Consider the following 68,930-nt stretch of genomic DNA (forward strand, 5'->3'; position numbering starts at 1 on the left):
AAAATGCCAGTCCCAGATCATCCCTACCCTGGGCAGGAGACTTGGGGGAAGAAATCTGTGGAGGCTCCTCTCACGCCACCTGATTCAGGGCCCAGGATTTTGCCCTGATGGAAAAGGCTGAAGGGCTTCCTTTAGAGGTGGGACCCCGAAGGACCTCTGAGGGAACGCCTGCAAGCTCTGAGCCATCACCCCTTCTTCCTGGGACATGTACGTTCAGGGAAAATCATCGCTCTTTAAACAGTTGGTTAGTGCAGTCAGGAGACACAAACACCAAAGAGAGCTGATCTTCATATTTCTGTTTGTTTGGTTGTGTTTTTTTTTCATCTGCCTGCCTACCTGCAACCACCTTGCAGATGAATGACAGCTGGAAAAATCACGTTTTTACTGAACCAGCAGAACAGGATGAAAAATCCATAAGCCTCCAATCCTGAAGGAGTTTTGGAGGGAGGCAAACACTCTGGTCCTCATGATTTTGTGATTTCCTCTTCTAGCACCTCAAGAGACAATGCTGATGGACAGAGAAAACAAAACCATGCTGAAACATCCGTGTGGGCTTCCTACCCTCTGCTGAGCCTCCACCAGCTCTGTGAAGCCTCAGCTGCCCACACCTGCCCTGGGGAGGTGCCCGCAGCTCGAGGCCTCGCACAGCTCCATGGCGGGCATTTACTGAGCCACCACCAGGGCTGTGTTTGTCCAGCTGCCGTGGGACCTGCCCTGCTCCTGCAGCTAAAGGGCCAGGAGGATCAGTGCTGCCAAGGGGAAGCACAAACTCAGCCAGAAGCACAAGCAGGCCTTACCAGGCTGCAGAGCTGCTGGGCAGGAAAGAAGGTGCAACCCTGTTGTTTGGCTTTTTTGAGCACCAAGGCCTGTGAGCCAGTGACACCTGGAAGGAGCAAGGTGAGGGCAGCTGACCTTGCATGCTAAGGCCGATTTTTGGATGTCCTGCCTGCGGTCATCTGGAATTTTTCCTTTATTCGCTTCCACTGTCCAAGCAACTGGTCCAATCCAGCAACACAAAATCCCCCTCCTCTGCCTCTGCTGTAAGCGTGTTCTGACCACACGCTCTTCCTCCTGTCCCAGCGATTCCTTGCCCAGCACATAGCCTCTCTCCCCCCATTTTCCCATCACTGGCTGCTGCTCTTCCCACTCATTTCTAAATCAAGACTGGGTACAATCGCACTCTCCCTCTCCATCCACTGACACCACTGCCTGTCTCCTCTCTCAGGACTCTGTCGGGCACTTGTCCAGTGCAATCTCTTGTCCTCCTGCCCAGGGCCTTCTCCAGAGCTTTCCCTGCCCCTTCCAGCCTTTTCTTCTCCTCCCCAGCATCTCCCACTCCTCCTGCCCGGACAACTGCTCCCCCGTGCTCGCAGACCCCAGCTGCTGCTGGTGCCGAACGTGTTGGCTCAGCAGCAGCGATCGCTCGGGGACAAGGCCCCGCCAGCGGCCGCGGGGTCCCGGCATGTGCCGGGGGCTGGAAGGCGCCGTCTAGACGCGCACAGGGCTTGTGCTCGCCCGCGGAGCAGAGCAAATGACCGCAGCAATGCCAGCGAAACGCCTCTGCGGTACGCAAGCTCGCGCTGAAAAATCAGAAAGTTGACCGAGATCGGCCAACCTGCACCTTTGAGGGTACAGACGCAGAGATAGCGCAGCCCCGCGGGTCAGACGGCCGGCTGCTATCAGCAGCTTACAGCCTCAGCACCTCCCGGGGAGCGTTTCGGCGGCGGTGCGGCCCCGAGCAGCCGAGTTCGCGCTCAGGACCTCTCCGCCCTCCCTCCCCTGAAGACCCCGAACCGCTCCGCGGGGGCGGGCAGGGCCGGGGCGCTGCCGAGCCCCCCCTACCCCCCTCCCCCGCGGCTGGGCCGGGATGGGATCGGACGGGATCGGCCGGGCGCGGGGCGGAGCGGCGCGGGGCGGAGCGGGGCGGCGGCGGCGGGGCGCGGGGCGGCGGCGGGCGGCGGAGCGCGGCGGGCGGCGGCGGGGCCGCGCGGGGCCCCCGCTGATGCCGCGCAGGGCCCGGAGCGCCGCGGGGCGGCGGGGCGGGCGGCGCCGCGGCCGGGGGCTCGGAGATGGGGCTCGGGACGCGGCGGCTGCTGCTGCTGGTGGTGCTGGTGGTGCTGGTGGTGCTGGTGGTGCTGGCGCCGGTCCTGCCGGCGGTGCTGGTGCCGGGCGGCGCTGCTGCTGCAGGTGGGTCGCGACCCCCCGGGAAAGCCCCGTCGGAAAGGAGGGGAATGGGGAAGAGGGGAGAGGGACCCCGGGGGAGAGGGGTCCCCGCCTGGCAGGATCCCCCGCCGCTCGGACGGGGAGATTGGGTGCAGGTTTGTGCTGCGATCCCTGGGGTGTCGGCAAGCCGAGCACCAGTACTCTTCCTCACAAGGAGAAACCCAGCTGGGAAGCGGGCGCTTGGTCGGGCTCGGGGCGCAAGTGGAACATCGCAAGGCAAGTGTTGCTAAAATGCTTAAGCGGGAAGCATATGATTTTCCGTGGATGTTTTACAGGTGAGTCATGGTATTCGCTGCGTGCTCTTGCTCCTTACGGAAGATCCCAGTCCAGCAGCACGCACAGGACAGAGAACGGGGTATTTAGTTGGGCAGATGCTTTTAGTGCAAGTAAGGAAAAGCACCGCGCCGGGGCTGTGGCAGAGCAGTCATGAGCTCGTGGCTCACGACGTGGAAACCTTCATGCTCTCATCTGTCTTTCTGCCAATTCCTCTTGCATGCAGCACTAAACTGGAAAGCTGTCACTTTCCATAGCATGCGGTGCTCTGCGTCCGTCACGCGACTCTAATTCAAGTGAAAACAAACACCCTTTAGAGGGGGTTTCCTTTCCCCCCTTCCTGCCCCGGTGATGAGCAGCAGGGTCTGCGTGCCAGCAGCCTTCCCCAAATCCTGCTGAAGCCGAGGTCCCTGGCCCCAAATCTGGCCGCAGGTGAGGAAGGGACCCTTCCTCTGTGCCTGGCCCGAAGGCGGCTCCAGTCAGTGACCGGGGCCGGAGGGTACCAGGAGCTGAACGCTGCTGGGGGCAGCCGAGTACCTTCAGCTCCCAGCGTCTTGCATGGGAATTCGGTAGCCATCCCTCCTGGCACAGCCTTGCCCCTGCCCTGGGGACAGCCACCACAGGGACAGCCACCCACAGGGACAGCCACCCTGAGCCCTGGCACCACCAGGGGCCCCAGGGACCCTCCCACTAGCCAGGTCCTCCCCACTGCCTCCTCGGGACAGTAATTGGTGCTTGTCGAACTCAAGCAGTAACCTGGACTTGGCTCAGGGTGCTGGCTGAGCCCTGCTGTGTTTGCCTCTTCCCGAGCCCACCTTACGATCCCACGGCTCGGGGAACCGCAGCAAAAGCTCACCTATTTGTTTAGCGGCTAGCTGTGCTGCGTTACGTGTAGCCAAGGAATCTAGGAAAGCAGCCAAACACATAAATTAGGCCAACTTGCGGCAAGCCTGATAACATGATAATAGCACACACTTGCCTAACCCTCCGGAGAGCTGTGTAGGTTAGTTAGTGTTTACACGAGGCTTTGAAAAGTGTCTTCGGGAGATGTAAGGGACATTACGTGAATTTTACAGTTACGCTTGTGTACTTTTCTGGAGTAGGTGTGTGCTGCACAGTTAATACAGATCATCTCAGATACACTTCTACATGTAGTGCTTCTGTCTCTGTAGGAAGCTAACTTCACTGAGCCTTTTCTGCTCACTAAAAACTTCCCGAGACTTTTTACCTGGTGAAGTCCAGAGACTGTAATCAGGATTGCTTTGTGATGGGTGCATAACAAGCAGCGGTCCACATCTGTTCTGAATAATCGGCACAGAAAACCTGTATAGATCGATGGTGGTAAAAATGTGTTGTTTCCAGGGTGTTTCTTCTTAAGGAGCAGAAGGAGCGGGGAAATCTGTCAGGCTCTGAAGGCTTAGTCTTTGCTAGTGCATAATATAGCTTAATTGCAACTATGACACTGTAGACAAAGGCTGAATAAAGCCCAAATAAAGGATTTATTGGATGCTAAACTGAAACGACCTTTGGACATAACAAAAATGCCAAGAAGAAGCCATAGTAATTGGTGCACAAAGCTGATTATGTATGATTGGCCCAGTGATAAAGAAGACATTATGCACTTCGGATGTTTTGGCCTGCCTGCATCCAAGTCATCAGAGCTTCTTCTTCTTCTTCTTCTTTTTTTTTTGAATATATTAAACAGTTGTGGTTCATAAAATAAAGCCTTGGCCTCCTGCTACATTTATTAATGAAGAGGTGGAGAGCCCCTCATCAAGCGTTCCCGAACCAGGAGGGTTGCTGTGCAGAGGGTTTCACTCCGAACCCCACAGTGATTTTGTTTTCCTTTGACTCTCTGACTGTGATCTTTAAACCGACAAGGCTTCCAGAGAAACCTGAACACAGCCCACAGAGACTCAGCTGCGAGGCAGCTTGCCAGCATCATTTCAACCAAAGATTTATTCCTCCCCCCCCCCCCCCCCCCCCCCGAGTCCTGCTTTACACACATTGGTGACAGGCTTCCCAAACTTCAGCAGCGTGTCGATTCAACCTGTGCAGCAGACTGGGGCTGTAGGGAGATCTGGGGTAGGAAAGGAGGGGAGGGAAATGGGGGTGAGGATTTGGGGTCACCGTTTAAAGGAGATGCTCGCAGCAGCTCCCGTGCCCCGACACCTGATGTGCCATGGTGAGATGGGGCACAACACGTGCAGCAGAAGCATGCCACCTTTCTTCTGCCTTGCTCCCCATCCCCAGCACCGCCTGGGTCCCCTCCAGGGCCTTGGTGACGGGTGGCTGCTGTCCCTGAGGGCCTCCTCCCTGTCCCTGCCCAGCTGCCTGAGACAGGAGGGTGAGGTGCAGGCGTCCTCCTCCCGCCCTCTCTCTCTCCCTTCTCATCCCTTTACAATTCTTGCTAGGGATTTTCCCAAGCACAGGGAAGCCCTGAGGGTGGGGTTGCATATTTTTTTTTTTGCTTTGTTTTGCTGTTTTAGATGTGCTAAGCTGCAAGGAGAGTGCTATGTGGCGGTGCATCTCCTGTGGGGTTGATGGGCACCAGGGACGTAGCTGTGCCCGGGTGGCGGGTGGTTGAGTGCGGCACAGCCTCGGGGTGGGTGGCAGGGCCCCAAAAGACATCCCACGGTCACTTCGTTTTCCTTCCAGGCCTGGGCAATGCAGCCGGGGCGGGCAGCCCGTGCGAGAAGGCCTGCAACCCCCGGATGGGCAACCTGGCCCACGGGCGGGCGCTGCGGACGGAGACGGCCTGCGGGCGCCATGCCACCGAGTCCTTCTGCGCCTACACCGAGGACGCCGCGCGTCGCTGCAAGCCCCCCGCCTGCGGTCGCTGCAGCGGGGCCCACGCGGGGCTGGCGCACCCCCCCGCCGCCATGGCCGACTCCTCCTTCCGCCGGCCCCGCACGTGGTGGCAGGCGACCGCGGACGCCCCGCAGGAGACCATCCGGCTGGACCTGGAGGCCGCCTTCTACTTCACGCACTTAATCCTGGTCTTCAAGTCGCCCCGGCCGGAGGCCATGGTGCTGGAGCGCTCGCAGGACTTCGGCGAGACCTGGAAGCCCTACAAGTACTTTGCTGCCAACTGCTCCGCGGCCTTCGGGCTGGAGGACGACGTGGCGCGGAAGGGAGCCCTGTGCACCTCCAGATACTCCAGCCCCTTCCCCTGCACCGGAGGAGAGGTGAGTCTGCAGGGACAGCCCTCTGCTCTGCTTGGGGCTTGTGTTGCTCATTTTGCTGCACCAGGCTCCCCCGTAACCCCATTTATTTCACAATGTGTGTTCCAGGTAATGTAAGCACACTCCTGCCCCTCACTTCTCCGGGCTCCTAGTCCCGCTGTTTTTCCCAAAAAGCTTCTCATCCCTCACCTGGTGAATGAACATGGACACGGTGGGGGCTTGGGAACTGAAAAGGTCCAAAGACGTGTTCACTAGCTTCACACTTACTCCCGTGTGGAAATAATATGAAAAAAAAAATTGCTAAGAGAAAAAATACACATGAAAAACGAGATATTATCAGTAGCAGAGACAGCAGGTAATAAATGGCACACCTGGAGGTGCTACAAGCAGAACCCTTCCCCATCCTGCTGGGAATTACTTGTAATGTCACGCCGGGCTGGACACCCAGCCTGGCCGCTGCTCCGTGGGGTCCCCACCTGGGCAGGGTCCCCCAGGACCAGCGCTGGCCGCCAGGGCTGCTCCCTCTAGTGGCCTCATCCCACGGACTGGGCTGAACGGTGAAGGAAAACCTCGCTCTGATGCCATGCAGAGAGAGGAGCAAGCCTGATTCGTGAATTAGGGTGTCGGTTTTCCACTGATTGTTGCTGATAAATGCTGTTATTGCGTTTTCCACTGATAACGTGTTTTGAGGTGAATGTCCTGTCCTTGGAGACCAGCATCCACATCTGAGAAGAATCCCCCATTCACAGCTTCCCACCCTACCCCCATCTATTAGGGTCACCTTCGCCGTGCTCGGAGCATCTCTCTGCAGAAACACAAGGAGCTGCTCACCAAATTGCATCTCTCAGCTGCATCTCAGGACGCGGCCGACATCCTGCTCTAGGAGAAGCTGAGTCGTGCCCTTGTCAGCTCAGAAGCAAGGATCTCCAGACGTGCCAGACTGGCCCACTGTTGTTCCATTCGACTAGCAAAGGGTTTAACTCACGTGGTGTGCAGGAGAATCATAGAATCATAGAATATCCTGAGTTTGAAGGGACCCACAAGAGAAAGTGATATCTTCTCTTCTTCTCCCTCCATCCTCTCCTGCCCCAAAAAGCAGGCTAAATAGAAGAATGTATCAGCACCCAGAATGAGGGCTGTGTCTGGCAACAACCTGTGCAAATCCTGGCCTTGCGAATCCCTCTGCAGGTTGGTGCAACGTGAGGGCTCTTGTATGTCAAAACCATTGCCTACTTCAGGAAGGACAGAAATCTGGTATTGTTTGGTGCGTCTGCGGTAGCCTGCTGCAAAACAGGCTATGTACCGAGCTTGCTCCTGCAGGATCCCTTCTTCTGGCATTGCCTTAGTTTGTGCTATCGCAGAGAAGCTGTAAAAGTCAAGATCATTTAATTATTCCAGGGTTTAAACAAAAGTTGAGTCCAAAAGGCTGGAGCTTATAAGATTTTATTTACATGGCACACTTCAGTTCCCTGCACTTAAAAACCACTTCTATTTACCTGCAGAGTAATAACAGCAACTTTCTGGTGACCAGATGGCAAGCGTGCATGCTTAGCAAATATCGCATTTAATTTATTACAGTGTGCTACATTCCAGCAATTACTCCTAACTGCCAATAGCAACATGTATCTCACCTAAAGAAACATCGGAGTTTTGTGTTCTGTTCAGAGTTATGCAGTGCTTTACTCCCACTTCTGGCAGTACCTAATTCCAGACATATGGAAACAGTAATTTCACTTGAAACAGTGGTTTTAAATACGCATTCATCTGAAATGTCCAAGGGTATTATTTAATTGCAACTCAGTTCCCACAGTTTTCTTTAAAGCACAGACATAAATTCCATAAGTGCTACTGGATTTCTTTTTAAACTTTCGCTTTTTAGTGCGATGTAACAACTACAACCCATGATCCAGACTGTGTATCACACCATCTATATACCACTTTCTCCCACTTCAAACATATCAACACCACATGTGCATTTCCAGGCACGGAGTCAGGGCCTGCAGGATCTGGCAGTGTTTTGTGGGACGGAGGGGTTTCTGCCTGCTGCTGGCAGCTCAGTCGCTGCTGCCCATCCCTTGGGATGAGCAATTTGCAAAGCTCAGGGGCGGCCTCAGGAGGTGGCTGCTCACCCCAAAAGAGCATCAGAGCTCAGCAGACCTGGGCTGGTGGTCCCTGCTTTTCACTGTCTGCAAGGTGCAGGCAGCCCAGGGAGGTGGTGGCATCACCGTCCCTGGGGGAGTCCAAGGAAAGGTTGGACCTGGTACTTAGGGACATGGTTTGGTGGGTGACATTGGTGGTAGGGTGATGGTTGGACCAGATGATCTTGAAGGTCTCTTCCAACCTTTATGATTCTATGATCCACATTTCTGGTGCCTGCAAGACCCATTTCAGGGCAGCAGAGGCAGAATCTCGTTGTACTCAGGGGGTTGTGGCCTCTTTTTAGCAAGTCCTATGTGTTAATTTGGAGCAAAGGTATATCTGCTTCATTTTTTACTGTGTGCTTCTTTAAGAAAAGAAAAATCAGACCTTTTGCATTTCCTCTGCCCTCCAAGGACCTGGCAGTTCCTTTCAGGAACCCGAAGCCCTGGTTTTGCATCTTAAAGGTTTTGTCATTGGAAGTAAGCACGTGCTTACAGGTAAGCGTGTACTCAGAGCTCCTGTGGTTCCACACATACGGCCAGGCTGTCCCCTTCCCACATGGGCAGGAAGGAGGAGAAAACCCCATTATAGCCAGCCCGGGTTTCCAGCAAGCCTCAGGCACCTGCCAGGCAGAGGGGTCAGGCTTGCACCACTGTGAAAGGGAAAACAAACTCCTTCCCTGTCAGGGAATAATTTTGGATCAGCTGCATGCAGAGAGGTCGCTGAAGACTCTCGCCATGCTCAATTTAGTGAATTGTTTCACAGCAGTGGCTCATTTAACCTAGGCAGGAACCTCTAAATGCCGACCTTACATTATCAGTGTTTTAAGAGAAAGGCTAAGGCCAAGTTTTAGCCTGGATCTTATAAATGTGCCACAAACCCAGGGTATTTTTGTGGTTTTCCAGGGTGTAACCCTTCAGCCACATTACTGCAGAAGAAATCAGAACTGATTCACCAGCCAAATATAATCTGATCTAAGTAAACAACATGCAGAAATAAACTCTTTCAGCGTTGTGCTCAGACAGGAATGCCATTTTTATTAGCACGTGTAAAAGGCCATCTTCCCTCCCATGTTTTGGATCATATTAATATTTCTTCCTTTACAAGCTAATCTTAAAACTCTCCTGGACTAGGGATCAGTGTTAAAGGCTCATCTAGAAGGGGCCCTTAGCAGATGTTGGTTCTTTAACTGTGAGTGAGGGTGACTGTCCACTCTGCAATGCAATTATCTCATTCACTTTAAATTCCCATCTGTGGTCAATTCAGATTAGCTCGCCTGAGTGTCCCCATTTAGACAAGCTCCGGGATAAAAGGACCTACTGAAGCAGAGTCTCCTTGACAAGATTTTAGTAAATTAGTAACTTATTTGAGTGTTCATCTATTCAGAATACGGCTAATAAATCACTTTGAGACTTCAGCCATTGTTGCTATTTGCTATTAATAGGAGAGGCGTATTTGCAGCTCGACTGTTTTCCAGCAACAAACTCTACCACTCTGCTGACATTTGAAACATCTCATACCGCTCTTTTACTGCGGGGTGTGCGTGTGTGTGTCTTACTGAGCATTTTATTGATCTCATGTGCTTTCTGTAGCAGAGAAACCTTCCAGTGCCTTGCCTTGCACTGTTACTGCATGCAGCCCGCCTCTGTTCCCCAACGATTTGCACACCAGCCCTACTGGTTCTACCTGAAATTAACTCTGTAGAGCAAAACTTAAGTATTGTCTTGCTCCTCACAAGTTTGACCCTGACAGACAGCGAGCAATTTTAACACTTGGTGACACAAACAGGAGTTAAAGGTACTCAGTGGATTTTGTTTTGGTACCCTAATTTTGGGTGGTAGGAACAATTTGCTGTAGCCTAGGAGCTTTTGGCCACTTTTTGCCTTTTAGGCCTAAATAAGCTTGGTTTTAAACTTACCATTGGCATCATTAACTGAAGGTAAATCTACATTGCTCTGGTCCTGGCTGGTCCTGTTCAGTAGTGCGCGGGACAGGTGAGGGCACAGTTGCAGAAGTACATTTTCATACCTTGTCCCATCTCTACAATTTGTAGAAGTACATTTTGAAGGAAGAAGAAAAAAAAAAAAACACTCTTTAACAGCATCTTCCTGATCACTTTGTCCTTGGGAAAATGCTCCTTACTGGGCTCTCTACAAAGGTGCTGCATGTGAAGGAGAGCCTGTTTACCCAGGGAGTGATGGGGGTGATGGCCAGATGCAGCACAGCTCTTTGCATTGTGTCCATGAATTTTGTGAAATACGGGGGGCCTTATTTCATAAGCACAAAAATGAGGATTTCTAGGGAAAATATAATGACACAAAGTAAATTAAGTCAGGGCAGAGTCAATGATATGATGTAGGAACCTAAAAATCCCAGGTTTTGGTGGCTGATAGTTCAGTGCGGGGCGGATTCAGGTAAAAATGGGAAACCTGAGCTTAGGTTTCACTTGTGCCCAAGAGAATGCAGGACAAGGACAGCTCCAAGCACGTGCAGAGATGAACCTTTGATAACCAGGGAATTTTACCACGAAAGACACCTGCCCTCCAGAGTTTGGGCACCACCAGGGGTGAGCAACAGAACAGTTTTCTGGGCACCGACACCTGCTTGTAAAGTTTTCCACACGTGGAGGACCAGGGATGATCCTGCCGGGTCTCTGGGCCAGGCTGGGACTACTGCGGACTGCAGCTCTCCTGGAGCAGTGATGTGTCCCTTTTCTGGGCCTCCTGGAGAGCTCAGCGCTGCTGGTGGACCAGGGACCAAGGCAAGAAGCTTGTCCCACCTGCCCAGCGATCCTCTGCTCGATTCCCCCTTTGCAGCCAGCCCGCAGGAAGGCCTCATCGTCTCCTTTTCTCCCTGGCTGTCCCAGGGTTTTTGGCACTTGGAGTTTGGCCCTCGGCTTGGCCAGCTATTGAAATGCAGCCACCTCTGGGATGGAGCATAGCCAGTGTTTAATAGTGCGTGCCGGCAGTCCCCTGTTTAAAACAGCAAGTTTCTAACTACTGCAGATCAGGGCTTCAAGATCGGCCTCCAATTATGGCTAAAACAAATTATTCCTAGGAGCGAGCTTGACCAGTCTGTGAAAGGGGATATATTGTATATTGTCGGCTGCCAGCAAGAGGAGGAGTGGGCTCCAGGGCTCCAGGAGACCCTTTCCAAACTTAGGTTCTCATGTAGGAAGTAAAGAGCACCATACCCGCATGAAACAAGAGGAATTTGGGTAGGGAGAATTTAATTCTCTAAATTGGCATCTGGCCTTGTTAGCAGGGTTATTGCTTCCCTTGAGAAAAGGGCCGCAGGATTTTAGCGGTGAAGCCGGAGCCTCTCTTCCAGCACTGCACCCCACTGCTTCACTTCACTGCTCCTTGCTGGCATGAAGGGAAGACTGGATCACTTGTTCAGCTCCCAGCTAGCTGGCTGTAAAGTGGGGCTGCCATATTTCTCTTTGGAGAAATCGCATGGATACAAATGGCCACGTGAGAAGCAGGTAACCTAAAGCAGTGAATCGCCGCATCTCACAAGTCTTGGATCAAAAGCTGATGGGGACTTAATCTGAGATGAATCGACATGCACTACAGGTACTGGCATGAGGTCTCCAGTCTACAGGCATTCAACATCCCACACAAATGTCAAAGACCTCAAATTCTGCCTGGACAACATTTCCAGGAAGAAAAGAAGTTAATGTCCAAAGGAAACTTACCAGAGACACAAGCCATGGCTCTCCTCTCTATAGCCAGTCTCTGTGCTGCATCCCCCATGTCCCATTGCCATTGTCAAAATCTACAGCTGTAGGCTGAAAGGGGGATGCTGTTTCCCACGGCCTTTTTGGCTGTGCATATTTGCATACAATTCAGACAGATGTTCCTCATCCCCAAATTAACTGTTGCTCCTGGGCACTGAATGGCTTCCACTGCAATAATAAGCAGCCAGCTCTGCAGACACTAAGCCTTTTCTTTGTAGACAAAAGGAGTTGAAAAATATTCATGAAATTGACTTACGCTTAGGCTGGAAGCAATCGCCTGGATCCCTAGCACTGTTGCAGGCATTCATGCCGTCAGGCTAACCTGCTGCCTTGCAGGCTTTTGCAGCAACACAACGTGCTCAGAAGCTGCGAGGGGCTGTCCTGCGGCCCTGGGGAGCCAGCCAGCTGGACGAGCACGTCCAGTTCTTTCTCTGCCTCTTTGGATGTAGCTCCAGGTTTTCTTGGTCTTCCATACCCAAAGCAGGTACTGCTGGCAGGCCAAGGCAGAGCACATAAATCTTTGTAGGGATAGGAGGTGATCTTCTGGATGGAAGAAAATTGCAGTACCGTCTTTCTTGCTCATCAGTCAAAGGACTTCATATGGCCAGCTGAAAGGTGCTGGTTTGCTTTCCCAGGCAGGATAGCACAGCCTTGAAAACAGGATTCCGAAGATGAGAAAAAAGCAGTAATTCTTTTCCTTGACTGCGCATTGCCAATGATATCGTGCATCTGAAGCGTTTTGTGACCCAAGAAATGGAGCATTGCTACCTGGCTGATGAGTGGGAGTGGTGATGTGGCAAAATAAAGCAGTTGTGGAATAACTTACCAGTTCATGGAGAAGCACTGTTAGCTGTGTTGAAGAAATCAAAATGTTTTGAGCTGCTTGCACTGGAGAGAGATTTTGGTGACGAAAAACGTTACTTTTGTGATCATCACCTGAAAGAAGACAAGCATGACCTCACAGGGTTTCCTTTTCATCTGATAAAATTGTGCAGCGGGATCTTGAATGGAAGCTGAGAAGATGGCCCTTGCCTGATTGATTATTGCCAGAGAAGTAAAGGATTCTGGAGGAATACTGGGGCTCTTGCCCAGTTCTCCCTGTGCCATTTTCACGCCATCACCAGATGGATGCCATGTAGGAGTAGGAGCTTTTCCCGCACAGCTTCTCGCTTTTGAGAATGGCAGAGCAATGCCTTGAGTTTTCCAAAAGACAAAAATTGCATTGGTATAAGTTAACTTGTTAAGGCTCCCGCAGGGGACAGTTATTTGAAATAGCTGGATTTTCTTTTGGAAGTCTCTGTAAGATCCTGTAACTCTTGGGTGGTGAGGCAAGGGGTTATTTTCCTCATTTTATGTGCTGCAAAAGATTGCAGAAGGGCTGTAGGCACAGGCCAAATGTTCCGCTTTGTCAAAGTGTATGAAATGTCCATAACTGCAGGAGTGCCATTTCTCCAGCATCTCTAGGGGCTCAGCGGACTGCTGTTGATGGTGCACAGCAGGTTTCCGTGGCCATCGCCTGGGGATGTGGACAGAGCGCTTGACACTGTGGTCCGAAAGGCTAGTCCCACTGCTCAGTGCCATCTTAGTTTCTCTGACAGTCCCCTCTCTGCTGTGGCAAGACAGGTCCCCCAGTTTCTCTGACTCTTTTGTCTCACCCAGGTGATGCTGAAGCGCCTGCAGTGAATGTGCTTGTGCAGGGGGTGGCCAGACCTTTCCCCAAGAAACAGAGAGGCTCTTTCTCCCTGCAGCCCACGTGGTCCCACAGGCAGAAAACCAAAGCTGTATGCTGGAGGAGCTGGTGGGTGCCAGCTGCCTGGTTTAGGCTGATCAACTTCCCACATCATTTGAATTATTTACAGCACCTGCAAAGAGTCTTTTTTTTAGCCTCAGGTCATTGAAATGAGCACAGCACATCACAGATATGTGTGGGTTTCTCTCTTACTAGCTCTTTTTCTTGTTGTGGGGGTAATACACTGAATAATAGAGGGTCCCAGCACTGGGGTCCTAATGGCCTTCACAGAGAGAGGAGTCCACCAGGTTTGATTCTGTGAAGGACCAAGACTGTTTCTGTAAAGCTTTTAAGAGCTTAATGCTTTTAAGATATCTGTCAAGTATGGTTGAAGTTAGCTAGTAGTTTCAAAATTTTTTAGAGCAGACTGATAAGCAGCTGCATAGATACACAGATGGAGTAATGGCATAAAGCCTATTTCAGTAGGAAGCTAACCTAAAAGATACAAGGAGGCTTCTACTGCTCTGCAGACACAGCTCTCCCCTCTGGGAACAGCCAAGGAAGGAACACGGCAGATGTCTCAGGTTGCAACAGGGGAGGTTTAGATTGGACATTAAGGCGAATTTCTTCACCCATGAAGAAAAATGTTGGAAAGAAACCACAGACCACTTCATGCAGTGTCACTGTTTTGGGTTTTACAACCAAATAAAAGTGTGGTGATGTTTTTAATATTTGTTCATTGCTTTTATTTATACTGTTTTACTTGTTTGTTGGCTTGTTTCCACGCTCGTTGACTCCCCCATCCACTTACCCCTTCTGCGTTATTTACTGCTGTTGTTTATTGCTGTTTGCAAACCATCTCCTGATGCCTTCCAGGCTCGGGGTGATGGGTTTGGGTCAAGGCCTTTGGGAAGCGCAGTGCACAGGGACAGGGCATGCACGCAGAGCTGTGGGTCCCTGCACCCTGCCTCTTCAGGTGCCTGTTTCTCCTATAGGTGTCTCTTAAACCTCAGGGGCGTTTCTGACCCGAAGAGCCCCCTTTATCGCTGCAGCCACGTGCATCTCAACAAAGGCCTGTGGCGGGTGGAGGCTCTGGTGGCCTGAGATGTGCCCGTGACTCATGTGGATGGCTTTGCTGGCGGCCAACCTTGCATTGGTTTTGTTGACTTCCTTGGGTCTCTATGACTTCAGAGCCTATTTTGTTGTTCTCAGCATCATTCATTAGCATTTTCCTTCCCACTGTGGATATATATATAAAGATGCCCTTTCATTGCCTTTCGAGTGCAAACATAGTAGGGTACTTCTTGCAAAGGGACTTTTATGTGTTTATAAATCAAGGTCATTGTGGTGCAAGTGGTTACTTGAGTGCAGCATGCTCGTAGCCACCGTTTTATTTATATTCAGGGCTACATTTTTGCATCTGGGGAATGGAAAGAAGCTAAAGCTTCTTGCGCCACTTGAGCAAAAAAATCTGAAATAATCAACAGATGAAGAGCTGCTCATGACAGAGCTTCCCTGTGAGGAAATTGAAATGCTGTGAAAATTAATTAGGGGGTGTCAATGTTTCTGTGTGCCCAAACCGCAGGCAGCCTGGCTGAAGAGCAGCACGTTTCCAGCCCACTGTGTGCATGGGGTGCTCCCGGCCACCCCATACAGCCCCGGCCATCCCACTGGGAGCCGGGCACTGCTGTGGGGCTGGCTGGGATGCAGCCCCCAGGACATGGGGAGAGGGGCAGTGCCTGGCCGGGGCTGGCAGCGGTCTCGGCACCACACTGCAGTGGCTGGCACCGGGACACATAGCAGGGTCATGGCCTAATGCGGGGACTTCAGTCTGCATTTCCATTTTTTATTGAAAGCATTGCCTTTTCCTCAGACGTTTTTCATGGGGATGAGGATTCCTCAGCACCCTATCTGGCTGTGCAGAGACACTTCTCCCCCCACGCAGATATCCTTGTGCAAGTCTTAAATCACACCTCTATTGACATTGCTTCTTGCAAACATCACATTTATGGACATGGGATACAGCAGCACAATTCCACTTAGCTTCAAAGGAACATTACCCTGAAAATCACTTGGTATTTTGTTTTGAAGACAGTATTCATTTTGTTTCCCTCGTAGTTAGTGACATTTGCTCCTCAGATACAACCTATTGCTAGATACTTATTTTTAAATGGAAGCTGAGACAAAGATTTGGTTCCTGGGAATGTGCTTAAGAAGAATCCCAAACATCAAAAGATTTATAATGAGCTCGCAGCACTGAAAATGAAAATACCTTTCTGATAGGATGTATTATGGCATGTGCAGCACAGAAGTGCTGTGAGTTTTCAATTTATCACTTCCTACTTGTTCTACAAAATAGAAATTTGTAGTAATGCACACACTGAACAGCTGCTGATGTAGAGATCCAATCCTTCCACCTTTTACTATCATGTGTGGTGCTGACTGTCATGTGGGAGAAATCACACCATCTACCTAACATCATAACACTAATTTTTGGCACATTGTCAATAAAGCACTTACATGGAGGCAGGCAAGCCAGAGCTCTGGTCACCATGGGGTGCTTCCTGGTGAGGCTCATTGTGTGCAGAAAGCTAGATTTTGGTGCCATCACTCCCTTTGCTGAGTAGGTGCATTTCCCTGTGCACGGTGGAGCACCCTCCATCCCTCCAAGGCAGGGGCCTTGCTCTGTGAAAACAGAAATGGCATCATTTATCAAAAAGGATGCTGTCCTGTACCTCGCTGAGCTATGTATCTTCTTTGTGTAATCACAACATGGCTCTCTTTGGCAGGAGTCTCAGGCACGACTTCTTCCAGCGTTTTTGCAATATGAAGAGTAGCAGACACAATGGCTTTGAAGGCAGAGACACCCCATCCAGGCAGCAGGAGGGAGGTGGCACCAGGGGAACAAAGGGCTTGCAGCATCCAAAGGCCAGATGTACATGCATGTAGGCAGTGCACTCACCTCAAATCCTGCCTAAACGCTTCCTCTGTGCCATTAAAACTATTTTGGTTCAGGAGGCCTCTGGCTTCTGGCAGAGCTGTAGGTGTGAAAACCCGGTCAGGTGTGCTGTGCAAGCCATGGTTCGTTCATACACGGGATGCTGCAGCCCAGGGCCTGTCCTTTCGGTGGGAGAGTTGGGCAGAAAAGTCCTAGGAGAGGTGAGAGCAGGAAGCCAGCCCCCATGTGCAGGTGTATGTGGGGCTGGGGTGCTGGGCAGCACAGGGGTGAGGGCCCACCGCAGCTGCATGAGGACGGTGTCACCCCCGTGATGTGCTGGGATTACTCCAGAGACGGGCTGGGATGAATCAGCAGGGTTAACAGCTGAACAGGGAAATCCTGCTGGGAAACACGTCCTTGATCTTATTGTGTAGCCTCTAGGGGCTCCAACTCAATCGGCTGGGACAGAGCAGAGAATTGCTATTTGTGTGGCGACTTACGTGTTATAATGACCGTTTTGTATTTTATTAAAACAGACCCACTGGCATCGGAGGGTGGGGAGTGGGGGTGTTTACTGCAGTGGCAGGGCTGAGACCAGGCTCCCCCATTGTTTTGTGCTGCTCGCAGCTCCGCCGAGCCCGGCTGGAACGATACGGGGCAGCCGGGGCAGAAGCTGAGAGACCACTCTTTGCAGCCCCTGGGGACTGCAGATATGGCTCATGTTTAGCATCACTGTTTTCAAGCAGCCATAAAAAGACATGTTTGTAACAATTTAGGGCCAGAGCTGAAATACTGGCTTCATGGAAATCAGTGGCGTAACTCCCCCTGAATTCCACACCGGCATGATTTAACTTCCTCAGCGCGAAGGCGCTCAGGATTATTGATTTCGTCTCTGTATTGCCTTTACTAGGGTTACAGGCATCAGTCGCAGGTATTAAAATGGGACTGATAAACAAACAAACAAACAAAAAATAATCAGAAGAAAGTCTGTAGCTGCATCTAGCATAACTTGTTCCTGTTTTTGTATTTCCTTCACCACTCCCATCTGAATCAGGACAAACAAAGAGTTCTCTGACATGCAATTTATGCTAGGAACCCAAAATGCTAGATTTTACAGAAAATTCTCAGCCAGGCATTTTCCATCGTCTGCACTAAAAAGGAATCAATGTCTCCAGTGTGAACATTTTCCAGGGAATTTTCTTTCCATGTCTGAAAACATCTTGTGTTCACAAAGCCACTAGTGAGTATATGTGATCAGAAAGACACTGATGTACGTTTGGGTAAATAACAAGCCCTGGGGAGAGGCACAGAGCCTGATCGCTTGGTTCATTTGGGTTTCTGTTCATACTGGCTCAATATGTATTTTGGGAAAGCAGGGAAAATGTCTATGCTCCTGAAAGAGAGGAAAAAGACACCTTTTGAAATGTGTTACTGTTCGGTAATGCCCCTCATCAGACTCATTGCTGCCGCACAAGGGGCACCACTACCCAGCCTTTTAGGTGGTTTTAAGCCGCTTCTGGAAGCAGTGCCTCAGCCCACGAGGCTGTGTCACACTCAAACTATTGCCAAGAGCCTCATTTAACTGGTGCTTGCAAATACTGTAATTCATCACGCCTTCAGGAGCTAGTCAGCGGAGGGGTATTTAACTATTTAAAAAGCGCAAACCATAAATTAAAAGTTCTGGTGACTAATACATGTGTCATAAATGTGTCATTTCGTGTGAATGGCAGCTGTATGGATCACATGCTGGTTCTGTGTCACACTGCAGGCAGCCAGCCCAACAAGTTTAAAATAAACCTCTTAACGAAAATTAGTTATTTTTATCTAGTGCTCTTGATTTTCAGTTTGAGACAATATTTACCTATTCAATCAGACTGAAGTTAAACTAAAGACTGACTGATAAGTATTTGTTTAAGCCTCTGGAGCTCCCAACTTTTCATTCTTTCTTATCTCGGTTTCCTCGACTATCAGCTTGCTGTCACTAATTGCCACACCGAATCACTTCTCCACTAGGAAGTGGCCTGGGACTGACAGGAGCCAAATATTTGGAAATCCAAGCTTTATTTGTTAAAAAATAAGCGGGGAGGGAAGGAGAGATGTCGGTGAAGACTCCCCAGCCTGATGACCACCCACAGAGCTGCGGTTTGTTAATGGCCAAATTTAAGTTGGTGACACCACAGGGACCAGACTTGGTGCACCCAGGGACACGGGGTGACAGGGGACATGTGTCCCAGGGACAGTCCCACACTGCTGACACCTCCTTTCTGCGCAGGTGATATACCGAGCCCTCTCGCCGCCCCTCGCCGCCCAGGACCCCTACAGTGCGGAAGCCCAGGCGCAGCTGAAGGTGACCAACCTGCGCGTGCGGCTGCTGGAGCGGCAGAGCTGCCCCTGCCTCCTGCCAGCCCCGCAGGCCCCGCCGGCCCTGCACTACGCCGTCTACGACTTCATCGTGAAGGGCAGCTGCTTCTGCAATGGCCACGCCGACCGCTGCGTCCCCGTCAGCGGGTTCCGGCCCGTCAAGGCGGCCGGCGTTTTCCAAGTGGTATGTACATGCACGCGGCAGTGGCTCCTTAAAATATTAATGTTTCTGGCTCCCTTCTCACCCTGGATGCTAACTAGGGACAGCACAATATCTGACTGGTACTAAATGAAGGGCATTTCGATGACAGGGGGAGCAGAGCTTCCCCGATGGCAGCAGGTCCCTTACGCTTGCCGTTGCTTCTGGAGCATCCTCAGAGGTGGGGTTGGGTCCTTAGCTGAGGGGCGGGAGGGCTGGCTCTCGCTCCCAGGCTTTCCATTGCACTTTGCAATACCTTCTCCGGGTAAGAACCCTGTTTTCTGGTTTCCAGGGGACTCCCATCACAAGAGCTCAGAGCTGAAATCCCTTGGGACCGACCAAGACACAAAGCCCAGACGTGGCAGGCCAATGTCAGTGCCTCCCCGAGCAGCAGCATGCCTGCACCCTGCCGGCCCGGGGACACCCCAATGCGCCATGTCCTTTCTTCCCTTCTTGGCTGGCCCAAAAGGGACTGTCTGTGCTGGCAGAGAAGCTGTAGGGAAAGCCAGGGCCATTAAACATATTGCACTGAACAATGTGAAAAAGGGGAAGATCATAAAAATGTAAGCCAATTACTTGAGGTAAGGAGGTCTGGCATCTCTCCAGCTCTTCGGGGAACTCTCATTTGAGTTAAATTATGGTCTCAAACATGAAGCAGACATCATGTTTCCCTTCTAATAGAGCTAGTCTTGCAACATCTTGAAAATATACAAATTTGAAAGCATGCAGCGCTATGATTGATAAGCCTGTTTCAAGTAGCGCTGCTCTGGTTTTCCCAGATGTTCCCTGAGTGAAAGCCTTTGAAAGGAGCTGTTTACTTGGGATTATTTCAGTGTGATACAATTGCACGGGAGTGTGCCCCACAGCACCGCTGAGAGTTACAGCAGAGACTGCAGCCAAATACGCTTCTAGTACAGCTATAGCCTGTGGAAATCACAGTGCACAGGTAGCAGGCGGTGCTGTGGGAAGGAGCCGCTGCCAGAATCACGCTGAAAAACAAAGCAAGAAATAGCAGCAAGCCCTTGCACCAGCCCCAGGGGACTGGGAAAGTAAACTCCAGTTATAAATGTGGCAAGAGTCCCAACAGTGACGTGTGTGCAGTCAGGCTGACTCATTCTGCTGTGCCTCAGAGCTTACTCTGCATGGCCCATGAGGCACGGGGCAGCCTAAGGGTGACCTAGCCCCATGCTTTGCAGCAGGACCTGCTGGAGGGTCGGGGTGTGCTGAGGTGTCTCCTCGAGTGCCGAGGTGTTTCCTCTCCCGTTGCCCCTTTTTACACCATAAGACCTCAGGACGCCTGAGGCTGAGCCCCAGCCGTGCCGGGGGCTGGCCAGCACGTTGCTCCAAGGTGGGAGCAGGGGATTGTGTTGTGTCCAAGATAGCAACATGACATGTGCACGCCTGCGTGTGAGCAGAAAGGTTGCAGGATCTGCAGCTGCTTAGCTAGAAGAAGTCAAATTTCTGAAAAGAGAGTAAGATTTCAGAGAGGGAGCATTTTTGGGCATTTCACCTGAAAAAGCCAGTTACATAAGTGACAATTCTGAAGAATTATGGTCAGTCATTCAAGCGTGAGATGTCATCTGTATGTAACTGTATCTACGTGGGGTTTTAGCAGAACCTTCACTGTAAAACTGGGGACAGCAAAAGCTGGGAAACACATTACCATTTCCCAATGTGAATACGAAATCTGGCACGGTTCTTGTGTGTGTTTTGACCAGAGCACTCCTGAAAGACATCCCCTAAATTAGACAGCATCAAATTTCGTGAGAGTTTATGATTCCTCTTCTTCTCCAAAAAAAAAAGAAACTTTTCCCAAAAAAAGTATGCACAAGTTTTCTCAACCCCTACTTGTTCTTAGCCTAGAGGCAAAATCCTAGCTGCAGGCTTATTTTCAGAGCCTGCTTGGCCAGCAGAAGAAGCGGACGTGGTGTATTTGTGTTTCTGCTGGGCTGTAAGCCGGCGCATCCTGGTAGGACTAGGCATAGCTGCCAGGTCTCCTGAACCCTGAAGCATTTTGGCCACCTGCCCCGGCAGCGAGGGTGATAGAGTCTGACAAAGCCATGCAGGGATACGGAGACGCTGCTGGCTGCTGCCCGGGTGAGTTTAGGGCCAGGGTGCCCCGCTCAGCTCGAGACCTCGTCCCGGCCCGCTGCTGCGGCATTCCTCCCATCGTATGAATTTTTCCTCGGTGGCTGGGCCATCGTGTGCTGGGAATCTGACAGTTCTGAAGAAAAAATGTTCTGAATGGCCGAAGGGAGGCTAAAAGTCTGGCTTGGCCATGAGATAATACTGACCTAGGACATCCTTGGGTGCGGAGGTGGATGTGAACAGGGTAGCTCTGTGGATGAAGAACAGCTCATTTCACCCCAGCAGAAGCAGGTCCAGCTCTGTCCACTGGGGCGGGATTGGCTCCTCTGGGATCCCTCTGAGTCAGGTCAGAGAAAAGGTGGGCATTGCAAACTCCTAATAGTTGCTGTAAGAAAAAACTATTTCACATTAGCCCCAACAGCAAAAAACAACAGCCAAGACTTGGCAAAAAAAGAGGTTTGTTTCTGTGCCCTGAACCCTGTCCAGCTGCAGACCCCTCTGTGACCCTCCTCTCTGCGTGGGCACCACGGAGCATAGTTTGCCAGTGACCTCCCCATATCCGTCCTTCCCAGCCCAACTCCTCTCACAGCAAAGGTGATTGTGGCGGGCCTTATCCTGAATTCTTCTGCTTCTGTGTGGAAGCGGCTGGTGCCATCAGTGGATGCTTACGGCTCTCCATGGGATGTGCAGTTCCACCTGCTGGTGTGGGGGGAGAGGCTCAGGCAGAAAGGCATACGTAGGGGTGCTTGTAGGTCTGCTGGATCTAAGTCCATGAGAAAGGATTTGTACAGGAAAGCCCTGGTGTGCAACTAACAGCTGTCAGGGTGGTACAGCGACTCTGCCTTCTCTTCCCGGCTCCTCCCACATCATTTATTCAAAGGGTCACTACCCAAACCTTGCCAACATCCACCCAATGCATGCCAAGAAAAAAATATGCGTGGACAAACACACCTCACACCGTACCATGCAATGTAGTTGGATTAGCGTGTGAGCAGGCTTGCATGGTGAAATGACAGTGCGAGTAGAGAAAAGGATTCACAGACACAGGAGATCCCCCCGATGTTCAGTGGCCAATAAAAGACAGGGTTTGGGGGCTGATCCATAGTGCAAGAGCTGTGCACTGAGCTATTTCAGTGCCTACGTTATCAGCTAAAGCATCCCAATGGCCTGCTTGCAACTACAGCAAGGGTGGCGAAAGAGATCAGCCTGGAGTCAGGCAGGATCTTGCAAGGCAGGATTCTGAAGTGGGGAAAGCAAGCGCAGAAGTCCCTCACCTGGGCTTTGCAGTTCAGTCTCAAGGTGAGGGCAGGGCTTCATCTGCCTCGGAGACTTCCTGGCCCTTCCTGACTGCAAAGTCCTGCAGCACCCAGGTGGTTTGCATGGTTGGGCTGAGTTGTTGGTCTCAGAGGGCTGTGTCCTTGCTGGGGCCTCCTGCTTTTACCCCTTTTACGTGCTTTTACACAATACTGTAGCATCTTTGATCTGAAGAAAGGAAATGGGAAACTACAACCTAGGGAAGAAGAAGCTTCAACATGCTTAAGGAGTGCCTGAAGCAGTTTGGTGTGGTGCTGCTACCGTACCAAACTGGTACTGTTGCAAATATGCTTATGCACTTCTTTAGTAGTCCAAGGCTGCTGTGCAAAAGCCCTTCTGCATAGCCAGGCAGCGGGAATATCCCTCTCCCTTCCCACGTGGCCAGCCTGTGGCTGCTGTAAATTGTTGTAGTGTTACTGACATCAAAAGATGCTGAAGGTCTTCCCCAGAGCCACTGACAGAAGCCTATTGTACAAGGAATAATAATAATAATAATAATAATAATAATAATAATAAAAGACAGCCCCCACACCCTGAACAACAAACTTTGTATTCTTTCACAAGAGCGAGATGGGATATGAGAATTTTCTCATGCATAAATTTGGTTGTCTGGTGCTTTAGGAGACAATACCTTCCTGCGGGCGGGCAACAGCCAGTAGGCAGAGTTTCTAAAATTGGCACAGTGGCTTGAGTGCAACACGGTTTAAAAGCCATTGTTAGAGACTCGGCATGAATGGCATGGTTTTCCTCTAGGCTAGTATCGTGCCCATTCTCCAAGAAAGTAAAAAATGACAATAATAACACATTTTTAACGGTTCCAAGAAAGCAAGTCTATTAAAAACTGTTGCCCCTCCCAGCTATTTAGCCTATTTAGACTATCAGGTCTTTGGGACGTTGATTTGCCTTTAGTGTGTGTCTGTTGGGCTCTCTGTGCAAGGCGTGAGTTCTCGTAATATGAATGAATCAATAACAGGTGACTCGGTGCATTTTTTCCTCAGCGCTGCATCTCTTTCGCCCTGTGCAACATTTTGCAACGTGATAAATAGGGGGGGAGGCATTTTATAAGATCCGACCAAAAAGCCCATGTATTTGCAGTGTGAAAGGAAGCGCTGGAAGGTAATAATTCAGCAACAAAAGGCTATGGAAGGAAGCATGCCCTAGCAACTGTCTTTGTATATAGAAATCAGCCGCTCGTTTATCTTACAGAAGTCAACTTTTGTAACACTGTTTGCATTGTGCCCTTTAATGAGTGACGTTGCGACTGGGCTGTCAGGCTAAGAAGGGAAGCAGTGTGAAAGCGAGCGGGGATGTAAAGACCCCATGACAAAATGAAAAATGGTATGAAAAGGATTTTCTGCTTAAATGAGCCAAGAGCCGTGTGAATGCTTAAAGCGGTGAGACACACTGGGAATTGTGTTTGTGTACTTAGCAATGCTCCGTAATGACCCCAAATGGGTACGCCTTACAGTTAAATGTAAATCGCGGTGAATGAAAAGGGAGGAAAAATGTGCTCTTTCCACTGTCAGCCCGTGTGGGTCACATTCTGCCTTCTGAAAGATGCCGAGATGCCAGAGAAGTGCCCCGGGCCAGCACCGCTTTGTCAGGCTGCTTTCTCAGCCCTGGCTCACGGATGCTCAGGGATGCACAGGGCACCTCACCTGGCATCAGGCACTCGCACACCTCTTACCAGCGTGAATTTTCACCTGGTGTAAACAGGCTCTTGGACGTTTTTCACCTGCTGCCATTTCTCTTTTCCTTCTGCTGCCTCTTCTCCGCCTTTCTTCTGTCCTTAGCTGTCACAGTATTTCTTGAAAACTCAAAAAAATACCTGTCTGCCCATGGGTTACAAGAAAAGGCTTGCTAATATGCAGCTCTTTTGTTGTTTCTGATGCATAAAAACCTTTTCTGTCATGCTGGAATTATGTAGAAGAAAAAAGAGATTTTTTTTTTCAATGGGATAAAGCTAGGATGGAGAGGGTTTCAAAGCAGAGCTGTTTTGGGGGGTAATCATTATAATGCTATTGAAAGAGAATAAATACATCAGCCTGAGGCAAGGTTTTTGAAGTACTTAGGTCTGACTTTCATTACATTGCTGGAAAAAAAGGAATAGGGAAAAAAGGTATTAACTGAACAGTGTCAGGTTCTTAGAGAGCCCACTTGCCTACCCTCCACACCCCCGAGCCCATAAAACTGCCCTTGCAGTGGCAGGATGAAGCACCCCACCACAGACTGTTGGTCTTTTTTTAATTATTATTTTTTACATTTGCACATCCTCTCCCATGCCTCTCTTGCTTTGGCCTCACTCTCACCAAAGCACCGAGGGACCACCTGATTTTGACTGCAGCAACCTCTGGCAGCCTCAGGGTGCCTTCCCCTCCTGATCGCGCACGTCCCGGCCCTGATGGGTGCCTCTGCCCAAGCAGCAGGGCACGCTGGTGAGGAGCACGCTGCAGGATTTGTCTGGCCTCAGATGTGCTTCAGGCTACCATGGCAGGGTTAGCACTAACCGCAGGCAATACTGGTTTAACAGATTTCCGTTTCCATGCAGCTAGATGCTTTTGAAGTGTGTGTAAAGTAGCTTGTAACGTTGGCTTGGACTTTACCCGAAGCAGATATGAGAGAGAAGTTTTGTGGAGGGGTGTAAATTCAGGGCAGTGAGAGTTTGAAGAAGGATGTTTAGAAGTGGTGGCAAAAATGAAAATGTAAAAACACGAGACACACTTTGAGAATTAAATATTCCATCGGCAAATACCTTTTGTTTCCTTTCTATATTTGCTTCTCATTCTTTTCACACGTTATCACACGTTTAAGCGTGTAGGTGACCTCCCTTGGATAAGCCAGACAGACCAATGAATATCTGCAGTGAGGCCAAAATAGCACAGAAAGCAGTGTTATCTTAGCATTTGCCACTTTAGCTCAGACACTTTTGCGTTCTGTCAAATTCTGTCTGTATCTGTGCGTTGCTTACGCCGTCTAGTCGCTGTACTGTATTTTACTTGTCCCTGCTTCAATGATCCAGGTATTTTAATAAGGCAGGAAAGGACCACTTGAAAGGTTTTCAAAAGGTTTCACTATTTGCGTTGCTGCTGAAAAGTCTTTCAAGGACTTTCAAGGCCAGTTTTGGAGTGTTATCTGTACTGGTTATTTCTGACCCCCGTGCAACGGGAGCTGAAATCTGTTCATGAAAAGAGAACAGCCACAAAGTCATCATTAGCCAAGAGCACGTGTGGCGTGCATGCGTGTGCACCTACGCAGCGAGCAGGGGTTGTTTACTGGGTGCTCGAGGTCCTCTCCTCTGCCGTTTGCTGTTAGGGTTTCTCACAGGAGTGTGTTCGGGGTGGGTCTCAGCAGCAGCCTGTAGGTTTAGGAACAGCACGCCGGACCACGGGTCGGACAGCGTGGCAGGCAGCGTTTTGCAGCAGCAGGGGAAGTGGAGCCCTTTGCTGCATCCCCTTGGCTGTGGCGTTCCCCGCAGCTGGTGAAGGAAGGGGCAGCGGGGTGGCGAGGCAACGGGCAGCAGAGGGGCTCTGAGTGAAACTGCACTGAGAAGCAAACCTCTTCTGGGGGGAGGTCAGGGCTCGGCAGGCTGGGAGTGCTGAGCCGCCCCGGGCTCCGTGCCGTCACGTCTGGGGGCTGCCGGCCGCTCTTGCCCTCTGGCTGCGTCCTGTTTTCTTTGCATTTGCCAGCAGCGTGATCAATGCCAGCGGCTGACCGGGCAGCTGGCACCCGGCTTGCTATGCTGGCTTTTCATCTCTAATTACCCCCTTGCACTGCGCTCTCTAGCTGGTCAGTTGCCTGTCTGTCATGAAGGTATCTGAGTATAGTCCCTCACGGTCTCTGTGCTGTCTCCAGTTCTTCCCCGTGGGGCAAGGACGAGTAGGTATCTATGTTCCTGGGGTTTTCATTTCTTTTTTCTTGTGCTTGTTGGTGTTGGCAATCGGCGTCGAGATGGTGAGCACTGCTGCTGCAGCATTGCAAAGGTGTCTCGCTGTTTGGGAGGGAGAAAAAGAGGAAGGTTTGACAGTGTTTCCCAAGGATACTTTGGACCTTGGCTTCTTTTAATCTCTCCTGGAAACTCGTACTGCAGCTGGAAACTCTGCTGGTGATCTATTTAGATCAAAAAAGGATTACACGACAGTATGACACACAAACACACAAGTACTAATCTAACCGAAAGTATAACTGCAGAACTGCCTCTGGGCACCAGGACAGGCTCTGTGCTCGCCCCCGTCCCTGTGACACGGCTCCCTCCGTGCCCGGGCGCTGCCGGTGCCCAGGGACATGCCGGACGCTGCCGCGGGTGACCTCGCTCTGTTTCCCCCCCAGGTCCACGGGAAGTGCATGTGCAAGCACAACACGGCGGGGCCGCACTGCCAGCACTGTGCCCCGCTCTACAACGACCGCCCTTGGCAGGCTGCCGACGGCAAAACCGGAGCCCCCAGGGAGTGCCAGTGTAAGTGGCCGGCCGGGAGCGGTGTCCCTGAGCTTCTGCAGGAGTGAAACGCTTCCTCCTGTGCTTCCTTACATGTTTCCCAGAGAGCAGATGCTCGGGTGGTGAAGGGGCAGGGGGAGAGCCCACGCCACCGTGCGTTTGTGGGGTGGGGCGGCCCTGTTTGCTGGGACATCCTCACGTGACAGTGTTGCGCGTTTGCTCGACCTCAAGCACAACTCCTCGAGATGTGGTCTTCTGTCGCGGGCAGACTGCCCCTCACATGGGTGCTTTGGTGCCCATGGGGAGCCAGCCTTGTGGCAGGCACGTTTTGGGGAGGTATGGCCTCCTGGTGCTGGGCTGCAGTCGCACCTCGCTGCGGTTCCCCAGGGCAGTGGCAGTGCAGCCCTTACTTCCAGAAGCAGCATTTGGTGCAGGGGGGTGCAGTATGTCCCACTTGGCCTCTGACTTCAGGCGTGTGGGCATCTGAATGTCCATCACCGGCAGCGAAGGGAAAAGGGGTGCTCACCGCCTCTCACACCTCCCCTCCACCTGTCTCTGCCCTCCATCAGCTGCAGGGCAGCTCCTGATGGCACCCAGGTGGTGGAAGTTGCATGGGGCACTGCTGATTTCTCAGGTGGGGTGAGAAGGATCCCCCCTAGCAGTACCAGTGAGCGTGGGAGGTTCTCCCTGCGCTGGTCTGACCACCCTACTGCCCTCATATTGGGAAACAAGAGTTGAAGACATTCGTTTTTCTTGCATGTCATTTCTAGGGGGTGAATGAAAATGCGAAGATACTTCACGTGTGTGAATGAATGACAGGTTCATAGGCCACATCTGCCATTCCAAAACATGGTTCAGGTTTTCGCGTCTCTCTTCTATGAACCAACATCTCTCACTGCCTTAACAAGTCTTTCTGTTCCCTCTGGCTTCGTCCCAGCGTGCAAGTGTAACGGGCATGCCGACACCTGTCATTTCGACATGGATGCGTGGCTGGCATCGGGCAACCGCAGCGGCGGCGTCTGCGACAACTGTCAGCACAACACGGAAGGGCAGCACTGCCAGCGCTGCAAGCCGGGCTTCTACCGGGACCTGCGAAAGCCCTTCTCCGCCCCCGACGCCTGCAAACGTAAGTCGGCAACCTTTTGGTAGTGAATTGCTTCTGCTAAGTAGGGTGTCAAAGGAAAGGTGAGATCTTCCTGCTCCCACTTGGAGCAGCCTTCTTGTTTCAGTGAGGGTTGGGGAGCTCTCAGGATTTGAATTCCTTTTTGATGATGTCCGCAAAAAGCAATGGAGAAGTTTGCAGGACAAAAGCCTGCAGATGCTGTTGATAAATCCTTCCCGAGGATCCCTGTAGCTTGGGGGTGGAGGGAAGAAAGATGATTCATTGGCTCTCCTGCTATTTTTGGAGAGCAAGAGCTGCCTCATGTTTGCGTGCCTCCTTGTTCGGTGGTGCCGCGACCCCAGAAGCGGGGTGCAGCTGACGAGTAGCATCGCCCACACAGCAGCAGGTGGGTATGGAGGGAGACATGGGAACACAAGCGAAGAGGCATTGCAGAAGGAATCACGTCGGTCTTCATTACTTTTGTAAATAATTGTTTCACTGCTGTATTATGTACACAAATTTGTTTTTTTAGACCGTGAATGTCATTACTTTTTCAAGTCTCTTTACCTACTTGTACACACTGAAGTCCCGCACCTCCTTATCTGAAACATCAGATACTTTCCCTCAGCAATTATTGTCAGAACTTATGCAAAGAATTTTTATTTTGGAATCTCATTAGTAAAAACCACATTTAAATCCTACACTTAAACTCAAAGCTTGAGGGATGTTTTCAAGTACATCTACTTTGTTCCTCTTCTTTTTTTTTTTTTTTTTGACAATTTACAGAGCATAAAGTACTCAAGCATTTCAGGGAGGCAACTTGCCCCGGCATAAACTGTTTCTGTGAAAATGCAGGGAATATCTGGATGCTGTCCCTTCAAAGATCATATTACTTCCAAACACACAGATCATTTCTCTCTGGGCTTCTGAACCCGTCACAGATGTTCTCCTCCCTAAGACCCTTTTCAGTTTCCCTCCTGGGCTCCCACTGGCTGATTTAGGGCTGCCAGGAGGGTCCTGTTGCATCCATCCTGGTGCATGCTGCATGCTGCCTGCGAGCCCTCTCACCCCTTGGGCTGCCCTGGCCAGACTGCAGGGCAGTGGTGTTTTTTTCTCCCACCACGGCATTTTCCAAACCCTGCAGCAGGTTAGGGCTATTTACCGTAGCTCCAGCTGAACAGCGAATGACTAATGACTGTTAAATTAAATTATATGACTGATTACAGCCCTCGGCTGGAACATTTCCAAGGACCGTGCCGTGGTTTGCAATAACAAGGGACAAGGGAGATGCCCAGTTATTCTTTCAGGGAAGGCCACGGCGTTGCTTACTTGCTTCTGGCTCAAACCCCTGTTATTGCTCAACCGCGGAGTAGCGATGAAAATTTTAAAATACCAAGGTCAAAGTAAATAAAGGAGTTGTTAAGCCATAATCTCTAAGGATACTTTAAAGATTCTTGTAGGCAAAGAGTGTATATAATATTTGCTCAGGAGTAGGTGTGTACCAGATAGAACAAGACGTTCTGCTGTTTAAAAGAGCAATCAGATGACTCTTTCCCCCTGCCATACCTATCGGTCCTTTTCTTTATGTCCCCCATGAATTTTTAAGCCTCAGCTACAGTATGATTACAGACAATAAATCAGCTTTTATAGCTGCCGAGTTTATTTTTGCTTTTAAACTGTAGGTTTTTGAGGGTAAATATTTGTCATTTCCAAAGGCAAGCTGACAGCTCGAGAAACCACACCAGTATCAGCAGTCGGGGGGCGAAAGCCACCCCTGCAGGAATCCCTCTCACCGCCTCTCAGTCCCCATCGGGGAGCAGGGATGGGCAGTTTTCCGTTCACATGGGCACGGAGGTCTCGTGCCACATGTATGGCAGCAGGGAAAAGTGCCATTTTAATGCTGCTGCTGCTTATGAATGGAAAGGAAAGCGACCAGACGGAGCTTGTGCAGGTTTTCCCTAGTCCCAGCCCAGTGATGCCCACCCCGGAGGGGTGCCAGCAGTGTGCATGTGGGCACTGTTTCCAAGCCTCGTGCTGGCACTCGTGCTCTGTGCCCGTGCATCCTCTCAGTGTCATCCGGACCAAAAAGCCCTAGCTCCCGGCAGCCCATGGACAGTGGGTGCATTTTCCATAAGAACTGCATTTTTCATAAGGACTTTTGTAAATTTAATGTTCTTTCCTCGCCATGGTGTTGTCATTGCCATTAAATTTTCCATTAGAGAAAAAAAAATATATGAAAAAGCGTCGCCTGAAACATAAAAAGCACCAACACTAATAGGGCTGGGAGTGAAACTCAGATGAAACTCAACCAAGACAGGACTGGATTCCCTCTCTCCAAGCACTGGCAGCATGGGGACAGGAGAGTGTCAAGGCTCAGCATTTCCCCTGGAGGGGCTGAGGAATGCCATAAATACCCACTGCATCTAGGAGGAAAACAGAGCATTTAGATACATGTGTCAGGTGTAAAAAACTTCACAGACTTCAGGAGAAAGGTATGCGACTCTCGCTGAGCGCTGTTGAAAACTATGCTATTAAAGGTACCAGAGTTCACTGCCTGCAGCTAGTTATGCAGTTTGTAGAGAGGCTTTCTAATCTTTTAATTTTATATAATTATATTTGTTTGGGAATGGAAAGGGTGGGGAAAATTTGGGGATTACTATGGCAAAGGTTTTGGAATCGCAGTCTCCTCTAAGTTGACTGCCAATATTAACTCATCCTTTAATATTTTGAAACTGCACTCCAGATATGTCAAAGCCCTGAAACCACAGACATGTCATCAGATCAAAACTAGATATATGTGCACAGCAGTAAGTAGTTTAAAAGAAAACGGGGTTGTGTCACACACAGTGGCCTTTCTGCTTAATTGCCTTCACAGTTGCAAAATAAAAATATTTTTAGAATTTGGTGAAAATTTTCCCTCCAAATGAAATTTCCTCAGGAAATCCATTTTTTTATATAAACAGAGATTAAGACAAAAGTATTCTAGTATTCCACAGGGGATTTTTATTTTTATTTCATTTTTTGGGTCGCCAGAATTTAATGATTTTCGAATGCACAGCAATGCCAGAGGTTTCATGGAGCTGTGGTTTGTGTGCTCTGTGCGGCTGCTCCCCTGCCCAGAGAGGTTTTTCCAGCTGGGCCCTTTGCCATCACACAAGAGGCTGACCATCGGGTGCCGTGGTCAGAGACCTGGCCCAGCTGCAGGATGATGCCACGAGCCTCCCCGCGTTGGGCTTGCATTTTTGATAACCGTATTTCTGATTTTTAAAAAGATTAATATCTTAGGGCAGAAAACAGTTCTAGTTTTGCAATGGATATGAATTATGCTTCTGCTGAAAAAAAAATGAGAATCAGGCAAGGAAAATTTCAAACCACCTATTTTAGGGTATCCTTTCTGACTGGTGAGTGTGGTCATTTCTTCCAGCACATCCCAGTGCATTCCCAGTTCATCTCTCTGCGGTCAGGGCCGCAGGGGAGGACAGGAGAGCAGTGGGCACTGTTCTGAGGGAGAAGCTGGTCACACGTGCTCTGCAGACCCGTGCCCCATGCCTCAGAGCGTGCACAAAAGCGCATCTTTGGGCTGCCGGTGTCCTCATCCTTTTTCCTTTAATATTTTGAAATGATGGCTTTTAAAGAATATCAGAGTTTAATTAAAATGACTGTTGGGCATGGGTTTCTTAACCTCCTGGCAGCCAGGGAGCCTCTGGTACTCGATGACTGATTCCCCCCGCGGTGTCCCCGCAGCCTGCTCTTGCCACCCGCTGGGATCGGCCGCGCTACCCCTGGGTCCCCGCACCTTCTGCGACCCCAGCACCGGCGACTGCCCCTGCAAGCCCGGCGTGGCGGGGCCCCGCTGCGACCGCTGCCTGCCCGGCTACTGGGGCTTCGGCGCCGACGGCTGCCGGCCCTGCGACTGCGCCCGCAGCTGCCACCCTCGCACTGGCGACTGCCGCAGCAGCAGGTGAGTGGGGGGTCCCGGCCGCCCCCTGGCACAGGGCAGGCTCCTGCCCGGCTCATGTGCCATCTGAGAAATACCCGCTGTGCGAAATAACCACATCTGGAGCTGTCTGGGGTTGGGGGTGGAGGGGGCGTTGGTGCTGTGGTTCTTCTGGGTGGTGGGCACTGCTGTGGTGGTGTTGCTGGCGCTTGGTGCTGGTGTGAATGTAGTGGGTGCTTCCCGTACCCTTCATAGTTTCTTCCTTTTCATGAGCTTCAGGGAGACCTGAGCACATGGAGACCAAAGGCTCGATATTGTTGCTGTTGCAACTCAGCTTGTATCGACTGCTCTGGGTGGTCGAGCTCTGATTTCTAGAAGGCAGTGTGTTTGAATGATAGCCCGCTGCCTGGATCTCATAGCACGCTTTTCTACCATACTGGTGATATTTATAGCATGGAAATACCTGTAGCAGATTTTAAACCAAAACTGGATTCATGGCCCACTCTGACAACCCTCAGTCATCCCTTTCGCTTGTGTGCGTTTATCACCACCAAGACGTACAACAAAGCTGCACGGGCTGTTAGTTACACTGCTTTCTGCTGGCAGCAGGAGGATGGCTGACCCTCTCCCTTTCCCCCAGCAGCGCAGACACCAGCTGGCACCAGGAAGCGCTTCCCTTCCCACCGGCGTTCAACGAGAGCGAGCCCGCCTGGGGCTGGGAGGACGAGCAGGGCTTCTCGGCGCTGCGGCACTCCGGTAGGACCAGGGCCCCGCCTGCCCCTGCCCCATCCCTCCGCCAGCAGCCAGCTTGTGCCCAGCGCCCCGCTGGGCCCCGCTTTGGCATGGGTTGCGCTGAGGGTGCGAGTCGCCATTGCCTGGTATTCCAGGTGCAGATCCAGCTGGGGAGGCTCCTGCCCCATGCCCTGCTGGGCTGGTCGAGGTGATGCCATGGCCTGGTGGCCGCTGATGGCCTCGGCCTCCCACGAAACAACCAAGCAGGCAGGTGTAATTTCCTGCGTTTGCTGAGAGTGGCATGATAAAATCTTACAGATACAATAATCGAGTTAACTGGGGAGAGAGCTCCATCATTTGTCCAGGCAACTTAATTTGAAGCATAAATAAGTATGTCATGTTATTCTTTGTTCTAAGATCACGGAAGTCATTAATCTGCCTTAACCTCTGAGACGTTTCCTTCTAAAATCGTGTCTGGTACATTACAGTGTGGAAAATACCATAGGGAAAGACATGCATGTTATTTGCATCCTGAGGCCACATAATAAGGCCTTTGTTTCCCTTCTCTTCAAATTGTAAACAAGGAATGATTGCCCTCGGACCAAGGCTGTGTGTTCAGCCTGGATCTGAAAACAGGGCTTTTTGCAGGGGGTTGTGGACCGCATGAAAACCCCTGACAGGTCCTGGTGATGTGGCCAAGCCCCTTCTGTAGCATGGGGGCTGTGTCTGTGATCCTGCGCATCACAGCGGCCACCTCCGACACCTCCTTTTCTCCCCAGCCAGGCCCACATAACTCACCACTGGTGGTGGCAGAGGTCTCCTACCTGCTCATGACCCCTGAGAAGCTCCCTGCTGGGAGGCATGATTCACAGCCATTTGCTTCATCTTCTTCCCACAGGTAAATGCGAATGTAAAGAGCAAGTTTTGGGCAATCCCAAGGTCTTCTGTGGGATGAAGTACACCTACGGTGAGTTGTGGTGAGGTGGTGTGGGCCTACAGGGAGGTCCTGCAGAAGTATGGCATGGTATGGACCAAACCTCTCTCTGCAGCTGGCCAGAGGGGAGCAGCATCCCCTGAGAGCAAACTCCAGCATACAGACACAGTCTGGCACTTATCACCGTACGGGGGATAATGGAGGCAGTATCCCAAGCCCCTGTATCCCCTAACATCTCTGCACGCACTCAGCAACAGAGCATGTCAGCCCTGCAGTCCCATGGGGACAGATCTTTGTCCTTCCCAAGGAATATAGATACCGTGGTGCCTAGTCAAGCTGGGTGAAGCACCTTGCTCTGTTCAGTGCCCCTCTTGCTACCAAAGTACCCTTGTGCCGAAATCATGGGAAGGCAAGAGCTGGAAGGGCCCTGAGCACTGTTAACAAAAATGAGTCATTGAAAATCTCTGTATAGACCAGGTGCCCCACACGTGGTCTAGAAACCACTAAATCTGACTTACACTGAGTGGAAGGAGAGACAGGGATCACCACAGAAGACAACACAGAGAAGACAGCTCTGGCAGCCACTGGGAGCTTCACCCTGTCAGCAGAGCTCAGCTGATGCAGTGGGGTTGCGTGGGCATTGCACGTTGGATCTGAATGAATGAGAGGAGGCACGTTGTTTCCCAAGACCTCTCTGGTCTGTGCCAGTGAACCACCTCCCTCATACTGCTGCGGAGCAAGGAATGTTTTGTGCAGCACTCCCTCCGGTCAAAGCCTTCCAGAGGTTTCTTGCACCTGTTTCGTCTTGCACTAAAGTTGAAAATGTGCAGGGAGATAATCCACACCTCTGCAGGCTGCGGAGCAGCCCACAAAGGGAAGTTCAAGGGGCCGCGAGTTGTTGAAATATAGCTCTGGCTTAGTGATATTAGAAAAAATCTGATTTTGCTTTGCTTTGCTTCCTGGCTGCGATAGTGACTGTGTTTAATCTTGAAAAAGATAAGAAATGAAAAAAAAGGCACGAAAAACCCAAGTTCATAAATCTTATCTAAAGTGCACTCAGGCTTCCCACCCTTTCATCACTCAACATGCAAAGGTGTCAGCTCAGCTGGAGAGACAGATGAATTATGGGGCTCATCACGAGTTCCAGGAGGCCATACCATAGCAGGAAAGGTTTCCCCGTGCTTCATAATTTGCAGTGCTGAATAAAGCACCACTGGAGGCATCAGTGTGGTCCAGGGCTGGCTGATGTGTGGGACCTGGGCCCTGAGCCTCCACCACATGGGGACTGCTGGCAGTCACGGGGCGCCCCGCTTTTAACCCCACCCCACAGGGGATACCAAATGACTGGGGTGTGCCTGTGGGTATCCGTGAGCAAAAAATGCTCCATGATTTACCTCAGTCCCCACCAAAGTCTCAGTCTCTGCATTTGGATGTGGCGGTTCTTCAAAGCAGGAGGACCAAGGCAGGATGGGGACAGCCCTTCACATCCCTGCCTGCTGCCTCATCTGCCTGGCCAGAGCCCTGCAAAGCCTCAAGGCCCATCCCTAAAACCAGGGCTTGCTCTGGGGGAAATCTTGGCCCTCACGAGTTTTGAAAATGAGGTCATGGGACCTCTCCCGCTGCCTGCGTGGCAAGTCCAGGGGCCGTGGCCAGACCAGCGGGTGGTGTCCTTGCCCACAGGTGTGGGGATGTGGGCATTCCCCTTGCAGCTGTGCTCCCCAGCCAGGGGCATCCTGCTAACGCCAGTGTAACAAAGTCATTTGTCTGACTGTTTCACCCGGACCTGCACTAGACACAAAAAAGACCACTGTAAATTATTTATATATTGCTGTTTTTTAATTCCTATCTTCTCAGTGATAAAGACGAAGATCTTGTCAGCGCATGACAAGGGCTCCCATGCTGAAGTCAATGTGAAGATCAAGAAAGTCTTGAAATCTACAAAGCTGAAGATCCTGCGGGGCAAGAGGATGCTCTACCCTGAGTCCTGGACTAACAGAGGCTGCACTTGTCCAATTCTCAATCCCGGTAGGTTTGAATCCCTAGGAAGTACATGCCCACTGTATTCACACAGATTTCATCTTCAACCCTCAGTTCCCTCATGCCAATGAGTTTAAAACTGCAACCCAGTGCTCATTAAAGTATTGGCTTCTAAATCATTTGGATTTCAACAGCAATCTCTGTCAAATTGGAATTTTGTAGCAGACTTTTGCAAGTACAATTGCTCTTCCTGAAGCATAGTAACAGCATTACAGCTGTACCAGTCTCAGTGTGTTCCCACAGGGAGGTAGATGGATGTTGCACCATGACTATATGTCATATCTTTCCAAAACTAATGCTAATTTGAATCCATAAAAGCACAGTTAAATCTAATCTGTGTCATTATATTGTACTGAAGATGGAGTCTAATCTCAAGGGAAGATGTCTCTTTCAAACTAACATTAATTAGCATCTGCAAAGTTCAGAAGAGCCTCTCTTATGCAGTGCAAGGGGAGCTTTGGCTTCATAGTTTTTTCTCATCTTTCACTGAAATGAAGTATAATCAGTTCTGGTTAAGCAGTGCATGCAGTCTCCGGTAGGAGGGGAAATCCATAGTCAGGGTTTTCTTCAACAGAGCAAAACTAAGATACAGTTGACACAGCTTTCTTTACAGCGCCAAGATAAACCAAGAGTTACAAACTCAGATAAAGGATTTTCTTTCTCTAAGGTGCATACGTAGCTTGGCAATCACTGATCAAAGCATTGACTTCAGTACTGAGATTTCTTCTACATGTGCAGCGTTAGGAGCTTCCTTCAGGGGGAAGGTGCTGTCTGCAAGGCTGAATCACACAGAGAGGTTACTCATTGATGAGGCATTTGCAGTCTTCTTTCAAGTCCACCGGAGTATTTTGCTTTGAAGGCAGCCTGCCCTGATAGCACGGCTGCAGTTGGTCAGGTGCAAGGGTCAGATGGATCAGCAGCATTAGGCAGGACTTCACTGTTTAAGCACAGCAAGACTTTGGATAGTGGTAAAACACCATAAATCTGTAATGAAATAGATAAAGATGTTTTAATTTTCTGTATGCAATGCAAACCCAAGTGAAAAACCCCCAGTGCGGCTGCCTTAATACAAACCTGGAGGAAAGCAACATAAGCTTTCAGACACTGACTGCACAGGGCAGCCCCGCACCTGACACCCAGCTTTGTGAGTCTGTAAGCTTCAGGGAGCTTCCCTGATTTCCCCCAGCAGAGGAGAAGAGAGCAGCGAACACAGAGTCCATTAAGATCGCTGCTGCTTAGACACCAGCAGAGGAGTGGGGCTGCGACTGTCTTTATGTGTCTGACACATCGGGAGTTATCCCCTTCCTGGCCACTCACAACATCGCTGCCACACCACACGACCATCACCTCCATGACATTTTAGGTTTCTGCAAAGTGTCCACTGAGCTCTCTCCACTGCAGGTCGTTGCATTTTAGTGGACCAGCCTCTCCCCATGGTGCAGCAGAGGAGCCTGTTTCTCTCTGCCAGCTGCAGAAGGAGTCGCAGCAGCTGGTTCAGGGCAGCGGTGCACGCTGCTTGGGTCCCATCCCAAACAGGGAGCCCATTCCAGTATCTGCAATGTTGCCAGCTCTCACGACTTACATCACAAAGCTTGATGTTTTCTTGAAATGCAGCTGCTGGAGTCCCATCAGCATAAAGTTATCGCAGCTTTCATGTTAAAAAGCAGCTGTGAAGTTTGGAATATCTCTTGGTCCTGGTAGGAAACTTGAAAACATCAGCTGAGCGCACTGTAAAGAATCAATCAATCAATCACTTCAAAATGAAAAAAAAAAAAAAAAAAGGATCCCAAATATTTTTTACAATCTCATGATTACCTTTAGCTACCACATTTATTTCTGGGTGGTTTGCAATACCATATTAGCAGATTTAACCCTCTCTCAGAGTAGAGCGTGTGACCTCTGGATGAGTAAAGCACCACCAGCAGGATAAAAAGCCAAGCTGACATAAAGCAATTTCCTGACATATAGCTGTAATGAAGATCACATCTCCTAAAAACATAGAGGAGATTAAAAAATATATAAAAGCAGAAGAAAGAAAAACAAATTTTTGTTGTGTTTCACAGTGCTGAAGTGATACCAAATGGAGGATAGGCTCTTAAAGGTTCTGACACGAAGTAAAACCTCCCTGCATTTATCACAACTCCACGGGCTGTTTCAAGATGATAAATGTGCTGAGGTTCCTGTGAGAGGGTGTTCGCCACGCTGGCACACCTTCCCTCGCACACAGGCTCACTGGGGCAGGCTGGGTTTCTGGGAGGACAGAAAGATGCCAACATCTCAGCTGTCTGCGGGGAGCAGGAGCCCGTCCAAATCTCAGCTCTGCAACACAAACACACACGAGCAGAGCGCTTCCTGCTAGCAACATAGGCAAAGCTCACAGCCTCTAGTGCTGGCTTGTGGCACCTCAGTTGTTCATTTTGTTTTGGTTTTACACTTCTGTAAAGTCAAATTGACAATCTAGGAGGCTGAATCTTCCTACAGAAAGAGAATCAGCAGCCAAAGCAATATTAGCTTTCTCTCTGAGAGCGTGTGCCACATTTTTCTCTCAAGGGAGTAGATTTAGGAGCCCTTGAAAAGCGATGTTTACAACAGCAGGATTGACATGGCCAAAATGGCTCAAAAAGGCTATTCCTGCCATGCACATATCCTGTGTTTACTTGGCAGAAGAGAGGATGTGTGTGCCCAGAAGCTCAGATGGAGTAGATAACGAATTGTATTGAATTAAAGAAAACATGCTTGACCTTTAACTAGAGGACACTGTCCCCCCGCCACAGCCTTCCCTTATGAGCAGCAAAACAAAAACCCAAGAAAACACGAGCAGACTGCCTGCTGCGGCCGGGCTGGAGCTGGGTGACTGGAAGGGCCCTGGGCCCCCACCTGCCTCGGGGCGGCCTCACCCCATCCTCCCCCAGGCAACCTCTGCATGGCTCCAAGTGCCCCGTGAGCCGTGCCCCAGAGCCAGGAGCACCTTTCCACCCTCCCACCAGCATCCAGCTGGAAAACTGGGCTGGTGCATTGCATCCCAGCAGTGCCAGGGTGCGGGGAGGATGCTCGTGTGCCACTCAGTATATACACATGCAGACAAATGTTCCAAACAACCACTATGGAAATCACTGGGAATGTCATTTCTGAGAAAATGCAACGTACTTTTACAAGGAGGTTGAAAGGAAAGTTTTTCCTCCCCTCTAAGTTCCATTTACCCCATAGCATCAGGAGGATTTTTGAGCAGTACACAAGCATGGGGCCATCCCGCACGGTCACTGCTGGAATGAGCTCAACTGACCAACTTCCAGGTATTAAGGGAGGTCTGAGGCAGGTGGCTGCCAAATGAGTGCAACATCAGTTCGTAAACAAGGTATAGAAACTTGTCCTGCCAGCCCCAAGACCTCAACTTCTATTCATATTTAGACGCTGGCAAAATCAAAGCTTGCATATGGCATCTCTGTGACAGCTGCACCTCTGGGATTGTTTTTGCATAGGTACAGATGGAGGCGTAGATATACAGATACAGTTGAAAGTCGTAAGTGTAAATATTTACCCATATAAGTGCTTTTTTACTCAGGACTAGATAGTTCAGACTGTTTGCCACATTAGTAGCCCCTCCTGAACACAGCACTGTGCAGTCTCTGACCACTTTGCTGGTTTGCAGGCTTGGAGTACCTGGTGGCAGGACACGAGGATGTGCGGACGGGCAGGCTTATCGTCAACATGAAAAGCTTTGTCCACCAGTGGAAGTCAGCTCTTGGAAGAAAGGTCCTGGAGATTTTAAAAAGAGACTGCAACTAGATGTGCGCGACCCCTAGGGCATTTCTTCATGCACAAAATGCAAAAGCCTTCACAGAGGGAAGATCTCTAGGATGAAAACTGGAACGTAAGAAAATAGTGCCAAAACGCGTAGCGAGGCGTTATGATTTGTAGGCGCTGTCTAATTTAACCCTTCCTGGTCAATGCCCTTTCACTCGCCTGTAGCTTCCTTGCGAGGCGCTCCCTGAGCCCGGCTCTTTGTTGCGTTGAGGGGAACAGAAGGAAGGGGGGCCTCTGGTCTGGCTCCAGGGCAGCGCCAGAGCAACACCCACGAAGCCACCCATCACCCCGACCTACATTTCCACCTACCAGGGGGAAAACCTGCCTGTGATCTGCAGCTGGGAAGTGAAGTACCGCTGCCAGTGCCACCAGCATGGATCTCGAGTCACTCCCAGAGGCTCCCAGAGGGAGCTGCAGGGCAGGCAGGGCTGGCGGCAGGCGCCCATGGCAGAGGGTTGGGTGCTGCCTGCTCCTCACCTCGCCATCCCACTGGAGGTTGCAGGGGATCAGCCCCCTGCTCGTGCTCGTGCGGGCAGACCTGCCAGGTGGCGTGAATTCCTCTGCCCTCGTGCATGTGTGATGCAGGGCGGGTGCTGGCTCTCTGCCTTCGCTGCGGAGAAGAGTCGGCTCCGCGGGGCACGGCGTCTCTGAGCTCTTGTCCTTGAAGTGTTAAAATATGAACCCAGCCCCTTGTAAATATTTCATTGTATAAAGCACTTTACTACCTGCCACTTCACGGTGTGGAAGGCCGGATTGTGTTGGGGAACGAAGAGGCTGAAGGTGGCACTTGAGAAAACCTTCTTGAAACAGAAGCACCCCTGAAGACGCCCCAGCTGGACAGCATTGACGGCATAAAGGGAACAGCCAGCCTGGCACTGGCCACTCAGAGCATCCCAGGGTGCAGTCTGAAAGATAGTAAGCATTTGCACTGAAGTCCCAGCTTCAGACCAGCGCTCGGACTCCATGGGCAGGACTCCAGCAAGACTTGGCAAGCAGTACGAAAAGAAGAGACTTTGGAATAAAAATGCAATTGCCGGAGGAGGAATCTCTGTCTGCAGGAGAAGGAGTGGATCCGGAGAATGGAAAGGACTCCCATTCACATATCCCTACCCAGTGATTCACGATGGGCCTGGAGTTTATTTTATTTTTATGTTAGTATTTAAAACTGAATGTTTGATTTGTTTTCTTCTGTGTTATTGTTTGCAATATATATGGCCATTATACTTCCTCATTAACACCAGTATGGAATATAGCACAGTTTACTGCAGTTTTCAGCACTAAAGTATATCTTTTCTGTAAAGCATCTTTAAACCACCTTGCATAGAGTGTATTTTGTTCAGGAGCATGAGAGGAAAGAAAAGGCAGACTTACAACATCATAAAAGCTACAAGTCTACCAATCTGCTTTACGTATGTATTTTTCTTTCAAGGTCCTGTGGACTCACAAAAAAAAACTGATACTATTTTGGTAATTTGTTTTTATATCTCATCTATGTAATAAATATATTATGATTTCAACATCTTCGTCTCCTGCTCCTGCTTATGCCACTGGCATTGTGGTCTTCATGCTACTGAAGAGCACAGCTAAGTGTGAAGAGAAGCTGCTGTGGGGCATATGTTCCTCCCTGGGGGTAACATTTGCCATATGGTAAAAAGCCAAGTCACATGGATGGCTCACAGAAAGCTAGCTTCAGGTCTCTTTGAGGAGTCTTAATCATAGGCCCTTCTCAAAAGAGGGGGAATTGCTACCTAAATATTTTCAATGCTGGCTGGATCCTTGCATCCGTACAAACCTGGTGGCTGATCTGCAGAGCAGTAACAGATAAACACCAAGTCAAGGACAGCTGAAATCAGGCTCACTGCCTACATTTGAAATATTTGAAACTGTAAAGGAAAAAGAAAAAAAACGCTGTAGGAAGCAAACGCTGTGGCAAAATGTGTTCAAGAGCACTGCAGAGTGAAATCACAACAGGGCTAAGTCATGGACTTGGCACACTACTGCAGAAAGGCTGACTGTACCTGCAGCGAAGGACGGAGTTGAGCCATCAGCAAAGCAGGAAAGCAACCCGACATCAGTAGTTGCCTCCATTCATGTGAGATAACCTCACAGCAGCAAGGTGGCCAGGCAAGCCCTTCCCAGACAGAAAAGCATATTGGGACATAAATCTTCACAACTCAGTGAGTTTATCATAGAATAAATAGAATCATAGAGAATCATAGAGTGGCTTGGGTTGGAAAGAACTTCAAAGACTATCTAGTTCCAACCCCCTGCCATAAGCAAGGATGCCACCCACTAGATCAGGTTGCCCAAGGCCCCATTCAGTCTGGCCTTGAACACCTCCAGGGATGGGGCATCCACAGCTTCTCCAGGCAACCTGTTCCAGTGCCTCACCACCCTCTGAGGGAAGAATTTTCTCCTAACATCTGATCTAAATCTCTGCCACTGAAGGGAGCCTTGTGTTGCCTCCAAGTGTCACTGTTTCCAACACAGGACTAGAAGTAAGCAGGGCTGAGGTTGGCTGCCACAGGTGCCCTACTCCCATTCCCTGTCAGCATTGCAGGGATGACTCTCAGCTGGCAACACACGCTTGGGTTGCAGGAGGTAAAGCAGGTGTTTTGGAGCCAGCTGCCACTACAGCACAGACACAAAGCAGACACAGCAAACCCGGCCCACCCAGCGTGTCCAGATATGACCCAAACCTAAATTTTCCCAAGATACACACAGGAGACCTCTTTGCTCTTTCTGGTGTGTTCACCCATAAGCTCTTCAGAGAAGGGAGACACCCAGCCCTGCCAGCACGTGTTTACAGGATTTCAGTCCCTCCTTCCAGTGTGCATCTCCAAGCCCAAATCCCGTGACATGAGGGTTGTCAGGACAACGTACTAAACTAAATAATCTGCTGAGCACGTGGATATTTCTCCGCTGTTGTCTGCTATCACTGCTACCTGTAGAAAAAAAGCAGGATGAGCCACCCAGATTTGCCCATTAGTTTTCACTAATGTGACGCTTGGTGCTTGGAGAAGGCCGTACCCTCATGTCCCTGAGGCACCCCATGTCCTCCCTCAGGGACATGACGTTACACCCACAGTCTCTTGCTAAGTAAAAGCCTGCCAGCAGGGTGAGTTTTCGCCCGGCTCTGCAGGGCCTCCTGTGATGGATGGGTGCTTCTGCAGGAAACACCAGGCGGTGGGGCAGAAACGTTTCACCTAACCACCTCTGATGTTATACCGTGAGCCTGCACCTTTCTGTCAGGACCACCCCACCAGACACCACCATGCCTACAGGCTGCGAGCACGAGGAGGAACGGGGGACAAGCCGCCTCCGGCCCCGGCCACATCCTGCCCTGCCACAGCAGCTGCCTGAGGGGGGGCCTGCACAAGGCGTTCCCCCACCTCCCAGGCACTGCTGCCAAGCCTCCCACGTCCTTGTCACCTCCCAGCCCAAGCACCGGTGAGCTGCAGAGCCACTGTCCCCTCCTGCCACCACCAGAGCCGTGCAGGGCTCGGGGCTGGGCTGGTGGCGTGTGCGCTGGGCCCGTCGTGGCCAGCCGTCGCTCGCCGCAGAGGAAGGCGCTCCTCCAGCCGCGGTGGAAAGTTACAGGCATGTTTAATATAGATGTGCTGCGGGGCGAAACCTTCTGGGATGCGACCGTGCTGCTGAACGTGACTGAACATCTGGTACTACCAGACCGCCCAAATGGAGAGCAGGGCCAGTACGGGTAAACATAACAACTCGGGAACAAATAGCTGCAGTGTTGTTGTGTTGTTGGGTTTGCTTTTTTGTTTTTGTTTTGTTTTATTATTTTTTTAATCTCTATTTTTAGTTATTGTATTGACTTTCAGTATCAACAGTGGGTAGAATAAACATCTCAGAAATGTCCAGTGGCTGCTGCCCCAGCATCCAGAGGAGCACTGGCTCTGGTACGGCAGGAGGAGGTCGGCTGCCTGTGGCCCTCCTGGACGGATGTGTTGATTTTTCGATGACGGTGTTTCCAAAGCATGCCTTTACCCAGGGGTCACCTCTTCTTGCCGCTCTTTTCCCACAGTTCAGCATGGAAACATTACGAATGCCTTTTGTTGATGCAAGGGAGGGCAGTGAGGCCTCGGCAAGACTCACAAGCTGGGAAATGTACTATATATGGAAAACTTGTTGGCTTATTGCAAATGTTAGCGTGGTCAAGAGGGTAACGTGCAGCACCAGGCACTGGGGAGATGCTCCACGTGCCCAGCCCAGCTCCAGGCTGTGCCCACCCCCTCACTGCTCTGTCCCTCCAGTGGCTTGTTTAGAGCAAGAACAATGCTGGATGCTCACAGATGTGATGTGTGCACAGACGTGTTGTACTCATGGATGTGATGTGCTCATGGATGTAATGTGCTCAGAGATGAAATATGCTCACAGGTGTGCTGTACTGATGGAGGTGATGTGCCCACAGAGGTGATGTGCTCACAGATATGTTGAAGTCCCACTGATGCACATAGGCCAGAGAAGATGTTGGCATGCCCAAGTCTTGATCCCTGCAATGTGACCTGCAGTTCAAGGCATCTCCAAGCTCTATGGGGACACTTTCTGAGCAGTAGGAGAGGCGTACAAGAAGGCTCCTGGGAGGGGGTGTAAGTGTGGGTGTAGGTGGGTGCCGTGCATCCCCACAGGATCCTTGCTGCTGCATTTCCCAGATATCTTTTCTGTGCTCACATTTCTGAGCTCGCTGGCCTGGGCAGGCTGCTTGCACTGCCAACATTTTTTCCTTTTTTCTGTTCTCTCAGTGTTATGCGTAGACTTCATGTGCACTCACTGAACACAGGACCTACATTCTAAGTCATCTGGAAAACAGGGCTGGCAAAAGGCCCTTGGATCTGTATGAAAATTAATGAGAAGAATAAAATTGCTTCCTAAAACATTAGTGACGTTTCCCTGAACTGATTTGCTGTGGATGTGCACCCCTTTCAGCAGGTGCAAAATCCAGTCCAGCTTCAGGCATGGGACACATGCTGAGGTACTGAAACAAAGTAAAAAGAGATTAAAATCAGGCATCCATCCATAAGTCTGGCATTAACCTCTAAGGACAGGCGTAAGGATCTTTCATCACCGTATTTCCCATGCCTGTATTTCCCATGCTGGATTCACACATCTTCTCTACGTGGTTCAGTAGGAGATATCTTTAACATCATAACCTTAAAATGTATAGCTGTAGAAATGCAGTTGCTCTGTTTCTGCTCTTCATAACAGCTGGTTCTCCTCTCCTTTGTTTGCATCAGGTATAACTCGTGTTTGGACCTCAAGTGTTTGTATGGCCTCCGTGTGGTCACATCTGCTGCATAACCTTTATGTGGGCTTTCCTAACACCTGCAGAAGATAAGCAAACTTCATTCCACATACAAGGACAGGGACCAGAGCTTTGCCCCCCTGACATGAGGTGGCAGTGGCAGGTGCCAGTCACACAAGAATCCCCTGCACCCACCGGAGCTGTAGAGAGACCCAGGAGCGTGCCAAGAGGGGTGTTACAGCTGCCCAGTTCCCCCTGCAGGGGCAGGTCTGCAGGTCAGAAGACACAAATTTGCTTTGATAGCTCAAAAAGTGCCACCAAGGGCACTCAGAAAGCAGAGCAGGGGGCTGAATCCACCCTCGCAGGGGCAGGGATGTTAAACAGAGCTGAAGCACAAGTGGGGACATCAGCAGGTGCCCGCACTGCTGCAGGCAGGCGCAGGGACGTGGGACCCCAGCCATGGCTGCCCTCGCCCTTTATGCTCCCAGGGCTGAGAGCTGCAGGAGGGCTTCCTGGCCAGCGAAGCGGGGAGGCCACAAGCTGGTGGCTGGTCACTGACGTGCACATGGCAGGCGGCCAGCCACAGGCTCTAGCAGGCTCGGCCGCTCAGCACCCAGCGGCCCCCCTGCACCGCCAAAGGCCCTCGGCCTCCGGAGCAGCCGGGCTGTGCTGGGGCATTTCGGGAATGACCCCGCGGTGGCCGTGCTGACCATTTCATGGTATGGCGGATCACGTGCCAGCCACCGGAAAATTTCCTGAAAGCCATGCAGCTGATCCGCGTGTCCGTGCCTCCAGACAAGCAGCACATCCTGCCCCACGCCTTGGCTCTGGCCGTGGCTAATAGCTCCACAGGCAGGAGGAAAAAAACAACAACAACAAGAAAACAGAAGCCAAGTTATGCGGCCAAGGGGACAAAAATATTTTCCTGGTCACGGCGGGTGACCGGCAGAAACCCTGAAATGTGGTGTAAACACCATTCAACGTGACACGGAGGCGGCTGCCTGCAGCAGGCTGGTCTCAGTGCTGGTCTCCCCCTTTTTTGGGGGGCCTGGGGCTGTCCCAGCCGGTGCATGGGGTCCAGACCCCTCACCCTGCCAGCAAGGTGGGGTGGCCAGCACCGCCAGTCCTTCTCGGGGACGTAAACAGGACGCCCCACCCCGGCTGATACCGATCAGATGGACATTGCAGAGCGGGGAAAAGGTTGGGCCCCGCCACCGCCACGCCGGGTTTTGTCAGCCCAGGTCTGTTCCCTTGCCCTCGCTCTGTGCTGGTGACTATTTAACTTTGACACATTAAAAGCAATAACTACCGAATGCTTCTGAGCAAAAAGCACTTATAATTGGATAATGGCCACAGAGCATCAGTTGCTCGGTTGCCTAACGCCTGAAGGAAAGCACGAGAATTTTTTTCCACCCACAACCCTATTATGAAGCTGACAAGGTCCTGCTCCCTGCAATTCCCATTAATTTTACTGCTGGGCTTAGAGATTTATGACAGCTTTGTCTGACATTCGTGAGCCAGACAGGTATTGTTACATGCCGATATAACCCCGGCAGCAGCCAGGAGTTCTCCACAAATGACTGCGTCCCAGGCAGGCAGCAGCAGCGCTGGAAAGCTCCCGGCTTTTGTACAGGGAAATACTAAATAAATGAGAACCGCCCTGAATTGCAGTCTCCCTTTCCACCCCCAAGGAAGCCCTACGCATGCCAGAGAACAGAAATCGCTGCTCATCCTGTGTTCAAACACTAAGCAAGCTTAAATCCTTAGAAATCCTTGAATAGCTGGCAGATGATGACATGCACCAAGGACATACCATACATGTCATTTAAACCCGCTGTGATTTGGAAAAAGTCAAACACGCACCAGTTATACTACCCAGGAGCAGAGGAGGAACAACCAGCTGGCACTCTCAGACTTCTTCCAGCACTCAGTTCTCTATAGATTCATTTTTTTCTTTATATAATGTCCAAAATAGAGAGAAAATAAACAGAACTAATATAGCAGCAGTACAAGAGAAAATATCATTGGAGTTCCTGTTCACAAGGCTATCCTGGCATTCGTCTGAAGCTGTTGACATATTTAAGAGCTACCCAGGCCCTGCCAGCTGGATGCCAGTGTTAAGCTCGAATACACAACCGAGAAAACTTGGTGCTTCATTCTGCAGTTTGCGTGTGAGGTAGCAGCAGAGCGTATTCTGGGGCACGGCTCTTCCAACCAGCAGCACTCTCATGGTGAGGGCACCGCCACACTCGCTCACTGCCAGCTTGACACAGGCTTTGTAGGATGCTTGAAAGTCAGCTGGGGTCACCTATGGAAAACCAGGGGTGCTGTGTGGTCTTACTTGTTGTGGCCAAGTGATTTTGTCCTAATGACTGGTGTGCTGCTGAGCATGACCTCCAATCCCATTCTGTCCTTTCTGCTACCTGAATGAGCACAATCTTAATAATAATGAGCCACAAAGGTTACTGGCTCATCCTTTCTTTTTCGGTTAAGGAAATGAATTAGTCAATCATCTTAAGCATTACATAAAAAAATAAAATAAAATAAAAAATAAAAAATAATTTAAAAAATCCTGTCAAGGGATCTACTGCATTGCCCATTATGGGCCGAGAAACAAACCTCAGGTATTAGTTCCCAGACTTTTTTAATGTGAGGGGTACACAATAAAATCCATTTTGACTCCCTATCATGTTATGTGACAACAGAAGAGAGAACAAACACAGACAGTTGCCCTTACAGTGCAAACAGCAACAAAATAACACAGTTTGTACATTTTTCCCTCAGCTTTGCCTCCCTCACGTTCCCAGCCTTGGAGCCCTCTGGTATCTTTACCCGCTGATACAGTGGCAGCTCTGCTCCCCGGGGAGGTGCCTCCTGGCACCGGCTGCTGGCCCGTCCTTCCCGCAGGACCACCAGCAGAGGTCCTTGGAGCCGTCCATCTGGGACATTCGCACGGCAGCGGTGGTGATGGGGACACCCTGACAGGCACCCGGGCCTTCATCATCCTGCTGCCGAGCAGGGGGACACACGGCTCTCGCTGGGCATCAGGGTGCTGCAATGGGGACACGAAGGTGGCCTGAACTCCTCCTGCAGCTGGGGCTCTTCTCCAGCCTGGGACTATCGAAAACGACAGGGCAGGAGATGAGACATCCGAATGGACAGAGCTGATTGCCTCAGGCAGAGACATCCCCCCTGTATGTGTGAACAGCCTGCGGGGCATTGTAAGCTTCTTAGAAGAGAGAGTGTAAAAATTTGCCTTTAAAAAGAGAAGAAAAGTGACAGCCATCGGCTGGCAATGAGGAAGAATCTATAGAAATAAATCAAATACAGAGGAAAAAAAATAAAGGAAGCATGCAAAACAGACAACCACTCGAAAAAACACCTGTCATCATCTCGCAGGAGCAGTACCCACGGGCTTGGGCACCTGAACGAGCTGAACACCCCACGCGGGGCTGGGGGCTGGCTGGCTCCTGGCCGGCCCTGCTGCGGGCAGCCGAGGGCAGCGCAGGGCTCCCGGTGCTGGGTGCCAGCCGGGGGCCCGCGGGGCGAGCAGCAGGCGCTGCCCACGCTCCCTGGGGGGTAGGGGATGTGCGGCCATCGGCCCGCAATTTGCATTTAAAGAATTCATAAAAATTCCAGCTTCTGCAGAGTTTATAACCTTGACATTTTTTTATCACCCCCTGGCTTGTTTCTTTTTCCCTTTGTGACCCAGCAAACCCGTACAAATTAGTATTCGAAAGTATGCAATTAGCAAGCTGCTCCTGCAGCTATGTGGCTCTCCTGCCACCCAGTTTCCCAACGGTGGAAATCAACAATAAAGAACAAAGAAAAGAATTTGCTGCCTCATATTAATGACTGCTTTTGAGGACAGCATTTGTATTTTAAATGAATAGCTTGCTGAGGACAAAAAGGTCAGAACTGCAGTTTACAGTGGCGATAGAGGAGCAGGAGGGCAGAAGAAAGGCAAAAGCTGCAAGCAGACAGGCAGAACAACATGCTTTGCTTGCTGGAGAGGCTGAGACCAGCAGCCAGCCACTCTGAGGCCATGCGTTTAGGGATCAAAATATGGGCAGGGTCCCATGAAGTGCTGTGGAGGGTGGTGGGAGCGGAGCACGCTCACCTCCCAGTCAAATGAATGAGCCCTGTGGCACACGGCATGGTTTGGAAACACTCAGCACAGAGGATGTTGCTCAGTGATCCCCTCAAAATCCTTTCCCTATACAAAGCCATCGACCTACATGTAGAAATTTTTTATCACCGCTCATCTCTGATGCCCTGAACGTGCTCTGTCCCCTGAGACATTGTCTGTGGATGTGTCATAAAGACCCTGCCAAGATCCAGCAAGAAAGTCAGTGCCTACACGTTGAGTACAGCTACCTGGGAATGTGTCCTTTACTACCTTAACTTCTTCATATTTTCTAAGGGTAAGGTGAACTGAGAAACCCAAATGAAACATGGTTCTGGTTCAAGTTATACCACAAAAAACAGCCCTCCTCTGTGGGCATCCATCAGGAGATGACCTCAACCTGCTGGCTCTTGAAATGTGCAAGCTGAAGATGATCCAGCATGGGAAGATTTTAACCTATAATATACAATGAGAACGCAACAGCCACAACACACATGGTGGCAAAGCCAGCTGGAGAGGAAAGCTGAAGTCTCTGAATGGGCCCCGGGATGCCCTGAGGTGGACACCCGTTGTGGTGGGTGCAGGCTGTGCAGCCAAGGCCAGCATCACCAGCTTCTGCAAAGGTGCAGAGAGGACCGTGTGGCTTCTCCAAGTGCAAGGGGTTGTGCCACTCATCTTTCCACAGCACTCCAGGATAAAGCAGGCCCATGACCCCCCAGGCCACAGGGACTGGCTGGATGTCTGCAACAGGGCCATGAAGCTCTAGTGAGGGCTGGACCATCAGCAAAAGCACCCTGGTGCACTGCTGGGGAGAGGGCAAAATCCACCCATCTTGGGCCACCCTTGGAGGACAGAGGTCCCTTTTGTCGCAGGCTCACTCCAGCACTGGCTCCAGGGCAAAGCTTTTCAGGAAAAATTAGGATATGCTAAAGCTGACTGACTGCTGAGCTCTCTTATTTACTATAATAAGAAGTAGAATAACATTTAATTAAGTGCATGTTTCTGCCAATCCAACAAGCCCCTACCTGTGATTGTGTGTGAAGCACAGATGGCCTGAAGGCATAGTACCTGAAGGAGAAATTCCAGTCCCTTGAATAACATATTAACATTTTTAGCATACATTCAAAGCATTTAATGCAGTAGGAAAAACATGTGTTCTGGTCTCAGTGTCCTTGATAAGAGACAAGAAGGAAGACTGTAGCTTTCAACCAGTAGATTCTTGGTCCACATCCCTTTTTGAAATGTTAGATCCAAGAAAGCAAGCAGAAAATCAGCTCGAAAATGAGGCTGGCCAAGCAAAGAAATGCACCTTTCAAACCAGACCAGTTCTGGACATACTCCTGGAAAGAGCGATTGCAAAACTGCGAGCCAGATGAAACCAGTCCTCTGCCACCCTGACCCCCATCCCAGTGCTGCTGCTGCTGCAGCTGAATCACCCAGTGGCTCAGAGCTTCTGGCACCAGGCTTGAGAGTCTCCCCTGGCCTCTTTCTAGGCATTTGGGCACTATCTGAAAAAATCTTTGGCTAGGAAAAGGAGTAGCTAAATAAGTACCTCTTTAAATAGGTGTTCTCAAGGTACAGATTAGTCCTTGTCTTGAGCAGAGCTGGCAAATAATCCTGCATGGAGACGTGGGAAGAGAAAAATTATTTCAGGAACCATCTGGTAGGACTGGCCATTTGTACTGTAGGTGTGATGGAGCTGGAAAGAAAAGGGTGCTTGGAATTGGACAGGGTGCAGGAGCACAGAAGGTGGCAGTCCCCCACTGCTTTGTCCTCTCTCAGTGGCATCCAACATGCTGAGCAGAGCCCTGGCCAGGATGCACCCACCTGAGCAGCCAAACAGCTCTCACAGCATCAGCAGCATTTGCTGGGTGTCCCCAGGTGTGGGGGACCACAGACAGGCAGGCATGTCCTGAGGGCAGGTTCCTCGCCTCTCTTCTGGTTGCTGGAGCCCCCTGAGAACAGGCAGCATCCTCTCACACAGCACTCCCTTCCCCCCCTTGCCCTGCCACAGGCTTCAGGAAACAAAATATTCCTGTTTAGGCCCTGCTTTTTAAATTCACGCAACCTTAAAATCACGACTCATTTCAGACATGCACAAATCAGTAGGAGCAAGGTGCATTGGTACAGTTAAACCACCTGCAGAGTGCAACTTGCAGAGATGACTTAGAGTTTTTGCCTTTTTTTCTGTGCTTGTACCAAGGTTTTGCCAAGCTACAGCCCAAATGCCTGACTGTAACCCCTCTAAATACTCTGCATAAACTGTGTTGAAGTTCAGCAAAACAAATTTGCCTGGCACAAACAGGAGAAGGGAGGCAGGAATTCTTGAAAAGGCCAATAATGTCTCAGACTTGAGCTATTTTTGCCCTTCTAGCTGGGAAATCATTCTGCTTAAAAAAGTACAGGCAGAGAGATGATGAAGATTTTTTTTATCAGCCTAGGAAACAGTGGATGTGCATAAATTTTGTTCTGCTTCGGTGCCTTAGAAAACCCATTTAGCCCTTTTTTGTGTGTGTGTGTAGGTGAGCTTTACACTTTGCAGATTGGAAAATAAAAAGGTTGCTGGCCTCTGCTTGCACCATGAGACTCGGTAGTGTTATGGAGATGGAGACACCTGGCCTGCACCAATTTTACTCCGTGTTGCAGTAATGTGAACGATACACATTTGCAGTGTATAAATAGTGGATTTAGTGCTCCCACTCTGCTTGCATGAATAAGTCTTTTAAGCTCCCCTGCCCTTTCTGCCCCACAGCTGCATAGAGGAATAAAGAAAAGGCCTGATTATATTTGTGGTGGCTAAAATTAGAGGTCCGTGCTAAACCTGGTAAACTAAGCCTTCACGCTTGTTCCCTATCACTTTCAGCTCCTTAAATCCTTCAGCTGAGGCTCAGCAACCTAATGGGAGAAGACTTTTGGGAGAGTGTCAAACAGCAGCGGGGTGTTTGCCAGATGTGGTGCCAAAAGCCAACCGAGCCTCCCCTCTCCTGCCCCCGCTGGAGGTCCCCCCCTCCAACGCCTTCCACCCACCCCAGAGCTCCCCACATCTTCTCCTCAGCTCACCCTTATTCCCCCTCCCTGGGTGTTTTGGGGAACGTGTCCCTTGTCCCCTCCCTCCCTTGCTTTGTGCCCAGCAGGGAATGCAAGGCCTGGGCACAGCCTGACACAGTGAAAGACACGTTCAGAGGGGTACTGGCAGCCATGTTCAGGAAGGCCACACAGGCCAGCCCTGAGCTGAGGAAGGCATGTGGCCTCCCTCAACTGTGGCCAGGAGCAACAACTGAAATACAGAAAAAAAAATGCATCCAGCAAACTTGAGTACTTGAATGCCGGCTGTCTTCAATGGAGAATGAGGCCTTCACTGTACATTTCATGATCAGTTTCCAACCGTTAATAACTTACTGGCCATGGCTATGTAGGTGGGTGAAAGTCCTGCACACCAGGGGACTGGCATCCTCTGACACTGGGGGAGATCTTGGCCTGAGGGCTCTTTAAAAAAGCCCAGCTATGTAGGTTTTCATCAGAGCCTGTCCTTGCTGCCAAGACACACTCCTACATCTTCCCTGCAGCTTCCAAAAAGGACAGTCCTGGAGCTGGCCTGAGGGAATGGGTCCATGGGGCAGTGTCCGACTCAGAGCTGCACCTTATCTACAGACATCCCACCTGCGAGGCTGATGCCTCTGGGCTTCACAGCAAAGATCGAGGCTCACTGAGACCTGTGGTCCCAGAGCTGTGAAACCCCAGCTTATGGCAATGTGTGTCTTTCAGGCAGCTCTGCAGCACCGTGGTCACTACTGGGTGGAGCTTGAGCTTCCAGGGGACACAGAGCTGGAGCTGGGATGTCCAAAGTCCCATATCGCTGTCACCTGCCTATGTAAGATCTTGCTTCTCACTTGTCCTGTCCTCCCTGTAACCGCCTGGACTTCTTTGTGCTGTACCCATCCTCTCCCCAGGAGATTGCTTTGATTTCTGTTGTGGGGTGGGAGAAACAGCAGGGGATGGACCTACAGCTTGGTGTCCTCAGTCACCCATAAAGTCAAGAGAGTCAAAATAAGAGTCAAAGCTAACCATAAGAGTCAAAATTAGGGGCTGAAGGGCAAAGCAGGGAAGGTGCTGGAAGGGAGTAGGATGGACACCCTTAGCATGCCTCTGAAACTCTCAGAAACACACAGCTTGCACAGCCTGCTTCAAACTCCAGTGTTAAGAGATTTAGACACCTAATGGCTAATTGAGCTCTTTGCAGCTTTGACAGGTGCCCAGTGCTGCCATCTGCATCTTTCCCCCACAACTCCTCCAAATACTTCTCAGTTTAGTGCCTGATTCCAGCATATCCATCTGCCTCATAAACCTTTCCTTTTGCAAACTCAAAGGAGTCAGAAGTTTCTGTAGACACCTGGTCAGTAGCACACTCCTGGCCACAAGCCTTAGCGTGACTCTGAGGTGCTCAGCTCCCTGTCAGAGGAGCACAAAATAAGTTCAGCCCAATTTTTTATGTTACCCCATTAATTCCTTGGAAGATGAGACTATCTCAGTGGGTGGGCAAAGAGCCAACACTAACACAATGCTGCTTCATCTTTTCGATGCTTACTGTCATTACAGCAGAAATTTTCCTGCTTTGCTAAAGGGATTAAAAATATCAGTACCCAGGCACTAAGAATTAAGAAAATACGGGTTAAAAATGCCATGCAGTTGGGTTTTCTTTTGAAATGTCTGTACAAACATACAAATGATTAGCATATAGAGATCAAAACTTCAACAGTAGTAAATAAGAAAATGGACTTGGCACTTTTCTTAGACTAAAATGTTATGAATGTAATGAAGTTTATTTGTAAGCAAAGACATTATCATAAAAATAAATAAATAAATAAAATAAACTTTTAAACCAGCCAGATATCTGGAATCATAATTTTGTCTTTCCTTGTTAACAAACATCAGCAAATATGTGATGTAGCCGTCAGTATTGGGAAGTGTTGGGTACAGTGGCTTCTTTGTGAATGAATGTGCTTTCTCTGAGAACTGGACCACTGGTAATTAATTATCTCAGCGTCTTTGATCTATTTACTCCGCACATATTTCATCTGTTTTGGTTTGTTACTTGCATTTCAATGATCTCACATTAAGGACCAATCCCTTCAGTTGGGAAAATTGCTTTTCCCTTTCCCATGGGAGCGTGCCAGTGAACTAGCTGCTCCTCCGAGATGACAGATCCATTTTTTACTTCTGTGAGCACGACTGCACTGATTTAAGGAATCTGCCCGTATACAGCTGAGGAATGCCGTTTGCTCTTAGGAAGCCTCTGCGTGCATTTATAGCAAACTGCAGACTCCCATTTGACTGTGAATCTATTGGCTCACTCTCTCACTTTGAATCTCGATTTTAAAGGTAAAATGGCAGACAGAGGTGACAAAGAACCACTGTCATTAAAGATTGTCTTTTGCTCATCGAAAGCAAGATCACCTCTATTTCTAACTATTGGCTAAACCTTAGTTGTATTTAAGATGAGTAATAATTACAGTAAGACTCAGTACATATTTGTCTGACCTCAGATTTTTCACAAGAACAATTTTATTAAATATTTCATGTTGTGTCTTTGAGCTCCAAATAAAAGAATTGCACTTTTTTTTTTTTCTTGCCATGGTAGACAAAAAAAAATGCTGATGGCATGGGGGTCAAATATCATTTTCCTTCTATCTCCTACCCTCCCAAAAATCTTGAAATCCATGTAGAGTATTTTTCAGAGTATTAGTGTCAGAAGAGGCTGTGACATTTTTGATTCCTTCCTCCCACAGGCAGTTATTTCTGTGTATCTGGTGTTTTATCTTTAATAATTTATGTTATTACATTATATGTGATAGTAAAAGTAAACTTAAGGAGGGAATATTGATTTTTTTGTTTGTTTGTTTCTGTTCTTGAAAAAAACACATTGAAGAAGGCACAGCAAAAAAAACCTGAACTGGAGCTACCAAAACCAAATCATAGCTAATTTTGTGTCAGAAAACTATGGCAGAGCCCAGCTCTATCTGTCTATAACCCTGCCTGTTTCTGTATTAAACTTCTGCCTCATCTCACACAAAGTTAGCTCCAGGTTGAACTGGAGTGGAGAGACTGAGTCCAAGACAAAGAAAAACTAAGGGCATGTTAACAGAAGAGAGGTTTTTCATCCTGTCACTGCAAGAGAGGGACTGCTGGACTCTGCAGACGATGCTGATGCGCAGGGTGAGCGAGGACAGGGAGCAGTGCGCTCACGAGGCAGGCATACCCTGTGCAGGAAACACCATCGGGCTTCACATACTTCCATGCCTGAGCAGCTGGGGGGGAAACACAGCTCAGAAGTTCATCACCAAATATTGGTAAGACAGGACAAACCCAGAATCAGCAGCTTAAACTGGAATTGGGCCTGACTCAAAGTTCCTTTCTGCTTTTTATGATGCACTAAGCCAGATTTCACTGCCCTGGCTAAAGGACATCATTTATATATGCAGTGGCACTTATCTAGCAAACACACACCTAAGGTTGCAGTGATTGTGTCAGATTCAACAGAGCTTTATTTTCTTGAGACCCGAATTATACCCTAAGTGGTTCTGCAGTATTTTAGGTGCACATGTATTGTTCTCCAATATCAGGGGTCAAACCCTCCCAGTGCATGCTCAAACTTCCTTGCTCAGTAGGTTCAATAACATCACAAGGAGCTATTGCAGCTTTCCCAGTCTGATGGTCTGTTTTAGCACAGCCCAGAGGGCACAGCATTTTTGATTTCTATGAGATCAATTCATGTCCTGGAGCTGGAGGCCAAAGCTTTGGTCTCCTGCCCTTGAGCGCTACTGTGGTTTGAACATTGAACCTGCTTCTGTGCTCCAGCATCAGTGTCACCAGCTGGCTCTAGTGTTGTCCCCCTTAGTTGTTCTTCTAGCAGAAGAGGCTGAGAAGGATTATTTTTACTCTCCAGGGTGATACTGGGACACAAACAACATTTGCTCTCTCTTCATTTTTTATTGAACGAACAGCTGCCCTTAAGCTGTGCTATGAAGCAAATGTATTTGTTTGAGCTAACAAAAGCATGAAATGTACCCTGTATTTGATAAAGAGCATAGAGAAAGGATGCTTTTGCCTCTGAAAGTTTTGGGTTTTGGCTGAGCCACCATGATGCTCAAGCAAAAGATAGAGGAAGATGTGATATCACACCAGGACTCACAGCTCTGGAGCTGAAGCTCAGGGTTGCTGAAGCCAGCTTCAGGGTTGTGCTCTCTGCTGGCTGCCCCACCAGTCTCTCAGCAGCACCTAGGGAGGCAGCAGCCTCCACAGCTCTAATCTTTTCCCTTGGATTTACCTACATTTTGTGCCAGGGAATTGGGCAAGAATGGCAACCAAGGGCTGAATTGTATTATGTATCTGACTGAAAGAGCGGCATCATCAATTTAAGGCGCTCTGTGAGAGGTAGCCAGTGAACGACGCTGTGGGAAGTATCCAGCATCCATTTATCAGGGGCTTATGCTTAGGGGGGGCAAGTGTCTTGCCCAGCTCCACAGGAAAACAAGTCTGGAGTTAAGTAGGATGAGATTTTCTCTTCCAGACCCCAGCAATCAGCCTAGCAGCAGGCAGCCTTTCAAAGCCCTGCACCAGGCTGAGTTTTTCTTTTCCGACATCAGAGATTATGTGCACTGGGAAAAAACTCAGCAGGAACTAGCAGGCTAGTGGTTGCCAGTCTGCTTTTGGCAGGACTCAGCCTCCTTGCCAGGGAGCAAGACCTGAGAGATCCTTACAAACGTTTTTCTGAAGATGCCACAGTAGACCACATAGTTTTTCCTGTGAAGAGACAATTCCAGCCCCATGTTCCTAGTATGAGAATATGACTGTACCAAGTTGAATCTCTCTGACTCCCGAGTTCAAGACTCAGACATCACTTTATTTCTCTTCCAGGAAAGCAGGAACTCATTGTATTTACTGTAAATGCTCCCCTTTCACAATCATTCTATGCAACCAATTACAAAATTTCCCTCTAAAGTTAAAGATAAGGCTTTGTTTTGAGATAAATCATTTATTTCTCTCTCTCTTTTTTATTTTTTTAATAAGAAAAAATTGTCTGCCCAAGATAACTTATTGTGTGGTTATCCCAGGCTGCCCTCTTATGGCAGAATGTTAAACTGTAGGCTTTCTTATTTTTTTCAAAGGTTTTGCAAGTTTGGTTGTTGAAAACTCTTGTCTTAAAAATTACTGAACAATTACTGAACGTTGGAGAAGACCTGACCACAAAAGTGCATCTCTCATTTAGGAAGAAGGTGACTGATGGTCTCCAAACTCTGCAGGACTTTCTCAAAGCCCAGGGACAGCTGCTGATGAAGCTTTGCTGAAGCTGTGGACAAACTCTCCCCTACTGCAGAAAGCCCCAGCAAACCAGGGCAGCAACATTGCTGGCCACTGAGATGATTCTAGAAGCTGTCTCACCTGGCTGCAGATAAGCCTGTGGCTGTGAGAGAGCTCAGCACGCGTTAGCAACCCCAGGGCAGCCTGCAGCCTCTTCCCCAGCCCCACAAAGCTGCTCAGCCCACTTGGGTCCTGGCTGCTCCTCCCCAGGCACCCATCGCTCCCCCACATGTGGGGCTGGGATGGGGCTGCAAGTGAGGAGGGTGACGATACAAAGCAGTTTTTCATCATTTTAGTGCAGGGGGAAGGAATTGATCTAATCTGTGGCTGCTTGATGTCCATTCGATGTGCAAACACTTTAAAAAATAAAAATAATAAAAAAAGTGATCCCTTAGTTGAAACACTCTCTGAACCACAAATGGTAGAGAGAAGACTGAAGACCGTGCTTTTGTCATCACCTAAGCCCTCACGGTCCATGCTGTGGTGTCTGCCTGGACACATGGAGCCTTGCAATGGTGGCACTCCTCACACCTCACGTTCTTCAGCTCTGAGGGCTGTTACTCTTGACTTTGAAGCATTCCCATCAGAGATGAAGTCTTGCAGCATCTCCCGGCTTTTCTGAACCCACCCACTAGAGGACAACAGGATCGCAACGTAGCCAGCTGTTTGTCACAGCCAGGCATCTATGGCTAGTGCACTCGTGTGTATAAATACATCAAAAAGAGAAGAAGGTGGCCTGTATGTGTGACTGCAAGTAACTGGTGACATTTTGGCAGTAAGGCCTGGCTCAGAGCTGCCCCAGGAAAATGCAGTTCTTTTGCTGGTTTGGGGCTTACTGTGTAATGAAGAAAAAAAAAAACTTTTTAGGACAAAAAAAAAAAAAAAACTCTTTTAGGACAGTGCCCTAGGTCTTCTGTAGGTGCATGACTATGAAAAGGGCCAAGGACTTTGCCTGTAGCATACAGACCCAAGCAAAATGCTCAAACACCCAGGCCCGTAGGGGCAGAGTTACTTGTGATACCAGTGACCTGGAGGAAAACCCTGTCTTTCATTTCCAACACATCAGAGCCATAGGTTATTTAATGCACAGATATATTTACATCCTCCCAGAGACCAAAAGACTCTGACGTAGAGCGACAACTTCTGCACTGATGAAGGGACATCTATCGACTGCATGGCAGTACAACCCTCTGGAAAGAGTTATTCCCTCTCACAGATGATTTATAGATAGCAATAGGTGGAGCAGGTGAACACGTATTTTAGTCATTGCCATATTTTGCAGTCCCGTTTGGCTCCTGGCTCTAAGTGTGCATTGCCTTGCCTGAGTTATGAAGTCTTGACATGACTGCTTTTATTTAATTAGCAATCTGGAAAAGCAATACCTTAGACTTTTGATTTCTAAACCAGGAGTAGCATCTGGTTTATGCATTTCAGTCCTGCAAGGAGTGAGGAAGGAGAGCATTTATACCACCAAACAACAATTTAAAACTTTTCTAAGGATTTGGCGTGAGAAACAGTTATATTGCATAAATGTCAGCAGAACATCTTCCTCTGAAATTAAAAGAGTATAAACAAGAAACCACTGAGTTGCCAGGAGGCCAAAATTCCAAGTACTAAACCACTAAGGAAGCAAAATAAATAAAGGTCTGGTTCCTTTTTAATGAGGAGGTGCCCTGCTGCGAGAGCTGTCCCCACCAGCAGATACCTGCTCTCCTGCTCATTCCTCAGCCGGGGAAATGGGTGGGTGCACTGCCAACATGCAACCCGCAGGGACCTGCAGTCGCTCGTTTCTCTTCCCCAGCCGTCTGTTTTCCTGTGCACAAGGTGGAGATGATAGTCATTACTTTTACCGCCTTTATCCATCTTGGATGATGGATTGAACGAGCATGGGGGCTTTTATGGGCTCTGCTCTGCTTGTGCAGGGAATATAACATTTCAGCCTCTGCTTTCCAGGCCACCAGCTTCAGGATGTGCAGTCCAGGCTCCAGCCCCACCAGGCACCCCAGAACCAGCAGCAGGTTTGAACAGGACGTTGCCCCTGGGAGCCTTTCAAAAGCTCCGATGCCACCCTGGGGCTCCTGCAGGTACAGTGCCAGAGGTGCAGGCTCTGTGTCGTGACTTTCCCCAGCTGCTTTCTTCCCCCGTGGCAGCATGATGTGATGTCTCTCTCCCTTTCCCCTTGACAGAGTAGCTGGCAGCTCTCGGTGGTGCCCAGGCAGAGCCCCACGCCTGCCTGCTTCTCCGGGGAAGGGACCCCACATAAAGATAGCCAAACAAGGCTTTTAAATCACTGAAAATGTGAAATACGTGACTTTGTTCCTTGGTTTCCATTCTCTTCCTGGTATAAGTGACCCACATCTCACACTTTTGACACTAACATCCCAGGCTGGAAAGAATCACGAAGCCAGCGAAGCAGCACGCAAGCACACGCTTGAAAGGAAAGGTGTTACCTCACTTCTCAGAAACCGTTTCCAAGTGGAGCCTGTCCAAACCTATCCCAAAGCTCAAAGAGAGCACGGGGCAGGCAGAATAGCCCCAGGAATAACCCCTAAATTCAAGACAGGCCAACTCAGTGTAGTGCAATTGCTGCTTGCAGCTTGCCTTTGTTCCAGGCTAACCCCTCCTCTGGTACGGGCCTGGTCCAGGCCCAGCCTCACCCACCAATGCTCAGGGATGTGCAGCCTTCTCATTCACGCCAACTTTTACATTAACCAACATTAACCAAAAAGACAGTGTTGTTTCCCCATGAAATTAAAAGATTAAAAACCCTGCTCGACCTGCACCGAAGGAAGCCTGCAGACCTCGCCCGGCGGCACGCACCAGGGAGCAGGAGCAGTAGCTGCAGCTGAGGGCCCATAGGGGTCAGTTCATACCAGAAAAAAAGGGCGAAGTCAGGATTTCATAAAGAATGCTGGCTGGTGTTTAACAAAATTGCATGGGAAAAAAAAAAAAAAAAAAAAGATAATCACAAGTATTTTTAAATTTAAAAATAGTGCTGTTAACTGAGGACACCGTCTAAAAAAAGTGGATGTATTTGCAGTCACATTGACTCCTTTGTTTCCCATACAACAGCCTGGATGTCTTTGCAAATGCCCACAGACTCCTGCTGTTTTACCTTTCACTTTAAATGACTTCATTTTAAACCTCTTCACTGTGGTTGCCTTCCTCCCACCACAAAAAAAAAAAAAAAAAAAAAAAAAAAAAAAAAAAAAAAACTTACAGTGGTCACCACTGGAAAGCCCCAGCACTTATCAGCAGTTACCACACCATTTAAGGCCCAGTACACTGCAATTCACTGTGTGGGAGCAAATCAGCAAGTCTGTGTGATGTCGTGTCCCCCCCCACACCCCGGATCATGCCCAAGATACCACAGCATCTATAATTGGAGCAGGAAATGCCTGTGGCATTGCCCTGGTGAGCACCACAAACAATTTCCTTTCTACTGCTGCTTGCAGAAGCTGTGCTGACATACCCAAGGAATTAGGTTTTCTTTTTGGGCCTAGTTGGTTTGCAAGAGCAGTGTTTTTTCTTCAATCTTTCTCCCTATTTTGCTGCTTGAACTGTTTTTTGTTTTGGTTTGGTTTGTTTTTTGTTGTTTTTGTTTTGTTTTCTTGTTTTTCTTTTAGTTTGAATGTCTCAGTGGAGGGACCATCCTTTCGTCCTACAGGTGCAGTACCTATAGCCATGGGGCACCAGTCCCTGGTGGACACAAAGGCAAGATAACTGCCCTGGGTTAGCAGTGTCCATCCTGCCCATGAGGCTGAAGAGCAAGCACTGACCACCCAACACAGCACTGCAAACCCGCTCACCATCAGGCTGGTTCTGCAAGTCACTCAGGTTAAAGCTGACTTGTGAGGAGGCCTCCAGTGCACATCACTGAGGCCTGAGCAGATAGCAATGGTGTGGAAGGCATAGGTTATACAGGAGAACGACCTCATAGTGTAGGAATTATCCCTCTATTTCCTAGTTTAAGCTCTAGGAAAAGAGGTTTGTTTGTTTGTTTGTTTAATATCCCCAAAGATGTCCTTTTCATAAAGATTAAGCCCCTGCAATGTAAGATAAAAGTAACACTGTCTTGTTCTTGCCCCAGATCGCACCATCAAGTTCACAACATTGGCTTTCATGAGCCAGACTGCAGAGACAATCATGCAATCGCAGGCCCCTGTGACCACTTTGGGGAGCAGTCAAGCCACAAGCAGAGGTGTGAGCAGAATCCCAGCCCCTGACTCCCAGGGCCCCAAGGGAGAAATGGAGAACAGCAGGACTAGATGGGCCCCCAGGAAACCCTGAACAGAGGCAGGGGTAAACCACTACTAGATCTGCTCTGATACAAATTAATCTTTTTTTAATTTTATTTTTTTTTATTTTTTAATTCAGTGGCAACAAGTCCATAACCAGTCACTACATTGCACCTCCTCAGCTAGCACTGGTTTGGCCAGCTTGGAGGGAGACACAAGTCTCATCTGTCTCTCCCCCATGAGAAGAGGTTCAGGGACCTGGGATGGTGCCTACGAGGGTGTTATTGAGGAGAGGGAGCCAGGCTGCTCGCAGCCTGATGGGAGGCAATGGGCAGAAGGTTGAAACACAAAAGTTTCACATGTAGGATATAAGGAACATATTTTTCCTTGTGAGGACAGGCAAACAGGGCTGCCCAGAATGGCTGTCCAGTCTCTGTCCTTGGAGGTTTTCAAGACTCAGCTGGATGAGATCCTGAGCAACCCAATCTCACAGCTGCTCCTGCTTTGAGCAGGAGGTTGTACTGGATGCTTTGAGCTCCAGGGAGGCTGGACTGGAGACCTCCTCACGTCCCTCCCAACATGAACTAACCTGTGTTTCTGTGAGGCTGTGATCCTCCATGTGACAGAAACAGATAGATACGCTGTATAAGCCATTCTTCATAGAGAGTAAATCTCTGAAGTAGAAATATGTTTGAAAATAGGACTCCTAAGGGTAGAGGAGGACCCTCTGGTTCAGTGCTTTATTCCCAGATCTGCGTACTCTTCAAAGAAAGGTCTAATAAAGAAACTCGATATTGGTGAAAAGCCTGGCAAATCAGAAAGATGCGATTACTTTGAAATCTAGTCAATTGAAAATAAAAAATCAAAGTGATTTCAAAGGTCTTGCGTGTCAAATGCCCTTTGCCACCGTAAGTGGTTTCACAATCCCATTTTATTGCATTACTTTCTCACTTTTATTGCACGGAAGTCTCACCCGTTTGGTGGAGAACCAAAAAAAAAATGAACAATTAGAGAAAGGAGACAAGCAGTGAACTTCCCTAAACCCAGCGTGTCGTTGAGGGTTTAAAGTAAACAAACGGGAAAGATGTTTCCTTGAATTGCTCAAGTTATAGTACACCGAGGAGGCGGCTGTTGCCGTATTAGGTGAAATATTTTCAGAACTGCATTTCCAACTGGTATTTCTTAAAGTGACATCTCAAGTCTCTCCCTGCTGCTGCCTCCAAACAGCACAGCAGCCTGTAATGAGCTCTGGTTCCTGAGCCGCTTGGCAGCAGAACCAGGACAATTGCAGCACCACCCCCTCCACGTAAACCACAGTGTCTCATCTGTTTTGTAATTGCAGCTTTCGTGAAACCTTGCAGCAACAGGACTGAGCGCCTCCACAGTAAACTGTGCGAAATGTCATCGTCGTATAACTGGGAATGGTCAAAATCCTGGGTTAGGCTGAAAAGTCAAAACTTTATTTTTTACATTTTTCCCCGTGAGCAATAAACAATGGAGGAAAGAGAAGCCTCCAAAAAGTTTCAAAACATGAAACAAATGAAAAATATTCCAATGCTCACATGTTTTGAAATATTCTTAAAATAGGATCAGGCATGTAATTAAAGCACAGAGACAGTTGTTATATGTAGGAAGGTGTGCGTTCATACAAGTATATGAAGTCGGGCAGGCATTATGTTCCCCTCCTCTGTGGACTGCCTCCTCTACTCCTGGATCTGGCCAGGAAGGTATAACAGACACATGCACACACACACGTGGTCCCTGAGTCCTGCCAAAGCTAAATCCTGAAGGCCACAGAAAAGAATTGCCAGACCGACGAGGGTGGAGAGCTGCTTTTCTTTGCCCCACACAGGATGGTCCCACAGCAACACCTGAGGTGATCCTCACGGCATTGCCTGCCCCAGGGCCATCACAGTGCTGCCAGTGCCGCCCTCTGCGTTTCCAGGACTGGGCAAGCCAACCATGACACTGTTCTCACCTCTTCCCATCTTGATGGCAGCCAAGGCTGGGTTGAGCAAGGGGAGGGACCCCCCTGCCAAGGAACCCAGCTTTTCCCCAACCCAGCCTGGTGGGCAGGCCCCCAAGGAAGTAAGTGTCCATGGTGGCGGACACCAAGCTCCTCTTGTGACGTGACTTGGCCCTTTCAACTTTACCTCCAGCACTGTCCGGGAAGGGAAATTCCACCATATGGAGAAAACATAATTAGCTTTCCAGCATGTTTCCAGATGTTCATTATTTTTCTCTTTTCTTTACATGAGGGCTTTCAAAGAGATACCTCAAGTTTTGGAAAGTCAGCTGTCACCCAGAACTTGCTTGTACTTAGCCCCATGCAGGTGAAGCAGCCCAAAAAGCATGACAACTATCATAAATTAATGCCTTACACTTCCTCTCCTATCCCCTGTGTCTATGTAGTCAATTTAAAATGCAGGCTCCTCACTGTAGGAACTTCCTCTTGCTATGCATTTGTACCATGTCTAAGGGAGCAGGATGCTGCTGGCATCCTGTCACATCTTGCGAGAGATGGACTTACGTGACTGCTTCCTCACACGTGGAGCAGCATCTTCTGCTTCCGCAGGGCTGTGCTGCAGCTCCCCACCTGCCCCATATCCACACATGAGCCCCGCTATCCAGACAGAGCAGTGATATACCAGCATTTTGGGATCCAAATGGAGGGAGGTAGTGCCACCAGCACATCCTCGATGAAGCACGTGCAGAGGGAGACCTGGCACCCTTCTTCCAGGATCTACTGTCAGCTGCCCACTGCTGGTATCTGGCTGGTGCACAGACTCAGACGTCAGCTCGTGCAGAAAATCCACTGTCAGCATCTGAGGCTCTTTAGCCCTGTTCTGATACAAGAGAAAACTCATCTTGCATGAGACACCATCACCCTTCATGGGTATGTGAGCATGCACCAATTCAAATACACAAATACAATGAAAAAAATATATATATGAAGCATAAACCATCTTTCAAGACCATGTCTGTGCTTCTTGCAAATCCTCAAACTCCCACCGGATTCAGCTGGAATTCAGCAAGCACAAAAAGTACACATTGTGTAGGAGATGTTTCTGTGGTTTTATTACTGCATGATGGTCTCATGTGAGGCAGCTGTTGGCTCTCCACTGTCAGTGTTTAGGCAGTAACAGAAAGGAAGCAAAACAAAATGTGGCCTAAAACCCTGGAAACACACAAGTAGATATTAACAGCTGGGATGGAAGAGAACCATTTTTTCTAAGCCCATGCTGAGATTTTAAGGTCTTTGCTTCTTCCACAGAGGGACTGCTGGGTAAAAAGCACTGCAACCACCAGAGGATATTTGAACTATTTGGAAGTCATGAGAATTTGGTATGAAAAACTGTTTATCTAATTGCTGCAAGTTGGAGAGCTAAAACTTTCCAAAGGTGTTTTTTGTTGTTGTTTTTTCCATCTAATGCAGACTCTTTCTTCCTGACTCAAAATACTCATTTAGACATGCATGAAGAGCATGAGAGTCGAGTGAACACGCTACAAGCTCAGCACCAAGTCTCCAGTGGTTCATTCTGGGGGACAACATCTACACCAACAGCAGATCTCGCTGTATAATGTGGACTTTCTGCCTGACCCTGCTCTGGTGAGTGGCAAGGGGAGCTGGAGGCCCCCATCACACTGCGATCCACACCACATGACAAATGCACTGTTGCGTTGCCTCCCCTCTTCTGTACCATTCTCTTACACGCCTATCTTACATTCCAAAACTGGGCATCACGAACAGCAACCACGCAAACCACTGTTTTGCAGTCAGGGAAATTACAGAAAAATTCACTTTTACAGTTGGTTATCAGAAAGAAACCGCTTTTACAGCAACACTGCTATTATTTTATGTGCTGCTTTCACATTCTGTTTTTTGTTTCCTTTCGCTGTAATTTACTCAGCAGGAGAGAAGCATATAAATTTCCTGTGCATGCTCGGAGCATTTTTGCCCTTGAGAGATCACATCAGCACGCAGTGAGCAGGGGCTCTGCAGAATTGACACAGGAGCGGCAAAATCAGCACTGCAATCTGTAGGAAGCAAGGAAGCAATGAAATTGCATTAACTTGTTACGGGTGTAATTTAGGAAATCTCTTGTTGTCACATACCTTGGAAAATAACAACCACAAGACCCACAATAAGTAAGAGTGATAGCAGCAGCATATAATGGCATGTTTACAATTCAAGTTCAAAAAAAAAAAAAAAAAGCTAAAAAAGAATTTTATTGTTTCCAGGGGCTGGTTTCTTGCAACTTGAAATAAAGTACTGGAGCAATGTAGTGTTCTCTTGGGGTTAATGTTACATTAATCAGAACTGACAAGCATGAAAATCATTCTTTGTTGTCTTTAAATTGCTAATTTAAGATTGAAATCTAAAACGCTTGAGCACTGATCGTTAACACAGACAATCTTCTCTCCAATGGGCCGCTACACAATTGTTTTACAGTTGGTTGAGAAAACAAATGCAAAGTCTGTAACTAAATCCTAATGTATCATTTAAGTGTTTCCATTCAAAGACATTCTTTGACTAAACTTCACCGAATTGTACTACAGTTTAATTTAGAAGGAGCATTTGCACAGGCATTTACATCTGAAGGCAGAAATACTGTCATTGTGTCACGCAGTGTGGTGGCAGCAATAATTTCCCCAAATCCAGATTTTTTCTTTGTTTCCATTTACAGATATATTTTATTGAGCTCATTCTCTGCTGACTTACCAAGCAAAGGCTGAGGTACTCGATAACAAACAAAATACTTTAAATGCTTACTGAAATAAAACAAACAAACAAACAAAGAAATAAATAAATAAAACTATTAAAGGCTACAGTCCAAATTCAGTGCAATGTGGACAGGCACAAAATATAAGACAGGAGGATAAAGCACTACGAAACGTGTGGATAAAAAACATAGTACCTAGTAGCAAAACAAATGGGATACCTTGTTAATGGAATTACAGATTGTGTTGAGGACCAGATCAAGCCAAGTTTGAAATGTGTGAAAATTTGCAGGTTCGGGTCTACCCTGACGCAGCCCCCGTGAAGGCTGTAAACATATGCACTCACAGAGATAAGCGGAAGCTCAATCTTCAGCTTGGCTGAAGCTCAAACAAACTCTGTGACCTAAAACCATTTCTTTCACCCCAAACCATCAGCAGATCTCATTTGGTGTGGCCCCACGCAATAAGGAAGGAGGGGGGACGCCATTTTGGCAGAGCCCTGCTCTGTGTGACTGGGCAGGGGCTGCCCTGGGGCTCGCGGGAGTAGGCCGGAGGGAAGGCTCGGGTGAAGAAGGCCGCGGGGAAGAAGGCTGTGGGGAAGAAGGCATGCTGTGCCCTCATTCCTCCCACCGAGGAGCAGGGACTGCGGGAGCTGTGGCACCCAGCTGCCATTTATCACCGCTGAGCACTCTGCCTTTCTCAGCAATTACAGTGAAGCAGGGTTGGAGCGCACTTACTGCATCCATTGAGCTCGATGGGAGATCCGCAGCAAATCCCGGGGCAGGACTTGCCTCACAAAAGATGCGTTGAGACACAAGCACTGTCATGCAGAACAAGCTCTTAGAGCAGAAGAAAAGGGCTCAGCATTTGGCCAAGGAGTGGGGTCATGCACCAGGAGTGCTTTGTACTCGGGGGAGGACGGGACGATGGCTCCCCAGGCTCACACCCAGCAGAGGCCGTGGAGCACAGGGTTCAAAGGATGGGAAAACGCAGAGATTGTGTGCAAGGAGGCTTTGGGCACCCAGCTACCAAGTACCAAGGTGCTCATGGGCAGTGCCTGCACCAAGGGGCACTTCTCTTTCCTTCTTATCGACAGAGTAGGAGCGCAAAACTGCCCTTGGATTTAGAGGGAATCTGAGTAGCATTCCTTTCTTCATTCACTCCAAAATTATTAAGAAATTTGTGCATGGCTAGCCTGAAGGCAAGTCCAACATATGCATGACAAAATACCCATCATGTCTCGTGCTCCTTCACAGCCCCACTGTGTATAGCACTAGGGCAGGCCCCAGAAGCACAGATCAAGGAAATATTGACAAGTGTGTTGTCACCAGAAGGACACACTGGATTCAGAGTTGTAGGGGACTACTCCTGAGTTTGAAAACAAAAACAAAACAAAACAACAAAAAAAAATCACCATACAGATGTCCTGACAAGGAGCAGTAGCAAGATTTGATTGGCACATTTTTGTCCCGTTAAATCCTGTCTCTCGAGATTTGCTACATGTGTTTATTTGCTTTGTATGGAAGAGCAACAGGAAGAGGGTTTGAGCATCTTTAGTAACAGTATTTGCAGTGCAGCTGAGACTTAGAAGCTGACCACCTGCACAGAGACAGAAAAACAAATGTGTAATAATGAAAAGAAACCTCCATCTAAGAGTCAAAAACTATAGCACCTGCCTGAACAACTGTTTGTTAAAGTTCTGCTTTTATTTCAAGCTATTTAAAAATGAGAAAATATAGGGGAAAAAGAATCTAAACTTTTATTAAGCATTTTGGTGCATTTAACATTGTCAATAGGCCTCAAGAGCCCTGTGTCCAAATAATTCCTTAATGTTAAACCATTTCAGGCGCAGGGATGAGTTTGACTTCATTCACCTGGACAAACCAATGTGAAGAAGCAAAGGGAAGTCAAGGGTGATAAAGAGAAGAATCAGCATACCATTAACTTTGTCAATATCAGATTTTCTTGAAATTAGTTTTAGAATGAGTATTTTCTGTTTTCTTGATTCTTATGTAGAAAACTGTATAAATTATTGGAAAAGTAACATAATGCCACATTTACACATTTATTGACTGACTAGCAGAATTTTTGTTTTTGCTTTTAAACCTGGAGATCATTTAGAGACTCAGCAACCCTCCCAGACATTCATCCCATTTAAGAAAAATATGTATTTGCAAAATGCATCTTCTACTTTTGGGCCCAACCCAAATTCAGTGAGGTGAGTAGAGGTGGGATCCAGTGCACAAGGCAGACACCCAAATTTAAGTACCCCCACACAGACTATGGGCAGGACTCGGTTGCCTAAGCATAAGGCACCCATTATTACTGAGTGAGCTGGGCTGGGGAGACTGATTCATTTAAATAACCATCAGCTGTCTGCCTAGAGTTTGCCTAAAGAGATCTCTAGTTCATCTGTCCTGTCAGCCAGTGCCATCTGAGGGGCTGTCAGCCATCCTGTCTTGTCCCCAGCTGCTGCTCCAGAGGGGCACCACAGTCCTGTGGGCCATGTGCCAAACTGGTCAGCCCAGTTTGAATGCCTCGCACATCAGAAGTACCTCAGATGTAGCCGATTCAAGCCCCACTAACTCTGATGGGAATTAAAACACCCGGCTTGTATGTACGTGTGTGTCTTGATCTCAAACTGAACTGCAGCCCAAGTTTCACAGATGCTGGAGAAAATCCTGTGTTATCCTCAGGGTCTCACGCACACAGAATTCCTCTCTGAGCCCTGAATCTGTTTATACACAACTTAAAGCATTTTGTTTGTATTGCGGAATATTGCAACACAAACGCCCAGTGCAGACGTTGCATGAAGGTAAGTATGCAAATATTCCCAAACAGTGTAAATATTGGTACATATATGTATCAAGCTTTTAGATGAGCTCACCAAGATTCCCCTTTTTATGTACAGTTTTTAAATGATCCCACTGTTTTAGAAAAAAAAAAAAAAAAGGTTTCTATTTATCATCTAGAGCTGAACTGGAAACCATCAAGCTGCTCATATCAGTCTATGTAATTTCGTGATTTATTATTCCACCCCTCGTCCCATCTATTTTC

At 49.2% G+C, this 68,930-nt stretch overlaps 1 protein-coding gene across 2 annotated transcripts; it reads left to right on the forward strand.

Annotated features, from left to right (window-relative positions):
* The first annotated feature begins 2,043 nt into the window (after positions 1 to 2,043).
* On the forward strand, positions 2,044 to 40,683 carry NTN4 (netrin 4). 2 transcript variants are annotated; one of them, XM_040556890.1, is made up of 10 exons: positions 2,044 to 2,187; positions 5,155 to 5,684; positions 18,499 to 18,771; positions 26,515 to 26,641; positions 27,558 to 27,746; positions 31,467 to 31,683; positions 32,300 to 32,415; positions 33,290 to 33,358; positions 35,180 to 35,350; positions 39,012 to 40,683. In XM_040556890.1, exons 1-10 carry the CDS (start codon positions 2,070 to 2,072, stop codon positions 39,146 to 39,148), a joined length of 1,947 nt encoding a protein of 648 aa, XP_040412824.1. In that variant the 5' UTR covers positions 2,044 to 2,069; the 3' UTR covers positions 39,149 to 40,683. The 2 variants fall into 2 exon arrangements, with proteins under 2 accessions (XP_040412824.1, XP_040412833.1); XM_040556899.1 differs by having other exon boundaries at positions 32,303 to 32,415.
* The last annotated feature ends 28,247 nt before the right edge of the window (positions 40,684 to 68,930 follow it).

This window comes from Cygnus olor, chromosome 1 (genome assembly GCF_009769625.2).
Source record: "Cygnus olor isolate bCygOlo1 chromosome 1, bCygOlo1.pri.v2, whole genome shotgun sequence".
Taxonomy (NCBI): domain Eukaryota; kingdom Metazoa; phylum Chordata; class Aves; order Anseriformes; family Anatidae; genus Cygnus; species Cygnus olor.

Bases quoted from the DNA above. Each gene is read 5' to 3' on its own strand.
- NTN4 (XM_040556890.1), top strand. From the start codon at position 2,070: ATGGGGCTCGGGACGCGGCGGCTGCTGCTGCTGGTGGTGCTGGTGGTG. The intron at 26,642-27,557 runs GTAAGTGGCCGG...GCTTCGTCCCAG, and splicing joins AGCCCCCAGGGAGTGCCAGT to CGTGCAAGTGTAACGGGCAT. The intron at 31,684-32,299 runs GTGAGTGGGGGG...CCTTTCCCCCAG, and splicing joins GGCGACTGCCGCAGCAGCAG to CAGCGCAGACACCAGCTGGC.